The sequence below is a fragment of the Drosophila sechellia genome, chromosome 3R (assembly GCF_004382195.2).
Source record: "Drosophila sechellia strain sech25 chromosome 3R, ASM438219v1, whole genome shotgun sequence".
Classification (NCBI taxonomy): Eukaryota; Metazoa; Arthropoda; class Insecta; order Diptera; family Drosophilidae; genus Drosophila; species Drosophila sechellia.
This window is the reverse complement of record NC_045952.1, coordinates 13,676,301-13,737,674: the sequence shown is the minus strand read 5'-3', so window position 1 is coordinate 13,737,674 and position 61,374 is coordinate 13,676,301. Positions and strand designations below refer to the sequence as shown.

The 61,374-nt window shown below is 43.9% G+C and overlaps 14 protein-coding genes across 14 annotated transcripts; 7 read left to right on the top strand and 7 right to left on the bottom strand.

Annotated features, from left to right (window-relative positions):
- Nucleotides 1–13,375: 13,375 nt before the first annotated feature.
- On the top strand, nucleotides 13,376–15,260 carry LOC6606346 (glycosaminoglycan xylosylkinase homolog). The gene is made up of 4 exons (XM_002031115.2): nucleotides 13,376–13,805; nucleotides 13,968–14,545; nucleotides 14,606–14,806; nucleotides 14,866–15,260. Exons 1-4 carry the CDS (start codon nucleotides 13,527–13,529, stop codon nucleotides 15,071–15,073), a joined length of 1,266 nt encoding a protein of 421 aa, XP_002031151.1. The 5' UTR covers nucleotides 13,376–13,526; the 3' UTR covers nucleotides 15,074–15,260.
- Nucleotides 15,261–15,440: 180 nt separating this feature from the next.
- Nucleotides 15,441–19,170, bottom strand: LOC6606344 (exosome component 10). Its single transcript, XM_002031113.2, has 5 exons — nucleotides 18,839–19,170; nucleotides 18,583–18,764; nucleotides 17,041–18,445; nucleotides 15,869–16,795; nucleotides 15,441–15,750 (listed from the first exon to the last, which is right to left on the bottom strand). The coding sequence occupies exons 1-5, from the start codon at nucleotides 18,944–18,946 to the stop codon at nucleotides 15,670–15,672; spliced, it is 2,703 nt and encodes a 900-aa protein (XP_002031149.2). The 5' UTR covers nucleotides 18,947–19,170; the 3' UTR covers nucleotides 15,441–15,669.
- A 341-nt stretch (nucleotides 19,171–19,511) lies between these two features.
- On the top strand, nucleotides 19,512–22,305 carry LOC6606342 (GPALPP motifs-containing protein 1). The gene is made up of 3 exons (XM_032720483.1): nucleotides 19,512–19,660; nucleotides 21,023–21,904; nucleotides 21,964–22,305. Exons 2-3 carry the CDS (start codon nucleotides 21,026–21,028, stop codon nucleotides 22,126–22,128), a joined length of 1,044 nt encoding a protein of 347 aa, XP_032576374.1. The 5' UTR covers nucleotides 19,512–19,660; nucleotides 21,023–21,025; the 3' UTR covers nucleotides 22,129–22,305.
- Nucleotides 19,600–20,866, top strand: LOC6606343 (phosphatidate cytidylyltransferase, mitochondrial). The gene has a single exon (XM_002031112.2). It carries the CDS (start codon nucleotides 19,712–19,714, stop codon nucleotides 20,738–20,740), a length of 1,029 nt encoding a protein of 342 aa, XP_002031148.1. The 5' UTR covers nucleotides 19,600–19,711; the 3' UTR covers nucleotides 20,741–20,866.
- Nucleotides 22,224–23,348, bottom strand: LOC6606341 (cyclin-C). Its single transcript, XM_002031110.2, has 2 exons — nucleotides 22,622–23,348; nucleotides 22,224–22,562 (listed from the first exon to the last, which is right to left on the bottom strand). Exons 1-2 carry the CDS (start codon nucleotides 23,207–23,209, stop codon nucleotides 22,347–22,349), a joined length of 804 nt encoding a protein of 267 aa, XP_002031146.1. The 5' UTR covers nucleotides 23,210–23,348; the 3' UTR covers nucleotides 22,224–22,346.
- A 59-nt stretch (nucleotides 23,349–23,407) lies between these two features.
- On the top strand, nucleotides 23,408–25,542 carry LOC6606340 (mitochondrial-processing peptidase subunit beta). Its single transcript, XM_002031109.2, has 6 exons — nucleotides 23,408–23,580; nucleotides 23,850–24,056; nucleotides 24,116–24,444; nucleotides 24,507–24,877; nucleotides 24,939–25,030; nucleotides 25,105–25,542. Exons 1-6 carry the CDS (start codon nucleotides 23,512–23,514, stop codon nucleotides 25,447–25,449), a joined length of 1,413 nt encoding a protein of 470 aa, XP_002031145.1. The 5' UTR covers nucleotides 23,408–23,511; the 3' UTR covers nucleotides 25,450–25,542.
- Nucleotides 25,543–25,544: 2 nt separating this feature from the next.
- LOC6606339 (2-(3-amino-3-carboxypropyl)histidine synthase subunit 2) lies at nucleotides 25,545–27,088 on the bottom strand. Its single transcript, XM_002031108.2, has 2 exons — nucleotides 26,862–27,088; nucleotides 25,545–26,808 (listed from the first exon to the last, which is right to left on the bottom strand). Exons 1-2 carry the CDS (start codon nucleotides 27,021–27,023, stop codon nucleotides 25,561–25,563), a joined length of 1,410 nt encoding a protein of 469 aa, XP_002031144.1. The 5' UTR covers nucleotides 27,024–27,088; the 3' UTR covers nucleotides 25,545–25,560.
- Nucleotides 27,089–27,946: 858 nt separating this feature from the next.
- On the top strand, nucleotides 27,947–28,888 carry LOC6606338. The gene is made up of 2 exons (XM_002031107.2): nucleotides 27,947–28,252; nucleotides 28,313–28,888. The coding sequence occupies exons 1-2, from the start codon at nucleotides 28,015–28,017 to the stop codon at nucleotides 28,861–28,863; spliced, it is 789 nt and encodes a 262-aa protein (XP_002031143.1). The 5' UTR covers nucleotides 27,947–28,014; the 3' UTR covers nucleotides 28,864–28,888.
- On the bottom strand, nucleotides 28,871–31,517 carry LOC6606337 (nuclear pore complex protein Nup93-1). The gene is made up of 4 exons (XM_002031106.2): nucleotides 31,293–31,517; nucleotides 31,054–31,234; nucleotides 29,619–31,000; nucleotides 28,871–29,557 (listed from the first exon to the last, which is right to left on the bottom strand). Exons 1-4 carry the CDS (start codon nucleotides 31,451–31,453, stop codon nucleotides 28,897–28,899), a joined length of 2,385 nt encoding a protein of 794 aa, XP_002031142.1. The 5' UTR covers nucleotides 31,454–31,517; the 3' UTR covers nucleotides 28,871–28,896.
- Nucleotides 31,518–31,778: 261 nt separating this feature from the next.
- On the top strand, nucleotides 31,779–32,719 carry LOC6606336 (RRP15-like protein). The gene has a single exon (XM_002031105.2). The coding sequence runs from the start codon at nucleotides 31,844–31,846 to the stop codon at nucleotides 32,681–32,683; it is 840 nt and encodes a 279-aa protein (XP_002031141.1). The 5' UTR covers nucleotides 31,779–31,843; the 3' UTR covers nucleotides 32,684–32,719.
- On the bottom strand, nucleotides 32,666–33,462 carry LOC6606335 (V-type proton ATPase 21 kDa proteolipid subunit). Its single transcript, XM_002031104.2, has one exon. The coding sequence runs from the start codon at nucleotides 33,375–33,377 to the stop codon at nucleotides 32,739–32,741; it is 639 nt and encodes a 212-aa protein (XP_002031140.2). The 5' UTR covers nucleotides 33,378–33,462; the 3' UTR covers nucleotides 32,666–32,738.
- Nucleotides 33,463–33,522: 60 nt separating this feature from the next.
- On the bottom strand, nucleotides 33,523–34,920 carry LOC6606334 (40S ribosomal protein S5b). Its single transcript, XM_002031103.2, has 2 exons — nucleotides 34,026–34,920; nucleotides 33,523–33,786 (listed from the first exon to the last, which is right to left on the bottom strand). The coding sequence occupies exons 1-2, from the start codon at nucleotides 34,548–34,550 to the stop codon at nucleotides 33,619–33,621; spliced, it is 693 nt and encodes a 230-aa protein (XP_002031139.1). The 5' UTR covers nucleotides 34,551–34,920; the 3' UTR covers nucleotides 33,523–33,618.
- Nucleotides 34,921–35,351: 431 nt separating this feature from the next.
- LOC6606333 (V-type proton ATPase 21 kDa proteolipid subunit) lies at nucleotides 35,352–37,085 on the bottom strand. Its single transcript, XM_002031102.2, has 3 exons — nucleotides 36,977–37,085; nucleotides 36,238–36,917; nucleotides 35,352–35,916 (listed from the first exon to the last, which is right to left on the bottom strand). The coding sequence occupies exon 2, from the start codon at nucleotides 36,896–36,898 to the stop codon at nucleotides 36,260–36,262; it is 639 nt and encodes a 212-aa protein (XP_002031138.1). The 5' UTR covers nucleotides 36,899–36,917; nucleotides 36,977–37,085; the 3' UTR covers nucleotides 35,352–35,916; nucleotides 36,238–36,259.
- Nucleotides 37,086–51,525: 14,440 nt separating this feature from the next.
- LOC6606332 (insulin-like growth factor 1 receptor) lies at nucleotides 51,526–55,148 on the top strand. Its single transcript, XM_002031101.2, has 7 exons — nucleotides 51,526–52,276; nucleotides 52,338–52,875; nucleotides 52,934–53,081; nucleotides 53,143–53,538; nucleotides 53,602–53,818; nucleotides 53,871–54,127; nucleotides 54,196–55,148. The coding sequence occupies exons 1-7, from the start codon at nucleotides 51,725–51,727 to the stop codon at nucleotides 54,692–54,694; spliced, it is 2,607 nt and encodes an 868-aa protein (XP_002031137.1). The 5' UTR covers nucleotides 51,526–51,724; the 3' UTR covers nucleotides 54,695–55,148.
- The last annotated feature ends 6,226 nt before the right edge of the window (nucleotides 55,149–61,374 follow it).

The window sequence follows — 61,374 nt, the reverse complement described above, 5'->3', positions numbered from 1 at the left end:
GGGAGCAGTGTTCAGATTCACGCCATAATTGGTATTAAATTAAATGGGGTCAATGTCATGCAAATTTTAGCCAGCTTTCTGGCACAATGGCTTAATCAGAATTTTTATAAAGACTTTGTTGTTAGCTACCAATCCATTTTTAAACGGAAGACATCTCTGAAACTCAATCAATAAAGCGCAGGATGGCTATAAAAATAGTTTCAAGCCAATCCTATCCTATTCAACTATGGTTAACAGACAGTTGGTCTAAATGCGGCTGCTGCGGCATTCAGTTTGTACACTAATATATATTTTAAATCGTAGTTGGGTACTGCGAATCAGATGCTAGTTGATTTTCTTGCCGTGCACCAACATCGTAGCGAGTCATTAACGTGGCCAAATATTTGTATATGCATGTATATGTGTGGGCGTGTTTCACTTGGCTGGCATTGGTGCGAACCTGACGAAGCGTGGCCAGCTGCCACTTTTGGGCCCAGTTCGACAAAAGGTCAAAGGCAACTGCCTGCTCAGCACCTCCTTATGACCAAGATGAATGTGTAGTGTGCTGTGCGCTCCCAAAAATTATTTGCCCTGAATTTGAGCAAGCAAATATTGAATTGAAGAAGCCACAAATGCACACGTCTCCCAGCTTGTTTGAATTTCACCGGGGCTAACACGATGACAGATGGCACGGTTTGAGTTCAGCATAGTCTGGCATCTGCCCAGAGTACCCCATGTTGTTTCCGATGAGGTTTGCATTTAATATGGGTCTTATAACAATAACCACTGTTGGCATAGCCAGCTGGTGGTAGGTGTATTAAAAGCATTGCTAAGAACAATAAAAAACAAAAGGCCATTTTGTGTGGGTATTACTTGTGAAAACAAGGGTTACACTAAAATCCACATGGAATCAACACAAAAAGTGTTGCTTATTTCTAAGTTGTTTTTAAAAGGTATGAATATAATATTTCTTAGGTTCGCAGCTTTCTAACTATAGCATACAACTTTTCTTACCTATTTTCACAGAATTGATTACGAATCGAATCGTTTTCTTTTCTCTTACCTACTTAGGCATCAATCATCTGTCTCAATTTATCATCCTATAGCGCTTAAAGTTTTAATAACCGGAATTGCTGGGGGCAGATGGTTGTCCCCATGTCCTGTCCCTGGTAAAATCACCTCCCCCTGGACTCATTAGCCAGCTCTGCTGGCACTTTATTCTCTCGACTGCATCAAATTATTCCCAGGCAGCAATTTTAGGTGCTATCCTCAGTTGGATGTGTGTATATGGGTACAGGCATGCAAAGTTTTATGCCCGCCAGCGTTGTCATTACCAGAAGGACTTGCCACGATACAATGAGTTTTCTTTTCTTCGTCCTTTATTTATTTTCTTTTTTTTTTTTTGGTTTTCCTGTTGTTTGCGGCCCTAAAAGTTTTTTGTAAAATTTCAATTTTGGTGTGTCGGTATGCCAGCCAGCACCCCTCGTCCTGCGAACTCATAAATCAAAATGTCTGCGCAAACAAAAGCCCCAAAAATGCCCCTAAAAAGAATCTGGTAGAAATCCGCCCGAAATGTCAGATTGTCAGTCAGGCAGCCAGCGAGTGGCCACCATATGGGTTGACTATAGTATATCCATCATGGTCCAATCAATTAAATTTGCTCAATCCGAAAGCATTATCCAACACCCAGTTGCATGCCAGGATATTCAAGCGATTAAGCAAACATAAAAGGACCCCTGAAAATCGACCACAAAGTGCATTCAAACCCTTTAAAAAAAAAATAAAATGACGATTTTTCACAGGAAGAGAGAAGCTTTCAAGCTGTGCTGGTTAAAAATTCGTTGACTTGTTGCCTAGCCAAACAAATTTGCAGACAATTTAGGAGATTCCTGGGGATACGGGCGGCATCAATCTTTGAATGTCACTGAGCACAAAGAGGGGACACTAACGATGGGAAAAGTATCCCATTCCCCTCCCAGAGAAGCGACTCATTTAGGGAGATATCCTCCAGACTCGGAGGCGAAAACGGTGTCGTCATAAATCCATGTCAGTTTAAAAAATGCACACGCCAAGCGACGACAGCTCTTTAAAAAGTCGTTTAGCCAGCAAATAAATTTGCGAAACTGCAAATTTGATGAATGCTGGCGGTCCAAAGAAGAAACCAAAGCAAAACTTGCAGGGAGAAGTTAAACCCATGGTATTTGCTCAAAATTCCAGGTATTCATTTTTCAAATATCATTCAGAAAGATTAAATTACATTTAAATTCGTAATCTCACTCTGAATTATGCCGTTCTGGAATTAGTTCGTTGTCGCATTCGCTTTGCATTTTGGGGGTCAAAGTTGAAATCGAAAATTAATAACCAAATAAAATCCGCCATTTTGCCAAATGGGTTACGTGTTACATTTCATTGCTGAACGTGTAATGCTACCAGAATATTTTATGATTCGGTAATATTAAATATTAATTAGTGACCGAACAAGAAACGACCATTTGATGGAAAATTTGGCACCCATCATTACGCCAAAATGGATGCGGAAATGAATTTATTTGTGCCAAACTAACATAATCACATTTGCGGCAGCGAAAAAGGCCGCAATCATCCTGGCAGGACTCCTTTGTCCAACTGGGACTGCGACCGGGACCGGGACCGATGACTCTCGGCCCAAGACTGGCTTTGTCATCTGCCCATCACACACTCGTACTCGTGATGGGCCTGCTGCAATAAAAATGGAAATTCACTGCGATGCCTCCGCAGAATGCTCACTTGAGTGGCGCGAAGCCGCCAGCCACTAATGATTAAATCGATATCTCTATCTGGGTCTGTTCATCTGGGTTGACGCACAGCTGTCGGATCCTATTGGCCTGTCATTCTTGAGGACTCTCGGTGCAATTGGGACAATAACACGCACAGGCGATCAAATGTCTTTCGATTGGCCATAGCAAATGGGGAATATTAAAAAATCCAAAATGCGCTGAAACTAAATATTAATTTAATACAACGCACAAAAAAACTAGCAGCAAACTCAACAAAATGCCCACCTAAATATAAATAACTTCGAGCATGTAAAATGCAAAAATTGTTGAAATTTTAATGCAACCCGCAAAGCGTTTTGCCAGAACCCAATTTGCACTTCACAATGTGAAAAATGTCACGTCAAGCCGGGCGACATTGTGACAATTTGATTATTTCATGTCAAAGCGAACACACATTTTTCTTCTTCTTTTATGCATATTATATAACACAAACAAGGCCAAAAGAGAAGAGCAGCCACAACAAACAGCGACAAACAAACAGTTGACTTGACTGGCTTTAAAAAATTGTTTGCTTTGCGGCCAGAATCTCGCTGAAAGCGTCGTTTCATTTGCATGGTGCTACGCGGCGTATACGCAATTTTTGCCTGCTTAATGCATGGCGAAGTCTAGCTAAAGTCGGCTGGCATAAATTTAAAAACACTGGCAGGCATTCCTTTGATTGTGGGCCCTTCCTGGTGTATTTCTACGCAAACACATACATATTCCAGCGGCGGAAATTAAAAAGATACGGCCTAAAAATACAAACATCGAGTTTAATAAGCCAGCTTCGGTGCTAACTACATTCGTATAAACTTTACATCGTATAACACTGGCAAGAGTTTTCGAAGTCGAAGCTTTTATTTTAATCTAATTTAATGCTCTTTCTACTTGCACCGCACAACACCCGGACATAAACTCATGCGGTGGTTTATTTTTAAACTTTTAGTTTCATCATCGCCGTGGCCGTAAAAGTTTCGCCTTTGCCGTTTATGTTGCACGTGTAATTAACACTAAAATAAATTTCCAAATGGAATCTCTGGCCAGGAGGAATATATTTTATTTTATTTTTTTACTTTACGCCCGACGTTGACTATCAAATGGTTCGCCGGAGTCTGTCAACTTATTGCAAGGCTCCAGCTCGGAAGTGCTCCGTTTCGGTGGGAATGCGGTTTTGGTCCTGGCATCTATGGCTACGTTTTTAGCGGGGAGCAGGAATGTAGCATAAAGCAGAGACTGCCAGTCAGCCAGTCAGTCCCTTTCCCAGGTGGGAATTAATAAAACCAACCGAGTTCCATTCCCGTGAAATGTGTATTCAGGCTCGCTGCTACTGGTAATGCGGTGGCACCAGAGCAGCAGGGAAATTCATTCGGCTAGTGTGACTTCATTTGTAGGCCCGCAGTTGAGGTCCTGTGTGTCTGGTCTACAGAGTAATTAGGGCTTAATTAACGTGAAAATCGATTGCGCTGCAAACGAACTGAGTTTCACATATTTTCGGCGAGCATTTTGGGCTCGGCCCAGCCTGTTTTGCATGGGCGTGTCTAGGCGAGCAGATTAATCACTAGTAAGTGCAAATTGTAATTAAAATAAATCAGCCATTAAAGCACAACTGCCAACAAAGGCAGAACCAAAGGATCTGCTCAATTTTGATTCGCCCGAGGCGCATTTGTGTAGCTTCTCATCTGTATTGGAAATTGGCAAACTTTGCCAATGATATTAGATAATTCCAATTTTCAATTAGACTGAATGCTGCAGAAATAATACCTTTGTCAGGCAATTACTCACGGCGTTTGTATTTCACTCGGAATTCGATGAGGATAACATGCGATTTCCATTTGAAATGGAAACACCATTGGGCAAATTTTGTCGGAAGTTTTGAAGTTTTTAAATATTTATTTTGCCCTATAATATTAATATGCCTTCAGATCGAAGCTCAACATTCCATTAATTATTTTTTTTTTTTTTTTAATGTGTGTTTAAATTTCAGATTAAATGCCGAAATAAATTGAATTCTCTAAACTGCTTGCAGAAATATGAAAATACGTGTTGGAAATACAACATTTCATAACAATAATAGTGCGAAACGAAAACAATTTACATTTGCATCGCCGACCGAAGGATAATAGTTGAAATTCTACGAATTATCCTTTTGCAAGAATTTATCAAATCAGGGATTATTACAAGAAATTTCCAAAAGGTACTTGCGCAAAATGGACAGCCTGGAATAATGAAGAAATCAAACCAGCTGAATAATTCATGGAACACACAACAGCCGAATGGAACTGAGAGGAAACAAATTTAAAAGGCTTTCATTGCTGGCTAATAAAAACTGCCCCAACAGCTGATGGCTTTCCCAAGTCACAGGAATGTCAGAAAATCTTACTGAGATTTCCAACTGCAAGGAGACCACAGTTCCCATGACTTGCTTTTTGGGTTGAACACAAAAATGTCCTTTTTGAGTCACGCAAATTTAAAACGATGAATTAAAGCTGACTGTAAGAAGGCTCAATTTAAAAGGCAAATGATTAAGGAAATCTTTAACTTCACTTTTTCGAATAAGAGGAGTGCAAAAAATGTTTACATTTAACTTTTCTGAGTCCCGAGGGAATTGCACTTCCTCGAATGTAAATAATGCAAATATCCGTAAACGAGGAGCAATATAAATAAAACAAACACAATGGGAAACATTTGCCGCAAGACTGAGTCGGTGAAAAATAATATGGGGCAGACAGGATCTGAAACTCATCGGGCGATTTTAATCATAACAGTCAAACACACAGCGAAAAGTATATAAATAGTTACACAGGGAAAAAAGACTTTTTCAAATAAGAAGAGTGAATGGTTTATTTTTGTTTAGGCGCTTTAATATATAAAGTTCTTTACTTTGATTCACATATTTACAAACATTTTAGCCAGGGGCTCAACATTTAATAAATTCGCGTTAAATAAGTTAGAAATATTGGTGAATTATTCAGCACGTTTCAAAATTAATAATACATTATATTACGTTTTTAAAATCCGCAAGACTTTATTCATATTATTCACTGACTCATTCCGACACAGTCACATTTGAGAAAGCAATACTTGACCGCTTATATTATTCATGAATGAACACAAGAGATTTGCAGGACAATGGTCAAATATGTGATCAATCATTTATGACCAAAGTGAAGCAAAATAATTTTTCCGAGTTTCTCGTTGTGTGAAAGGGATGCCAGCGTAGCATAAATGCAAATGGCAAGGACAAAAGGCAAGAAATGATTATGATTATGGTCGTAAATTCATATACCCTGAGCCACATGAAAATTAAGTGCGTGAAGGCAACAAACTTTTCCAATGAAAATGTGCAGACAATTAAAACTTTTCACTTGCCTCCTCCTGGCGCGCCCAGTAAAGTGGCGCTTTTTTCGTTAGGGGGGTTGAGGGGGCCTGAAACTAGCGCGCTAATTGTTTCCTAAGTGATGCCAAAGAACGGAATTAACATATCAGCCGTGCGTGCGTATTAGGGAGTCAAGGGAGCGAAAAGGAGCAGGTCCTTTCTGGGTGACTTGAGCGACTCAAAATGCCGGCGCGTCTACAAAAACCGAACCGAGCCAATTTCAAGAGCCGAGCGTTTGCGAGCGAACCGAGCACGGCAAAGGACAACTGCGTTATGAGCAAACAGGACTGCCAGGACATTTGGGAATGCCACAATTCGCACAACTCGGCCACTCGGCTCCACTTCGGCTAACACGCACACACACACACAAACTGGCTGTGCGTGGCGTGTGTTTGTGTGCGGCAACTGTTGCTCTTTTTTCAAGTTTATTGGCTCACAAGTGTCAAGGGAAGTACGTATTAATGGCAACGTGTTGCAAGGAGCAGTGGCAGCAACAGCTAGCGAAAAAGGTAGTAGATTTGGCAGTTGGCAGTGCGTGAAATTGTAGTAGACTACAAGACTTTAAGGCAGTGGCTAGAAGCCTAACCAGAAAGGAGCGAAACTGACTGAATATCTGCAACGAAAAGTAACTTCAATATCCGTACAGATTCAAAATACTATGTCTTCATCTAACTAAAATAATTTAATATTACTTAGAGCACGCCATCGGAATAACACTTTGTTTTTAGGACAGTATTCTAGCTCAATGCGGATGAGAATTTACTGTCATCATCACCATAAGAATTTGAAGCATGATGATAAAAGCCCCCCATGGTCTTCATAATCCTCGCAGGTATTTCGTTTAATATTCCATTTTGGGTTCCGCTCCCCATTGAATCGTAAATCGATAAGCTTTCACCAGGACTTCAAGTAAGGATGTTGAGCGGTGCGAAATTACTTGTGAAATTGCATAACGCAATGATCAACAAGTCTGGCAACGCCACAGGTTCTCAAATATATAACGTCCCATATAGGAATTATCCCCGCAATAAACGAAGACCAAGCACCTCTTCCACACAGCTACAAGCACCCGCAAACCCGCAGCAAAATTCATGTATGCACGTGCTGGTGACCACGACTGCGGCTTTTCGTTCAACTACAGCTATCTGCCGTCTGTTGACCCACTGTGATTGGCCCTGCTGGAGCAGGAGGTGCTGGGTGCTGCTCTAAGGGGTGGCTGGTGGGTGGAGGGTGGTGCCCCCGGGTGGCTCGTAAAATGCGAACAGATGAATTAAAGTAGCGTTCGGCCATGGGGCCACAGATAGGTGCAGATGTTTTGTGGCGCTGTGCATGCAAATGGTGGAGCGGCACAGTAAAAAATAATGTCTACAATGGTAACATTACTAATATATAGAATACTAATTGCTAATACTAATACTAATACTACCATACAAAATGGCCAAGATATTTATATTTTACTGTAAGCACTTTGAATATACCAACTTATTTAATTTGGCATATTGACAATAGGTTTTCTCCTATCAAAATATCTTAGTTCTATATAGTTGTTATATAGTTTACAGTGGGGTTCCTAGTATCCTTATCTTGGTATTTAGACTTCCATTTATTTCGCAGTGCCCCTTTGGAAGCTGGCAAAAAACGTAGCATACTCCCGGGGGCACAGTGTGTCTGCCTGTGTTAACGTCTGTGTGGGCTCCTTTCTTTTGGGGTCCTTCTGTGTGTGGTTTCCAGCGCACTTTGCAACTCAATAAGTTGTAATTTTCTTGCTGTTTTATACGCCAGAACAGCGCAACGAACCCAACCACACAGGCAGCCAGCGAATGACATCTAGTACGCGCGAATGCGCAACGGAAATTGAAGATGAAAGCCAAGCAGATAGCAGACACAAAACACTAAACATTGAACACCTTGAAGGATGCGCTGCGTCCCCCTTCAATTCCATCGATTGCAGATTGCTCGTTAGCTCGGAAAATCGAAAAATTGTGCAAGCCAAGCATAATTGAAACGCGATCTTGAGGGCTTGCCAATCAAACATCCCTAGCTGGCAAACGGTCCAGACAATTAGTCAACTTAATGTGGCTAACGTGGCCCAAACGGGTAATGCCCCCAAACATACCAGTTAGCAGCATTAATGGCAGCCATAAAAGATGCATTGCACTCTCGTTGGAATCTCGCTTATTTGCATTTCAAGACACTTGTAACAACAGCACGTGGATGGCCAAAAAAAACGCCAACAACTAGCACACGTTTGCCAGAAACGAAACAATTCAGTTAGTTCAGTCACAGAAAAAAACGCTCGAGCCGAAAACGTGGGAAAACGCAGTGAAGAACGCGCGCGTTGTTCTCGCGCCAACAACAATCCAGGCACTGGCCAAAAACGGCAGCAGCAACAGCTCCACGGGCAATAAAAGCACCAGAAGGTCCTGGGCGGCCGAAATGGGCTCACTCACACACTCTCACCCAGGGACAGGGCTCTGCTGAGCGGCTACACTGCAAAAATGGTCCCATTGTTATGATAAGGCAAAAATAAAGGAGTAAACTGTTATGCTTCTTCTAGAGCTAAGATCTTATTGTCTGATCCTATAGTCTGATGAATATATACAAATATATACAAATTTATTAAGTATACGACGTAGTGAACAGCTTAAGTTGCAAATTTACCTAATATGCTTATTCAACGAACTCGTTTTATTTCCCACGACTAGTATTTAAAAACCTATCATTGAACAATTAAATAATTAAAAGCCTTTACCAAACAGACTTAAACTATAGCTTTTGCAATTTCAAGTTCTAGTTTTTTATCGTGTACATCTCCGCTCCATTGACTCAAATTCCACCACAACAACAGCTTTCAGGTGGAGCGCTCGCAGTGGGGAAAGCAACAACAACTTTGTCCGGGGACTGCGAAGGGTGAGAGCGGAATCTTAACTGTTGCTCCGCCGTGAGAGAGGGGAGAGAGAGCACTTCCAGTGTTGCTGTGCTGCATTCGCTCTTCCGTTCTCTTGCTGTCTCTCGTGCGGAACTGTTGCTCCTCAGCTTTACGCACAAAGCTTTTTCGTGGCATAGTTTTTCGGGCTGAAAGGAGCGCGAAGCTTTTGCGTGGGCGTTTGTTTATATTTTCCTCCTGACCGAGCATGTGTTTTGGCTCACACACATTACCCGCACACACACATACACACAAACTCGCACACTTTGTGGACCCAGCGCTCTGACACATTAAATTCTCCGTGTGGCGGCACTTGAAGCCGAGTTATTCTCCCTTTTTCCTTCCTTATTTCATTTTTTTTGTTTGGCCGTCTGAAAAATGACGTTGCTTGACCTTAGGAGCGTCTATTTACGACTGTGTGAGTGTGTTCGTGTGTGTGTGTTGAGGATGTGCCAGTGTGTGTGCGAGTGTCTTTTGTTATTCTAGGCCACAACGAATGAGTTAATTTCACGTTGGGCCCCCAAAATTGTTACCCATTTTTCACGTCCTTTTGTTGCACAAACAGAGGGCCGAAAAGAGTCGTAAAAAATATCCTGACATACTTGTCACGGAAAATCTTTACAGATTTTGCTGGAAACCATTACTTGTCAATGTATTTCAAGTGCCAAAAGAAATCCCGAATTAAAGAGATTACTTTCTGTGTTCCCATAATTCATAGGACGACTTATTAGCCCAAATTTGCATATTTCTGGCAGCAAAGCAAGCAAACACAAAGTCGCAAAACAAAGAACAGCACGAATTGAAGATGAATGCGAATCAAAACACAGAAGAAAAACAAAAAACAATTAATTAGATGGATCCCCGTTGTATTGTGCCACCAAATTCAATTAAACGTGCAGCAAACATAATAAATTGAGCACAGAGACAAATTTATTTGGCGGCAAGCAATTGTTGAAATTTAAACGAATCCTTCGGGAGCCCGATGGACATTTTGTCATCGTCCAACGTCGCCGTTAAAGCGCTGCAAAATGCCAAACAAATTAAATTGTAATTAATCATTAGGAAACACCACCCACCAACACACCCCCCCGCCTTTGCCCAGCACGTGCTGAACGACCTATGACAACGTTGCACGGCAGTAAAATGTCGGCCAATTAATTACAAAACGCATGAGGGGCCAGATAAGAGCGACAGCCATTAAGGAAAGCGCCATCCAGCGGAGACAAACAAAAAGAGCTGCGGAAAAACATGAATTGGGGCACATGGCCAATTAACACGACGCGGTGTGTAACTTTCCCATCTGTGCTGGTGTGTGAATTAATTGATTTCTTTTTTTTTTTACACAGCCTCTTATGTTCGCTGCGGGTTAACAAAAAAAAAGGGAGCTGTAAGTGCAGTTACAAATTTAAATTATGTTTGCACAGATTTCGCAGTGTTTTAACCATTCTCAAGGATACTTCCATTTCGAAACGAACTTTCCTTACTATTACATACTCAAATATTTATTCACTCCCAAGGATTCTGTCCAATATCTTTGTACTTATGTCCAAATAAATATCCAATTTCAGCTTAATATTTTGAAAGCTCATTACGCGCACACACGTCAAGGGGGAAACCCCCTTCTTTTGGCCGAAATTGATTCCTTGTCGTTCGCCGTCAGCTTTGGGCAACATTCTGTGTAATTGTCATGCTCGTTAGCGACATCTGACCCAATTACGAAGAACTGTGTACTTCCATTGGCTTTTCACAATTTTCGCCCTAATTGAATTGTCTAGTTTTGTTTATTTGTTTGTTTTCACTTGGCTGTGAGTGGAGATTCCTAATTGATATTAATTAGAAATGTGCCGATATTAATAGGTTTAGTTCTTATCAACTATGCACATTTCTGCTACAAATCGTAAGTAATATTATATATATACATGCATTTGATTATAACTTTTGGGTATTAAATTGGATTAAAAATTCTTGAATTGGCATTGCCTTTGCAACTTATGCATTTTGCCGCTCACAAGATTCGGAAATTGGCTTATTTCAATATGTATTACACATCCCACGCGAACTGGCAAACAAATAAACAAACGAGCAAACCCACAAAACAATGAAAACAAGCAAGCAGATCATTTTCTGGCACTTGCGTACTCACTACATGCACAGCAAAAAATCTTCTAGTCAATGTGTAAAAACAAATGAGAATTTAGTAGTTTCAGTAAGAGGATTATCAATATAGATTGTTCCATAAGTATTTGCTTAAAATCATTTCATATCCGAACTCGTTGGGAAAATCATTGGAAAACAAACCCAATTCAAGGAATTTTTGTATTTTTTGTTACATATTATGTAATACTCAATTATATTTCTGCCAGTGTTGCGACTGCTGGCAAAATTTAACTGTAGTCGTAATGTGTCGACACTGAGGGTGTTGCGTTCTGGCCGCCAACTGCCTTTGGATTTCCCAGGCCAGCAACAAATGTGGCGGCGGATTCTGTCGGCGCAGAAAAGTGGTGGGGGGTGGCGTCTTGGGATTTGGTAGATGGAAGGAAGGGGGATACACGTTCGTGCGTTTTGTTACTTGCTGTACACTCCCGACACCATTATTTCTTTCACTTACTCGATTTTCGTGCTTTTCATCCTTTATTGTTGTTTGCTCGAGTGCCGTTATCATTTGTCGGTTTATTTTGCGCCATATGTGGCCTGGGATAACTCTCCACGATTTTCCCCATTGCCAGCTTTTCCAGCTTTCCCTGCTTTTACTCCTTTCGGCCTCCTTTTTCCCTTTCATTCGGGCTGAGAAGTGGGCGCAGTTTATGCGCTCTGCTCCAATGGGAGGCCCCAGGCAAGGTAAACCTCTCAGGCTATCACCATCGATGGAAAAAATAACTAAGCTAACTTCACGTAACTCGGCACTATTGAAAATTGTTAAAAAGTTAGAGAAATGTTTATGGAAGAATAACAATATTTAGATAGTTATTGTTCAGCCCAATAAACTGCATGAAAATCTTGTCAGCACTTAATTTCCTTACTGTGCATCATTATATATATCATTTCTTAATAACAAAGACACTAAACTTATTAGATTTTAGTGATCGAAGAATTCTTGCAGTGTACACGCAAGGGCTCATCTGTGCAATTTGGAATTGTGTGGGTTTTTATAATAACTCAAACGTGTGCGGGCATTTGAACTTTAGCTGGCATTCCTTTTGTGGGTTGACTTAGTTTTTTGATTAACTTTGGGCCACCTGAGAAGATTAGCCCAAAAATAACGCGAAATAATACGGATAATGTAAATGTAATGTAATGTAAATTGAATTTGGCGGTTATGCCCGGCGTTGCCAGATAGTTTTTCACACTCCAACTAGGGCTGCAACAGCTGAAGTCAGCTGTCTTTTGTTTACATCGCGTTTCCCCTTTTGTTGTCATTTTCCTGCGCCGGTGAAAAACGCACGTTTTTCCCCATTTTCACCGACATAAACAAAAGCTATTTATAATCGATCGGTCAAATCGGAGAGGCAGCCTAAGTGCGGCAACAGAATTCTTTGTCTTCCGAATCCGAATGCGTGCAGTGCGGTCTTCGTTCATGTGGATGTTGGCCAAAAACAAGACGGCGGCCAATTAAAGCAGCAGCAGAAGAGGAAGCACACGATTTATTGGGCAATTGTGGCCAAGAATCCCAAAGGGGCCACTGCACGCTTGTAAACAAACGGGTAAGTCAGATAGAAAGCTATTTGTGCCAGGAACACTTCACACATATCTAGTATCTTGCACATCTTCTAGATGATTGCTTGCAATCGGATGGGATCTGAATGTATAGAAGCACCGATGGGATAACCCCGTAGGAGGACCACATTATCAAGCCATCATGATTTATGCCATCATTTAGAAGGCATCAACTGATCGGCGCGGGTATTATCTAAATTGAATGAATCACACGGAAACACTAGGATAAACCAATTGCCAAGAATCCGAATGGGGTCAACAGTAGGTGTGTAAACAACCGGATCTGATTAATTTGTTGCAGTAGGTGAGCGAAATAGACTAGAACCCGGAACAGGACTCGTTTTCTCTACTACTGACAATTTAATTAATGCTTACACGTTTTCAGAGGCGGCCACAATTAATTTGCACAACAATGGACTGATGCGAACAGTTGTTAGCCGATGTCTGCCAAAAAAAAAATAAGTACAGCACAAGGAAGGGCAGCCGCAGCACGAACAACAATCGCCAGAGCAGCAGCAACAATTGCAAGAAGTGCAGCAAGTATTGCAAGTGCAACACCAACAACTGCAACAATTGCCAGAGAAACAGCAGCGACAGCAGCAACAACAGCAGCAGCATGCCGCTGTGCCAGCCCGGCCATATCAACATTTCGGCTAGAATTGAGCAAATTGCCAGCGCGGCTATCGCTGCGTATACGTAATATTAAAAATAGGCTAACGCCCGCCCAGGCTGCAGGATGAACAAGCGCAGCGTCGTCATCGCGGGAATCGTGGCCAGCCTGTTGGGCTTGGCGCTCGGTGCCAACTTCTACTTTATGTACTACCTCAGCGCCGAGGAGGGTCATCTGGCCAGCGTCCGGGCGCTGGAGAACATGATACGGCACAAGATGCGCCACCTGAAACCCAACTACCTCAATCGCAATCCTCGCTTCTTCATGTTCCGCAACAAGCTGCTTAAGAACTACAAAGCGGCGCCGTACGAGAACGCCAGTGTCCTCTGGGACATTGCGAACTGGGTAAGTCGATGGATCTCAGTGGGTCTGCCAGAATTGTTATGCTCGTGATTTATGTTTGCCTGCTTATGCAAACAAAAGAAGGAAATGAATTTTTAATAGGGAAAAAATTCTATATTATAATTTGCAGCTAAGTATATTCACTAACCATTTGGTGCCTTTCAGTGGCCCCACGAAAACGAGGTCTATCCCTTATACGACTCATCGATGGGACAGCTTTTAGAAACACTGCGCCGCGAACCTATCACCCGCGTGAGCAACCTGGGTCGGGGCACGCAATTGAAGCTCCTGGTCCGCCTTTCCCAGCAGCAGAAGGTGATCTTTAAGCCGCAATGGTATCCGCGGGACGAGGTTATCGATGGCATGGTGTACAGTGGCAAGGATCGCCACACGGCTGAAGTATATGCCTTCTATCTGGGCGCCGTGCTCGACTTTCGATGGACACCCATCGTGGTGGGTCGAGTGGTGAACCTCAAGAAGGAAATATATGCCAAAGGCGATCCGGAGCTCCAGCAAACCATAAACATCGAAACGGACGAGGATGGCAGGGAGAAGTACTGCCTGTTTGGGAAGTGTCACTACTGCAACGAGGAGGAGACCGTTTGTGGCGATGAGCGGCACAACATTGAAGGTGTGTTCATCTATATTGTTCCGGGTACGTTGGCTAAGAGGCGATCACCGTGGCAACGCACCTACAAGGATGACAAGCGGGCGCCCTGGGAGGACGATATGACCTACTGCAAGTGAGTTCCACACTTTAACTTCTTACTATTGACTTCTAGTTCAAAAATATTACTTTTCAGATCGTTGAAAAATAAAATGGAGACCATTCGCCTGCTGGACCTTATAGATGCGGCTATTTTCGATTACCTAATCCAAAATGGGGATCGGCATCACTACGAGACGCGGGAAGAGCGCGTGGTGCTTATTGACAATGGAAAAGCCTTCGGAAACCCGAACAAGGATCACTTGGACATCCTCGCGCCACTCTACCAATGCTGCCTGTAAGCCTTCGTCCAATTACCAAATATCTATAACTATTTATTTACTATTTGCCTTACAGTCTGCGAAAATCCACGTGGGATCGGCTGCAAGTCTTTTCCGGTGGCGTACTCACGGAAATCATCGATCGGCTTTCCAAGCAGGATGCTCTCTATCCCCTCATTACGGATAAGCACAAAAAAGGAGTGGAGCGACGACTTCTGGTGGTCTATGCTGTTGTGGAGCACTGCATGGACATCGAGGGCGACAAAATGTTCAAAACTCTGTAGTTCCAGGTCGAGATTAGGGCTAAAAGCCAGCACAAGAGCTACCGGGACTCACTTTCCACATCCTACTTAAGCTAAAGTTAGATAGAGAAATTATCGTATTATTTTAGTCCATGTTTCCCTTCTGTATTTCTCCCAACGTTTTAAACTATTTAAATGCCCACAACAGGTTTAACCTGTTTAAAATTAAGTTTTCTTGTCGTGTCTTGTATTGGTTTGAATGATAAGTTTTCGAAAAATTGAGATGCCATCCATTTAAGAAGTTTGAAATTACCATGACATTTCCCACGACTATCAATTACTATTTGGTTTTCCCATATTTTTTTTTTGAACTACAAACCGATCCTTAACAACATATCCGATAGTCTAGTTTTATGAATAGTTACGGTTGTTATTTAATAGGTGATATTTTAGAAAATTGCAAGGCTCAGAAATGATAGTTTTGTAACTTGAAGAGAATTTATAAACAATAAAAAATAAACACTTGTTTAATTTATCATCAGTTTCATCAATCCGTTTTCGTGTTGCTCGCATTTTTCCTATTGAATCCACATATATACCAGTTATATATATTTTACAGACTTCGTCACGATTGCAGTTTATTTTTTGCCCTCTTTCCTTACATTACTGAATGTAAAAAGCTTGTTGAACTGCTTGTTGTTGCGATTGTTGGGACGGTTCTAAAAAAAAAAAACAAGCGTAATAAATGTTTAGTGGAGACATCGTTTCAGTAAAAGCTAAGCCAGCTTTTTAATACTCGCCAAAGTAGGGGAATAAAACCAAAAACATAGCACTCACCTTGCCGCGAATTTGTTGCTTAATTTCTGTGCCCCGTGCCCTTTGCGCTCCTCCCTTGAATTGCCGGAAGTCCACGTTCTTGTAGTCAAAGTTACCTGTACCCTGGTGCTGCGGAACCTGCTGACTGGAGCTCTGCGGGTGGTTTCCTCGATTCTTGCCCTTGAATCCGCGCTGGAACTGATTCTTCTTCTGCTTGCGATTGTTCTGTGCCGGCGATGGTTTTGGTGGCTCTGTGGCTTGTCTTTCGATAGGAACCTCCACGACCTCGTCATCGCTTTCGCCTGTAGCCTGCTGAACTTTTTCGACTGGTTCGATCTTCACCGGCGGTTTGGTTTGTGTGCTCTCAGCTTTGCGAGGTCGTTTGCTAGCAGTCGGCTGCTGATCCGGATCTGTTTTCACGTTCGCTTGTGGGTGCTTGCGCTTCAGTTGTTCCTTCAGCGGAACGGAGTACATGTCATCATCCTCCTTCCCGATGGCGTTTGCCTCCAGCTTAATGTTTTGCTCCACAGTTGGGGCCGCTGGACACAATTGCCTCTTTTGCAACTCGCTTCGCTCTCTGGCCAACTGATCGGCCTTCAGCTGCACCATCAACGGCAGGATGGCGAGGTAACGTTTGTAGGGCATACGCAGTGTCTGGCTCTCCTTGCGAAGATGGGCCCAGCGCTGCTCCTCTTCTGGTGTCGGCTTGGACTGCTTTTCGAACAGAGCCATGGCTGGTGCCGCTAAGGTCGGATCTACTTTGGCAACCTCCTCCTTTCGGGCCACCTCCAGTTTTCCTGTAGTTGAACTACGTTTTAACAGCGTTGGCAGGTCGTCGCGAATCTCCTCCACATGCGAAAAATCATGCGGACAGTAGAGCTTGCTGCTAAAGTCTTTGGTCGAGGGAGGCAACGATGCCTGTGTACTGCTCCGGGCTTCCAGGATAGGCTAAAATCGTAATTAAAGTCATGAATATTAAACATTAGATACATTAGATACGACCCCAGCAGTTAGTAACATTAAACCTATTTTAGTAGACATGCGGTTGTGAAATGAATTGAACTATAAGGTGAATTCAGAACATGTTCTTCATTTCAATGTTAGTTACAATTAATTGGTAATGAAAAATTTTCGGTATAGGCGCCAACGTTGATCGAGTTGCAAGCGCTGCTTGAAGGCGCCACGAAACTCACTTTGACCAGCGGCTGATCGCGCGCCTTGAGGACAATCTGGTGAAGCGTGTGCAGCTGTTGGCGCACCAATGGCGGAATGGGATTGCAGCAGGCGAGGATTCCCTGCATCTCCCTTGGAAGACTCTCAGCAATTTGCAGCATCATGTGATTGGGCAGCACATAGCCGTAACTCTCGTCCTCTGACCGCGCCGTAGCATCGCGCCACTCGAAGATCCCGCGAAGGGCGTACAGTTGCCGGTTGTCGAAAGAGCGCTTCGTTTTTCGTACTAAATCCAAATGAGATTCTGGTCCGATGTGAGGCTTATTATACCGCTTCTTGCAGACATCCGTGCTCTGTTGATAGACACTGCCCAGCAGTCCCGGTTCGGCCTGCTGCTGCAGCAGATCGTTTGTCATCCGTTCGTAAACGTATATCAAAAAGTGGGTATCCTGACGAGCGTAGTCCACCAGCTGCTGGGGGAGCGGCCTCATTCGCCAATCGGCCAGTTGCAGGCTCTTGTCCACATCCAAGTCCAAATAGTGCTTAAGCAAATATGCCAACGATAACCTGGCCATGTTCAAGGCTTTGGCAGCCCGATGCGTGTCGAACATGTTGACGATATACAAGGATAAGTCGCGCTGCAGCCACTCAATGTCCAAATCGGCGCCGTGCAGGATCTTCAGCTTCTTGGGATCGGTGAGTACCAAATTTAGTATATGCATATCATCGCGTAGGATCAGGGTATCAAAAATATAGTCCTTGCTGCGAGTAGACATCTGGACCAGGCAAGTGATGCCCATGAAGGTGCGATACGAGTGGTGCTCCACATCTATGGCGATCTGGGGCGCTTGCCTAAGTTCCTCCAGTGCCTGCTTCAGTTTTTCCACCGTGTCAACCACCATTAGTTCGGTTTCTGCCATCAGCGCTGGAAGCACTGGCTTTTGTTTTTGGAGCTGCTCCGTCGGAGGCTCAAACTTAAGCAGCTCAAACTCGTAGGGATGCAAATAGGATTGGACATTGCCGGCATCATCGTATTCGGGCAGCAGGGCCAGCGGTTTAAGAGAATTAGGTTTCTCCTTGAGTCTTGGAACAAACGGATTCTGGGCACTGTTATCCACCGGCTCCCTAAATTGCGTCTGCGGTCGAATGATGTTCTTGGCGGTGAAGAGACGAGTGGAAACCATGTTGCGTTGCGGTGTTCCTGTCGTTCTGTTCCAGCTGCCAGCCTTTGGAGTTCCTTGGGTTTGTGGAGCAGCTACTGCGGGTTCTATGGATGTGGAGCTGGTCATCACGTCCACCTGGGCCTCTACGACCTGTTGGGTATTTCTTCGCAGACCAGCTTTAATGTCCAGATTGGTCGTAATGCGCTCAAACAGTAAGTCGTTGCACTCCTGCACCATCTCAAACTGCTCTTCCATTTGGCGTCTGTTTAAAGAATAAAGATCGATTATTATTTACAGATACAGAAACCAACTGTGATTTCAATGGCTGAAAAACATTTTCAACATTTCGAAAAGTGGGTGTAAAAATCAAGGCTTAATGAGATGTCATCGGTAGCTTACTTTTTGATGTCGCCCTTGATGTCTTTGGAGTGCAGCACGTTCCCGATGAGCGCCACCACCCGTTGGGTCAGGTCTTCAATAACACGTGCGTAGCCCGGATAGCTCAGGTAAAGGGCGCGTGCTGTTCCTTGTGGGAAAGCATTGGCGGCTTTTGTGGCGGCGATTGCATTCTTGAACCCTTTCTGGAATGTCAGAGCAGAAAACGTAGGGATTGCATTGAAATATACTTATGTACATTGGCTGAATTGGTACCCACGTTTGTGAATGCCTCGATATCTTCTGAAGCGGAATTCTGCGTCGGCTGGTCTGCTTGGGCCGACTCCTCTTTGGCCTCCTGGTGAACTCTTTTCGGGGCTCGCGGCATGTCTGTTTAGTGTTTCCTTGTCGAATGTCTCGTGTTATTTTCGTACAAATTTTTTGTCGTTTTACAGATTGTCGAAAATGTGCGTGTTTTCTCTTCTTCCTTTTTGAGAATAACAACAGCTTGAATTTGGAGTTTGTCAACACTACCGGCGGCGAAATTTGATCACTATATAGCACTAAAACGGTGCTGACCGCAATCGAATTAAATCGATGTGATGGTGTATTTTACAAATGTTAGCCAAATTTGGAATGATGATATTTTGTTATGTTAAACCGTACACAGAACCTCCTTTGATGAACACTACTTTACAAATACTTTTAAGAAGCGAAATATTATTATTATAATGACCATGGAATAGGTTTGGCCTGTAAAATTATTATTTGCTTTGTTAAATGTTTGGTCTTTTCTAGCTATTATTCTTAAACAGCTGATGTAAACACTTCGCAACACTACCAAAACAGCTAACATTTAAAAATGAATTACCAAATAATCTTTTATTGCAGTATTGGTGGTAAAGGCTTTACATTCAAGTTAGAGAGCGAAGTGCTTTTATTTTTTCAAGAGGGCGCCAAATTGTTCAAGTGAAAAACCGAACAAAATTTCCAGCCAGCTGATTGCCAGTGTGTACACACTCCGTAGCCGGCGAAAAGCGAAGAGCTCGACCGAGAAGCATCAACTCCATCCAACAGAAGTGGAGTAACGTGCAGAAAAAAAGTAATTATAAAGCCTAAGTTTAGTCCAATTAGGAGGTAAAACACGCACAAGATGCTGGACTTATACAGACGCACGGTGGCGCGGTTTCCGCTGGGCAGTGTCAGCTATATGTTTGCCTACGGATCCGGCGTCAAACAGCAGGAAGGCTATGGAAAAGTGGGCAATGGAAAGAACCTGCGTCTACCGCCGGGAACCGTTGTAGATTTGGTCTTTTGCGTTCGTGATGCACAGGGCTTCCATGCGGAGAATCTGCACCGTCATCCGGATCACTATTCCGCCCTTAGACACCTGGGACCGAACTTTGTGGCCAAGTATCAGGAGCGTTTGGGTGCGGGTGTCTATTGCAACACTTTGGTGCCGCTGCCGGATGTGGGCATTACCATAAAGTACGGCGTGGTGTCGCAGGAAGAGCTGCTGGATGATCTGCTTGACTGGCGGCATCTTTACCTGGCTGGAAGGCTGCACAAACCAGTGACGAATCTGGTCAATCCTTCTGATAATCCTCCCCTAAAGGCTGCGCTGGACAGGAATCTTGTATCCGCTCTGCAAGTGGCTCTGCTACTTTTACCAGAGAAGTTCACTGCCTACGGACTTTTCCACACCATCGCCGGGCTGAGTTACAAGGGCGATTTCCGTATGATTTTCGGGGAAAACAAACAGAAAGTGCACAACATAGTTAGTCCGCAAATCAATGACTTCTTCGCCCTATACCAACCCTCCCTGGGTCAGCTTTCCGACTATGTGGCGGTCAACATGAAGGGCCAGGAACCGGGTAGCCGGAAACCAGCTATAATCTTCGAGCAGGACAAATCCTCATCGGCTACGTGCCAACACCTGCGACAGTTGCCCCGAGAGCTTCAGAAGCGACTGCAGCGAAATGCAGCCTGTCGTGGCGACTACACCCAGGTGGTGAACCACCTATCCATGGCCTCCCAGCTTCCGGAGGTGCTGCAGGCATCCGTCAACGACATTGTGTGGCGCAGCAGTGTCACGCAATCGATCAAAAATATTCCCAGTGCTGGCATTCTCAAGTCCCTGGCCTATAGCTATCGCAAGGCTCAAAAGACATTCGCTGTTTAGGTTTATTTTCGGGTTAATCCCCTGGCTGCCAATCTACCGACTTAGTTGTCCCATCCAGCTGCATTTTGTTAAATATTCTTAAGCTTGAAAGTTGTTAACTGCAATATATGTTTAGCCCAAGCCAAAGACCTGAGTTTTCTTGGGGATTCTCAGAAGGATGTTATTTGATCGTAACAAGAGAGTATCCTTGATCCTTGTTATCTCTTTCCACATCCAATGGACCTTCTTAAAACCTCAAGGAATATCTTGGATTACTTATTATTTAATTAATTGTATTTGCAGATCATGTCCAGCGATGACAATAGTAGTGATAGCGATTCGTCCAGCGACGAAAAGCAAATTAAACGAAAACTTAAGAAGCACAACAAAGATGTGGACAAGTCCAAGAAGAAGAAATCAAAGAGGCACAAGAAGCGTCGCCACAAGGAGAAGAAACGCAGAAAGCTGGAGGAGGAGAAACCTGTGCCTTACACGCAACCTCCAAAATTGTTGAATGCATCTCCGCCAGATGTGTCTGCAAACAACGAAGACTCATTTGGTCCCGCTCTACCGCCGCATTTAAGGAAGCCCCAGCAGCCGGAACTCCCTGAGCAAAGCCAAGCAGCACCACAACCGCAGGCCATGATAGGACCTATCTTGCCCAGCAATTTGGCCCGGGAAAAGTCTCCTACTAAGGAAGCGGAAGCTGAGGACGATGATGACCTAGCTGGCACCTTTGGGCCACTGCCAAATGCCAGTCAAGTGGCTCTGGAGGAACGTGCCTTGGCACTTAAGTTGGCAGCTCTGGAGGGCGGCGGATTGGGTACATCAACAGACCAAGATGTGCGCGAAGAGTGGATGCTTGAGCTGCCGGATGTGGGACTTAAGAGCGGCCTTGCTGCCCTGAGCAATATGAAGCGTACTTTCTATCAGGGAAAAGAGCGCCCCGACTTTAGTGATCGATCATCCTGGACGAAGACCCCGCAGAGTGAAGCGGATGCTGCTGTATCGGGCCCCAAGTCGCTCAGTTCGAAGGAACTTGAGCAAATGGCACAGGTCAAGTACGAACAGCAGCGGGATGACGAGCAGGAGAGCATGGCCAAGAAGCACAAAAAGAAGCACAAGCGGGAGGAGTCCCTAGTGGAGTTGCATCAAAAAAAACTTAGGAAAGAGCAGAGAGAAAAGGTGCGAAGAGTAATATTCCATAAAATCATATTGCTCATAAAATATTGTATAATTTACAGGAAAAGGAACTGGCTGCATCGGGTTCCAAGCCAGAACGTAGACCCTTTAGCAGGGATGTGGACTTGAAGCTTAACAAGATCGACAAGAATCAAACCAAGCAGATTGTGGACAAGGCCAAGATATTGAACACCAAGTTCTCCAGGGGTCAAGCTAAGTATCTGTAGGTTAAATGAACAATAAAAAGCAGGGCGATCCGTACCGCATGTTCATCTTAAGCACTTTTGCAATTTAATTTTGAAATAATTATTATATAGACAAATTAATTTGTAAATGACATTTTTGCTTAGTCACCTAGCTTAAACGTTCGTTTAATTGGCATAAATACATTGGTATAAATAATATTGGGCAATGCAAGCTAATGATGAATGATAATGAAGCTCTTCTAACGCTGAGGCGGTGGTTTCGGTTTCGGAATCTTGGACAGCAGCATCTGAATCTCGTCCTTTTCCTTCCAGTCCTTCCACAACTCGTACAGATTGACAATGGCGCGAACGATCTCCTGGACCTTGTCTAAATCAACATTCAGTTCTGCGAACCACTGCTTCGTGGCGTCCTTTTGCAGGATGACGCAGGCGATCTGCAGGCAGGCGATAGCGATCTAAAAAAAATAGGATCTTCAGAGGCAAGGAAGCTGTAGAAATTATCAGGATCACAAACCTGGTAAGGAGGATACAGCAGACAGACATCGGTGCGCAGGGAATCGTTTACGATGCGCCAGCTCAGGGTGAGTAACTGGTCCTCCTGGCCCATGTCCTGAACCAGCTGGAGCAGCGGTCTGTACGGCTGGTAGACAATCAAGCAGCAATCCAGGTTCTCCAGCAGGTAAAACTCGCACTCCAGGATGTGATTGGTGCGGTAGGGGAACTCCTGAGCGTACGCATAGCTGAACTTTGTCTTAATTGCCGACTGGCAGATCGAGATCAGCCGTGAATTGGAAATGACACCGAACTCCTCCACCTTAGAGGCCAGCAGGATGCAAGTGGGTGCCAGCAGCAGAGGATCGATGTTCTTCAGGGAGTTCCTCGCATAGAATCGCTTGAAGTACACCGTTGCCGTGGCGATGACCTGTTGCCTCAGCTTTAGCTGCTCGCCCAGTACCTGGATCACATTCGCGAAGAAAATAAACACCTTTTGGTATTCATCTTCGTTGAGGGCCAACAAATCGTGCTGACGCTCCCGGAGCAGATCAGGCTTGTCCAAAATCCACTGCTGCGAGTGCGAACTCTGCCAGAAATTGCCCGCCATTCCGTAACTAGTAGGCCGAGCTGTTTAGGTCGGCCAAGATTTTTGTGTTAGCTATCCAAATTAAGTGTTTATTTAAATAAAAAGCCGGAAAACCAAGAAAAACGAAAAAATTGTGTTGCAGTTTCAGACAGTGTGTGCACACCTGAACTATTTTCCACAAACAGCTGACTGGCCGCAGCCAACTTTGCGCAGCGCAGTACATTGGTGTGTGTGTGTGTGAATTTTTCATCAGCGCCGCGGTCACAGACGAAAAAGTCTTAAATATTTTTTAGTAATAGGCTATTGAACGAATTAATAAAACGATGGCGTTGCGAGTTCTTGGCGTGACGCAGAATATGCGCTCCTTCATGCGGGGCGTTGACATGATCAAGGTAAGTTCAGCCAGCCATCAAATGATTACGCTTCCCAGGATTTAAATTACGTAATTGTAAATGATTGTGTTTTTGGTTGCAATTATGGTTTATTTCTGTACGAAAAGGGATAAACAACATCTTTGTTGGTCAGTTAATCAAGAGCCATCAAGTTTTTGCAACAAATTGTTAGGCAAATTTTTTGAAAAACCACTACAAGCACTTTGAGGTTATGTTCGTGTTTTACTTAACTTTGGGCTATAGTTTTCCCCATTTTCCCGAACTTACAGCGCTACAAGTCGGCTGCCACCCTACAGAAGACTCTGCTGAACATACCCGCCACCCAGGTGACCAAGCTGGACAACGGTCTCCGCGTGGCTAGCGAGGATTCCGGTGCCTCCACCGCCACCGTGGGACTGTGGATCGATGCGGGCTCGCGCTCCGAGAACGAGAAGAACAATGGAGTTGCCCACTTCCTGGAGCACATGGCCTTCAAGGTTGGCTCACTAGCTTCAGGCTTTAAATGCGTATAATACCTCCTGTCTGCCACTTTTAGGGTACCGCCAAGCGCTCGCAAACGGATTTGGAGCTGGAGGTTGAGAACCTGGGCGCCCACCTGAACGCCTACACCTCCAGGGAGCAGACCGTCTTCTACGCCAAGTGTTTGTCCAAGGATGTGCCCAAGGCCGTCGAGATCCTGGCCGACATCATCCAGAACTCCAAGCTGGGTGAGGCTGAGATCGCCCGCGAGCGTTCGGTGATTCTGCGCGAGATGCAGGAAGTGGAGAGCAACCTGCAGGAGGTGGTCTTCGATCACCTGCACGCCACCGCCTATCAGGGTACTCCCCTGGGCCAGACCATCCTGGGACCCACCAAGAACATCCAGTAAGTATATTCAGCTCCCATAACAAATGTTCTGTCTCTAATTCAAATCTTCATTTTTTTAGGTCTATTGGCAAGGCCGATTTGACCGACTACATCCAGACCCACTACAAGGCTTCGCGCATCGTTCTGGCCGCTGCTGGCGGCGTCAAGCACGATGATCTGGTAAAGCTTGCCTGCAGCAGCTTGGGTGGCCTGGAGGCCAGTGTGCTGCCCGCGGAGGTGACTCCCTGCCGCTTCACCGGCTCCGAGGTGCGTGTGCGCGACGATTCCCTGCCCCTGGCCCATGTCGCCATCGCCGTCGAAGGATGCGGCTGGACCGACCAGGACAACATCCCCCTGATGGTGGCCAACACCTTGGTGGGTGCTTGGGATCGTTCCCAGGGCGGTGGCGCCAACAACGCCTCCAACCTGGCCCGTGCCAGCGCTGAGGACAGTAAGTGTGCACCTGTAAGACGACCAGGATATGGAGATTATTAACCATTATTCCCCTACAGACCTTTGCCACAGCTTCCAGTCGTTCAACACATGCTACAAGGACACCGGACTCTGGGGCATTTACTTCGTGTGCGACCCTCTGCAGTGCGAGGTAAGAAGAATCAATGACTCGTCAGAAATCTCTCCAGAGAACGCCAATTTTATGTAAACAAACCCAATCCCCAGGACATGCTCTTCAACGTGCAGACCGAGTGGATGCGTCTGTGCACCATGGTTACCGAGGCTGAGGTCGAGCGCGCCAAGAACCTTCTGAAGACCAACATGCTCCTGCAGCTCGACGGCACCACACCCATCTGCGAGGACATTGGCCGCCAGATCCTGTGCTACAACCGCCGCATCCCTCTGCACGAGCTGGAGCAGCGCATCGATGCCGTGAGTGTGGGCAATGTGCGCGACGTCGCAATGAAGTACATCTACGATCGGTGCCCAGCCGTCGCTGCCGTGGGTCCCGTTGAGAACCTGCCCGACTACAACAGAATCCGCTCCTCCATGTACTGGTTGAGGGTTTAAGAGGTTCCGCCCCGCTGTTGTTGGACATTGTAGTTTAATTCAAAAGAAAATTTCGCCCCCAGAGGATCAGTAAACCGATAATACTAAAAGTTATATAAGTTTCTCTGGCCTTTATTGGTGTGAATAGTTAATGGGTATACCACTGAGTCCCTGTTGCAACTTTGCGGGCTCCGTCTGCCCAAGGGCAGGATCCAATCCCTGCCAGGTGCGATCCTCGAAGGAGAGCCCGGTATCCGTCGTCATGAGAGCCATTTTGGCTTGTGTAGCCAGAGCAAGCGAGGCGGGATCTCCAGCTGTTTCCAGGGAATCGTTGACCGCTCCTCGTAGCCTTCCACTCACCAAGCTGACGTCGTTCTCTGGTATATCTGCCGCATCAAATGGCAGGAAGCTGCGTCCTTCCGGCAGAAGTTGCTTGAAATCCGTCACATATGCTGCGGGGTATCTCATGTGCCAGGCGGGATTCAGGGCCATCTCTGCCTCGAAGACAGAGACAATGGGCTTATAGTACTCTTTGGAGTCGTACATATTATTGAACGGGCAACCGATCAGGACAAAGCAATCGATTTCCAAGAAGTTAGCCAGTTTGGCTGGGTTAATCCTGCCCACGGAAATAAGCTGCGTCTTAATGCCTCTGCCCTTCGCCATTGTTTGCAGTCGCGTCACCACATCTAAGTAACCTTCAGCGGAAAGAGTGGCCACAATGAGTCCCAGTGTTTGTGCATCCTTGCACTTTTCGATGTGGAAGTAGCGACGCCGGATGAACTGAGCCGTTAGGGGATTCTTTGAGCTAAAACTGTCAGAGGATCCATCGTAGATGTGCCATTGCACGGCAGCTGGAGCAGTTAGGGATAGATTAGCGAATCGCTGGTTATCGGCGCCTATGAAAATGCAAATCCTCTCCAGGTTCGTGGTCTCCTTTGTTGTCGTTGATTCTGCCCCGATGGGCGGAAAAAGTTCCAGCAGCACTTCCTTGGGCTCCAGGACCTCGGACAGCTGCTTCTTTAGCTGTTCCCCGTACACATGCTGGTAGCCAATGTCCAGGTACACGCACACCTCTCGATCTTTGCTCTCCGCGCGCAGACCTTGCAGCTTGCCCAGGAGAACATTCACATCCAGCGGCAACTCTGGATAAAGGTAAAGTACCGGCAGGCGGGAGGCCCTACTGCGACATGCGTTTCCGAAGTGAATCACACTGTCAGCGTCCACATGGGCAGCCGCAATCTCGTCCACGCAGCAGCTTCCGTATGTGGTGTCTGCCAGGATGAAAACCTTCACGTCCTCCGGCGCAAGTAACTCCTTCAGGCCCACACTAATCGCATTGCTGTGGGGCAGATAGTCGTCCGGAAATTGGAGGCAAACCTAAAAGGATACGCTTTAGACGTTTGTTCCAAAAACGTAACCGATATACACACCCTTTTGTAACCACTTTTGCGAATCCAATCTACGCTCGATCGCCGGTGGTTTTCGTTCCAGATCTGTTCCAAGGTCACTGGCTGCTCCACTTCCGTCTGACGCTCCAGGGCGGCTGTGTCCGAGCTCGAGAAAGCCGATGCTGATGTTTCGGACGAGGTCATTTCAAATCACTCTCTACTCAAGATTCCTTTGTCCAGTAAAAAAGTATGAACTACATGCAGCAAATAAACAAAGTCAAGATAGCAACGGATGCATTAGACTGGATTAGAAATTGAAACGGACAAAAAGAAACGAATTACAACTTTGTATACACTCACGAAGAGTATATTTGTTGAATTAGAGTACTGATATATTGTAATAAATAATTATAAAAATTAAAATGCAAAAAGCCTACGTCGCTATTGGTCCGATTTAAATGCTAGAACAAATTTTTTTATATTATATGTTAGTAAATATAAAATATAAGAATCAGAATTGTTAATTTCAATAACCAGTTTCAGTTTAATTTAATCAGTTTAATGAAATAAAAACTAGAATGCCTGATAAAATCTAGTTTCGTTTAAAACATTATTGTTTATTCCTAAAATATACAATTCAAATGTACAATTAACCTTTAATTCAATTTACAATGAACATACTTGAAGAAAAATAACTCCCGAATGCATATGTGAGTTATTTAAAATTATATTAAGTAATGCAAAAACCTGATAAGCAAGAATATAATAAACTCGTTGACCTTACCTTAGTAGAGATTCATATCTTAAAAGTCCACAATTTTGCAAATGATCATTTCTTTAATGAAAGTGTATCACGTGATCAGTGTTCATGCTAATTTGGTTGGAGCACAGACTTATCGAAGACTCAACCCCGAATACTGCGTGACCACAAAAGTTCGCTTTCTCGTTTGAATTAATTTCTGTTGTGGCGCAATAAACAATTTAAAAATTCAAAAAGGCTATAAACATAAGTCCTATAATTATTCCCGATAAAATTTAAAGCTTACTGAAGAAGACATTAAGGTACCCCCTCTTTTAACCAACGTCCAGTCACTGATCTTGACCCAAATTTAAGTTTCAAGCGACTACCAACACTTGTTGCTTTCTCCATTTCACCTACCAACATTTCACTAAACCATATTAGCAGTCCAAAAATATGAAAAACCGAAAACTTCGCTGCATCGTGCCCAATTGCTATAATAGTGGTCAACAGGATAGTAGCTCCATGTACAAGTTCCCTATAAATCCGGTTGTCCGACAGAAGTGGATGGACAATATTGCGGACATAAAAGATATTAACTTGTTCAATAGTCGGGTGTGTAGGCGGCACTTTGAGACACAATGTTTTGGCAAGACCAAAGTGTTTTCCTGGGCAGTTCCCACGCTCTTCTTGAGTAAGTGTATCGGAGCAGCCTCCTAGTTAGCTTCCTAAACCAGTTTTCCTTATGTTTTAGATACTAAAGAGGTAGTGCACCAGGTCAGTAAGCCAAGCAGGAACACCTTCGTCCGCAGGTGCAGCGTCAGGAACTGCTCTTCGCGATCTCCTCTAGAACGACTGCACTTCTTTCCCTCGAATCCCGAAATGCGCAAGGAATGGATGGAAATATGTCGGCTTACGTTGGACAACAAGTGGCTGTTCATTTGCGGCAGACACTTTCGCCAGACTTATCTGCCAAACAACAAGGGAAACCTTAGAAAAGACGCCATTCCAGAGTTCCACTTAGGAACGGAGGAGGAGGATCCCCTCGGAAAGACCGTCAAAAGTATGAAATCATGTGCTAATAGAAGTAATATCAGTTTTAAAAGCGAGGATTCTGGCATCGACGAGGAAAGCTTCAAGGAGAGTAAGCCTCATAATCCATGCGCCAATTGCCTTGATCTTCAACAGCAATTGGCAGCTGCTCATTTTCGCATTCAGCAGCTGGAGGAAAAAAGGCGAGAGGAGACAACAGACAGTGATGAAGAAGAGGAGGAGGAGGAGCACATATTCATGCTAATGAAGTAGACTACTATCTGCATTCCTTAAAGTATATTTATTTTAGTGCATATCCAGTTCGAGTTCAATCAGTCGCTTGTTCGTGTCGTTGGGCAGGCGATACGGCATAGTGGCTGCCATGTTGGACAGGGCTTTGGCCCGCTGCCGGAGTTGCTGCATCTGGCTAAGTTCCAGCGAGCTGCCCGTTCCTGTCTTCAGCTGCTTGTACTGCCGCTGGGTGATCTCCATGGCGGCCACAATAACGTCGGGCAGGACCTTGATTACCTCGCCGCTAAGTCGCTTCACATTGGCCAGAACCACATCCACATCGTCCGACGTGTTGGGCATCAATTGGGTTTGTTCGAGCAGATCCAACGCTGCATTCAATTTTCCCTCATGATAGAAGTTGAAGAAGATAAGCAGATCTTGCAGCAGCACAAAGCTGTTCTTCATTTTGGGTTCCACATCGATGCTGTCGCTGGCCAGCAGCTGGTTGAATCTTTGAGCCTCTAGGCCAAGGCGTTCCCTTAACGATAGCGTGGGCAGGTGCACCACATGGGCCAGCAGAATGCAGATGTGCTTCAAGGCCAGATTGTACTTGCCCGCCATTTCGTACAGCCGCGCCGACATCTCAAAGTTACCCAGCGCAGCTAGTTCGTCGGCCACCTGACCGGCCATGGTGCGCGTGTCGAACTCCGGGCATTCGAACTGGCGGAAGAGTCCACTAAAAACACAAGAGACTAGACTTTAGACTGACTAAAATAAAAGTAACATTGCCTAATCACCTGTTAACATCGTTTTGGTCACTCGACTGCCGCTTGCCGAATATCAGATCAAAAATGGTGGTATCAAAGACTCCGCTGTCCACCACAAGATCGCACACACAGGCCATAAACATGTTCCGACCCTTGGGATCCTTCAGACAGCGCAGTGTGTAGTAGTAATGCAGCGCCTCCGAGGTGTCCGTCCGCTCGAATCGCTGCACATACTGTCGGATAAGCCGGGTTAGGTTCAAGCGTCTCAGTGGCTGTGGATCTATAATGTCGATCGAAAGCAGGGGCTGCGACACACTGCGCGCACTGCCTAGAAGTCCTAGCTCAAACAGCGCTATGGCCATGTGAACTGCATGTGCGCGATTGTCATCCTGACGCGCCAGGAACTCGATGGCGGCTTCAAACTGGCCGGTTAATGCAAGGGTCTCGAAGTAGAGATACGGTTGCTGCCTAGCATTGAAGTACTTTTCCCCATACTGTTCCAAAATCATTGACTGCAGTTTACCATAGTTGTCGGCGTCACCGGGCTGTATCATGGCCAGCCGCATCCAAAGGAAGTCGTCTATGGTCTTGGCCACTTCTCCGTGTACTTCGTTGACATCGCAGCCCAAAAGGATGCAGTAAACAGCCTTCTTATAGGCATCGGTGGAGTTGCGTATTTTGTTGGCGTACTGCAATCGCAGTTGGTTTTCTATTTTGGAATTGGTTTCGCCCGCATTGCGATCTGCAACGAGCTGGGCAAACTCATCGTGGCTACTGCCGGCTTCGCGCAGGAACTCAACGGCCACCTTGGTCGATCCGCAGCGCAATCCGTAGTAAACCAGCGGCCATAAGGGTCTTTCGCCGACGGTGTCCACAAGTCCGATGGTCTGCTGTGCTCTAAACCGCTGGTTTACATAGGCCAGAACCAACTGATAGCTGTTGCTGGCATAGGATCCACCGATTTGGGAGCACATGAACACACGATAGCGCCGTTCTAGGTATGATTTTGCATGGGTAACAAACTCCGGTCTTTGCTGTCGGCTCTTGATGGGGTCACTGCGCAGCGGCTCGCTGATTTGGGTGACGCAAGCCAGCAGGGTCCACATGTCCGTAAGCCGGCTATCTCCGAAGCTCTGGGACAGATGAGCGAACTTTTGGACGAGATTGGGCCGGTGGCTGCTCTTAAGAAGCAGTTCATTGTAATGCCGCAACTCTTGCGCATACACGAGTTCCAGCGGATCGAGGCAGGAACGTGGCTGGTAATGCGGATTTACGATGGTGGGTTCCGGCAGCCGTTGTAGGTCAATAAAGTTCTGTGAGGGCGCAATTAAGGCGTCTAGCAGACGGGTCTTCTCCTCGTTCCATACTTTGTTCATACTGGCCCACCTCTGCTTGTTCGCAGAGTCCCTGATCTGCGAGTATCGGAGAAGTCAACAATGTTTTGGCTATCTGGTACCTCACCCACATTCTTTTTCGTGTCCTCGATTACCGAGAGAATTGAATTCTCGCGTTCGTTCTTGAGGAATGTGCGCACATCCGTATCCGTCTTTACGTCTAGCGGTTCGAAGGTTTTCCGGGCACTCAGCGCCTCCAGCTTCTGGTTCAGCTTGGGCAGGTCCACGCCCTTGGAGCCCAGCAGTATGTGACTGGCGAAGGAGATTCATATCGGCAATGGTTCACATTAATTCAGGTTTGTTTACTCACGCCTGGATCTCTTTGCTGCCGGTTTGGGTGACGCGGGAATGGAGTTCTGTGGTGGCCTGCAGGACCTGCTGAAGCGTCCGCTCCACGGCGGGCAGCTCACACTCTGCCTTCGCGTCATTGTTCAGGTTCTGGGCGCGCTGCAGCAGAGTGTTCAGGTCCATTTTTGCAAATGAATAAAGTTGAGTCCAAAGCCGCAAGATCAGTGTGACCAGATGTTGGCGCCACAACTGTGTTATAGATGACAGTATCGATCGAACGCGTGTGCAAATAATTCCTAGTGTTGTATAATAGATTAATAATGAATTTAAGGAACATAAAGCTAAATAAATTTCATATATTTTCCTTTTAAGCACATTAGAAAATTTGCTTTAATTCGTATATATTTTAAAGTAATTAGTTATAAAGGTAGTTTTCAGTTTTTCCCTCTTTAATATAGTTGCCAATAGTTTTGCCGATAGTGCGACCTGTTGGATACACTTGCCATCTCTAAAAACGTGATAAACACGCTCGTTTTGTTTTTAAAGTTGAATCCACTTGTCTGCTCGCAAAATATGGCTCTTTTGACTGAGAAGCGTGTTAAAAAGACACCTGCTCCTGCGAGCGACAGCTCTCCGGGGGAATCCGAGTCTGAGGGCAGCCAGAATTCGGCCGGCGAGGCGGAGGGCAACGCCGGCTGGGCGGATTCCATTCAGAAGGTCCTGAAGACCACCAAGCCGAAGACCCAGAAAAAAACCGTGCTAGCTCGAGCCAAAAAAAGCCAGGCGGCTGTGCGATTCCAGAAAGCCGGCACCAACAAAAAGCCAGGATTCGATTTCGAGATCGAGAAAGCTGATGTCAATGAAGAGGACGAAGACGACAACGACGACGACGATGAAGACGAGAAGCCGCAAGCCTCTGCTTTGGATGCCACGCTAACCAAACAGCAGCGCAAAAATGTGCCCCTCCAGCTGCGTGTGAAGCCCAGTTTCCAGGACATGGAGCGTGAACGAACGCTCCGCAAGGTGGCCACTCGTGGAGTGGTGCAGTTCTTCAATGCCGTGCGCATCCAGCAGAAGGATCTGCAGCAGCAGCTGGAGGAAGCGGGTCCGCTGGACAGTCGACAGGATGCAGTGCTAAACAACATCAACAAGCGAAAGTTCCTGGACGTCCTAATGAGCGGGAAGCGCTCCAAATCCACACCCGTAGATAATGCTGTAAAGAAAGAGGAACAGGAAACGGATGACGACGACGATGACGAGAGCTCCAGCGGCAAAAAGAAGTCCGAATGGAGTGTGCTGCGCGAGGACTTTATGACCAACAAGAAGATCAAGCACTGGGACGAAGAAGACGACGACGAGGAGGGTCACAATGATGAAGCTGATGACAGCGACTACGATGATGGGGAGGAATAGCTTTAATTACCAAATAAATGTTAGCTTTTCAATTAAGTTGTGTTCATATAATGGTCTAATTGATGGTTTCCGCCTTGGAGGTCATGTAGATGGCCACAATCAGGCCAAACAGTCCGATAGCCGAGCCAAAAATCTCCACAATGAGGATCTTGACGAAGAGCGCCGAGTTGGCTGCATCCGCCAGGGCAGCGCCGGATCCCACGATGCCCACAGCAATGCCGCAGGCCACATTCACCATTCCAACGCAGAGACCTGCCCCAAAAGTAGCGAATCCGGTGAACATATTGGTCGCCATGACCGTGCTGTCGGTGATCAGACGCATGCTGCTGAACTTGTTGACGTTGCCGGAAAGCAGGATGGCCGTGATCAGGCCATAGATGGCCACCGCCTCGCAGAAGATGACTGAGATCAGGTTCTTGGTCTTGATGCGAGGCGATCGCACTCCGCCGCCCGCCACACTGCTTCCAATCATGTAGATCCCACTGGCGGCGCCCAGAACGGACAGGGCGCAGGCGAGGAAGATACCCATGCCGGACCACAGGAAGGGGTTCGAGGTGTACAGGAACCAGCCGAGCCCCATGCGCTCACCCATATTGACCATCACGTTGGAGAAGATTATGCCAATTGCGCCCAAGGAGGCGGCACCCAGTACAAACAGCACAAAGAATAATCCAAAACTCATCTTAGAGATCATCTTTTAAGCGAAAAGCTTCCAGTTTACAGAATCTAAAAATCGATTTTAGGTTGGCACGGTTGAAAGAAATCTTTTCGAACTGACAGGATAATCAATTCTAATAGAACAATTCTGTAGAAATGTATGCCAATATAAACAGAAGGAATAAAATACATTTGTGTATTTAGTTAGAAGATGAAATGATTACATAGCAACTTATGTAGGTCGGCATCAATTCATGGAAATGTGGAAAATCCGCAGCTTAACGATTCGACTTGGCCACGCGCTCCAACTCGTCCTTCTTCTTGATGGCGTAGGAGTTGGAGGATCCCTTGGCAGCGTTGATCAGCTCATCGGCCAGACACTCGGCCACCGTCTTGATGTTGCGGAAGGCAGCCTCACGTGCTCCAGTGCAGATTAGCCAAATTGCCTGCAAATAAGCATTCAGTTATTAACTTTATTGTGTCTAGTTCTATTTGGACTTATTATAATGGATAAAAATAATTTCTGATACTGTTCTTAAATTATTAACATTTTAATTGGTATTATTTTAAAGTTAAGCGGAGAAGATCCAAGTGTCTATAAAAATTACTTTCTTAACTACAAGAAGTTCCCTAAAAATTTGTGTTTTTAACTTCATACGACTTTATGAAATGGGAATACATTTACCTGGTTGACGCGACGCAAGGGCGACACATCGACTGCCTGGCGGCGCACAGTGCCGGCGCGTCCGATGCGCGTGGAGTCCTCGCGCGGACCGGAATTGACGATGGCGTTGACGGTGACCTGGAGCGGATTCTCCGAGGTTAGCAGATGGATAATCTCGAAGGCGTGCTTGACGATGCGGCAGGCGAGGAGCTTCTTGCCGTTGCTGCGCCCCTTCATCATCAGGCCGCAAGTGAGGCGCTCCACGATGGGGCACTGGGCCTTGCGGAATCTCTTGGCCGCATAGCGTCCGGCGGAGTGCGGCAGGTAGCGGGCGAACTTCTCCTTCACGGCAATGTAGTCCTGCAGCGAGATGTCGCTGATGGAGATGTCGTCGCAGGCCCAGCGCCCGAAAAGCTTGATTTCCGGCCACTCGGTGACCTCCTGGGTCGGCATTGTGGCCACAACATCTTCGGCCCAGCCCTCCTCCTCCTGCGGCATCACCTGGCCCGCCTCCTGGCTGCTGACATCCACCACTTCCTCGGCCATTTCGGGGCAATTAAATCAAGCTAGATCTCAAAAAGCGTGCGACTTCGCGAAGCGTTGGGCGCGGAAAGAAAGAGGATGCAAAAGAAACGGTAAAAGGAGCTGTCACTTTCAAAATGGCCGCGACATACAACACTGCGCCAAAGGGCTGCCAACTTTGAGGACTATTTGGCGCGCGTTCAAATTTCAGGATTGGCTTTTTTTGTTATCTTTTATTTACTTTAATAAAATTTATAGACTTTTACTTTTCTTATTGTCCACTGCACCGATAGATTTTTAAAAACTTTATTCATAGATTAAGAACATTATTGTTTATTTATAGCTTTGGTAAATTAGTTCCGTAAGACTGCCTTTTCCGAAGTCGCTGAAGACGCGAATGAAACAATAATGCGCATAATTTAAATGCACATCACCATACATATATACTTTGATAAACAAATGCAGCAAAAGCTCGGGTTCATTTTACTGCTGACTTAACATAAGCCCAGGAGAATTGCTGCTTTCCCATTATGCACTGATACACTGAACGAAAAGTTGTTTCAAACAAGTTTAATTTGTAATTGTATATCCCTCTACCTTGTTTATTTCCTAATAGTATATCCCTCGTCCTTGTTCCAAGGCTTGTTTAATAATAGCATTCCCTCTTTTGCACCAAACTTAAAACCATTTGATAAAGGAAATTGGTGCCATATATATGTATGGATGATGTGTGTAACGCACTCATAACAATTTAGCGCGTGCTTCTGATATCTGATAAGCCATCGACGTAGTCACACTCTCACACATATTGATAAACAAAACGTATATATTTTATTTGTTTTAATATGGAATACTTTCTCTAATAATAATAATGCGACTGTGCAACCTTCTACAACTGCTGCCTCAAACAGTAGCTTGAAATATACAAGTTTATCGTTTTGCGGTAGTAAATATAATACATTCTGAATTAGCCTTCGAAGAGCCAGGGTAGAAACAAACATAACAAACTGCTTAAAATCAAACACGGACACACACACACGATGTCTTTCGTTTGGCAAAGAAATTAAATAAACAAATCACGGTCGTTTTCACACCGTGCACACTCCACAGTCGATTGAGTGATGCTGGTGACTGCGAGCGTGCGAGGCGTGAAAACCAACTGCCAACTTAACCAACTATAATCTTAATAAGTAACTAAGTCCTAGTTTAAAGCGTTTCGGCTGATCGGATTTCGGTTTGTCGGGCGTCTCCTGCAAGCAGTAACTGCGTATAGCGAGTCGTAATTTCCAAAAAATACGCAAACACTGATGTCGTGCGTGTCTGCATGGGGATGGGGGAATGCTCTGATGACTGATTGTTGTTCTTCGTGATGATAATGGAGTGGCGAAGGCTGCGGGAGAAGAGTGAAAGTTTATTTCGTGGCTTGAGTTTGGCTGAGGTCGAGACTATAGCACTCGCAAAACCGATTTACTGCCAATTAGGAATGCTGTTGCTTAGAAAAATGCATCCAACAGGACAGCTGGTAGCTTCTAATATTCTTATGCGTTCAATTAACTTATTAATGAGCTAATCAAACTCAAGAACAAGTTCTTTACAATATTCTCTTAGACGCGAATCTAGCAATGCAACATGCATGAGATAAGGAGACAGTTGCTCCCCCGCGAGTGCTATTATCTTGACCTTGGCTGTCTCTGCAATGATTCACACTCACACTGGGTGGCTGGCGACGGCGCCTACTCCTTGTCGCCCATCTTGGACTTGGATGTCATGTAGATACCCACGATGAGGCCGAACAGACCAATGGCCGAGCCGAAAATCTCCACAATCAGGATCTTGACGAACAGCGCAGCATTGGCGGCGTCCGAGAGGGCGGCACCCGAACCCACAATGCCCACAGCGATGCCGCAGAACAGATTGACCAGGCCGACGGCCAGGCCAGCGCCGAAGATGAGGTAGCCGGAGAACCAGTTCGTGTTCTGGATGGCCGGCTGTGACAGGGCCGTCTCCATCGAGAACTGCTCCAGCTGTCCGGACAGAACGATGGCGGTGATCAGACCGTAGATGGCCACCGCCTCGCAGAAGATGACCGAGATCAGATTCTTGGTCTTGATGCGGGGCGCCTTCACGCCACCGCCCACGATGCTCGTGCCCGTCGTATGGATGCCCAGGGCGGCGCCCACGACGGACAGCGAGACGGAGAGTCCGATGCCCAGGCAGGCCCACATGTACGGGTTCGAGGAGGCCAGGAACCAGCCCACGCTCACTCGCTCGCCCTTGCCCGTCATCACGAAGTACAGGGTCAGGATGGTGGCCACGGCGAGGAAGAGCCACAGGAACGTTTGGGACACCACGGTGCGTATTTGGGCCGCCATCTTGCTATTTGTTCACTGTCTGCGGATCGGGGGAGCGTTAGCACGTCCGGATTTCCAAATTTTCCAGCTGACACTCACCGAATTGCAGGCGTAATTGTATTTTCTTGGCCGACAGGTGACTGCTCCGTGCGAAAAAAGAATCCACAATCACATGACGTACATTTTCTCTATCACTCGCTATCGAATAATCACGCCACTCGATAAGTGCGATAACACAACCGTGCGCGGCGATATTCATCTGGCTATTTTGTAGCCAGAACTTACGCTTCTAATCAACAATGGGAAAATGGCTAAAAAGTTGATCAGTTAGCACTGCCAAGGGGAAACCAATCAAAAGTTGTTCCCAATATTGCAATATGTGAACATTAAAACATGTTTGTTATATATTTGTGTTTCTTATTTAGCTTATTTATGTTGGCTGCGAAAACTTACAAGTGCGTACTAGCTTTCTTAGCATTGGCACTCACCCTAGCAGTGAACTAAAAGCATGGCCTCACACCATTAGTCAAAACGATATCGATTTAGTATCAGCAATCGATATGATTTAGCACATTAGTGCAATTTTGAATTTAAATTTTAGCGCTTGCTTTTCATATATGCATACCTATTCAAACTTGCTTTTAAATATATATTTTTGTAATTCAAAGTTAAATGTTTCATTTTATTAATAAAAAGTGTCAGAATATCATTTATTAAATGTGTAAAATTAGCTTTCTATTTCTAAGGTTTCAATTTTTCTAAGGTTGTCAAACATCTAAAACAAATAACTTTCAGTTTCTACGATCTTACCCCGATTTAATATGCTTTTATGGAGTCAATAACTTGAACGACTGCATACATTTTATGTCATTTTTATATTATTACGGACAGCGTCAGTTTCAAATGTCTGCCTCCTTACTAATGAAATTTCCTTGTAACTTACTTGGCCCAAAAAGATTTATCAGTAGTAAATGTTTGGCTCTCAGATAGGTAATATTTTTTATTTACACTCATTAAATTTTGCCATATAAATGGCGAAGCGCTCTCGTTTATTTTCATTCGCCTTTGTTTTTTGAATGCATATCAGCAGTCGGAGGCCTGTTTGCAGTTCACTGGCCACCGTGGAATTGCGCCTACGCGCGGAAAACTGTCCTGTCGCCAGCGACTTTCTCAGCTCATTGACTTGGCCGGGAAAGGGCCGGGTCGGGTCAAGATTCCGCTGTGGATGGGACGCACGTTTAACAGCAACCACGTGACGGTAGCGTAATCTAGAGCCACATCATCATTAAATATTTACACTACATTATAATTTCAGTTCTTTTCGCACGCGGCGCGTGTCGGGCTCTCATACACAATTACACTTGGAAAATATTCAGAAATATGATTTTAAATTTTTTTATATAATAAATACTGCATATATATGTAAATATTGATTAATATTTGAACGCGTGCACTATTTTGAAATAACAATTGTTTTATGATTTTCATAAGTTACACTCCACTTTTTTGAGTGTAAAACAAGTGAGCTAAAGGGATCCGGAGAATGAAATGTCTTACAAGAAACGGAAGAAAAAAAGTCGGAAAGGCGACACAACCGCAACATTCAATTAAACGTAATGTGTTGTTTGTTGTCCCTCGAAGGACAGGTTTGCCCCCCGCCCTTTTGGCCCCACCCTTTTCCAGATCCCCACACTCCACACTCACGATAATAAATGTAAACTTTTCACTTGAAAAATTCACGACGCGCATAAAGAATGAATAAAATGAGATGTCTACGGATAAGCCGGAATGGTCGTGGGTCTGGGTCAAGTCAAATATCACAAGAGAAATCCATTAACCTGCGTCTTTCTTTCCCTCGACTGATTTTAGTGTGCGGCTTATCTGTTGGGGTTTTTGTTTAGAGAAGTGGAAAAGTAAGGAGAGCTTTGTGCAATGAATATTAGTTGAAATTATAGACAAAAATTACCAATTTTATTTTGTTTAAGCCCCTTTGGTGACCAGCTAGTATTGAAGCAATTTGCCAAGTTTAAGGCCCGCCACACTTATGTTTCACTTGACTGCGGAAAAAACCACAACAATGAGGCATATGCAAGGGCACACCTTTTGTTCACCTGCCACTATGGTGCAGCAGTGGCAACAGAGCTTAGTTTTCTATGGACCGGAAGTTGGCCGGGCATATAAAAGGCCTTCCGCTGCTTTCCGGTGCAATGTTGCATTTGAAGCGTGCCCCAGACATGAGCACCCAACAATGTGCAACATCCACTGTTGCAGAAGCGTCTGAAGTAGTCCTGGGCACAATGAACTTGTAAGGAGTGCTAACTTCCTACCGCTGGACTGAGACATATGGAAGGCTAATTTGGAGAGTCATTCAGGAAAATGTTTGGTCACCAAAGCGACTTGAGTTAAAAGATTTGGATGTGTAAGGGTTATGTATGTGGGAATTAAAAGTTGATATCTAATATTCGCTGAAAACAATTTAATAGAATTTACCATATTCAAAGAGTGAACTAGCACTTAGCCAGGTGTTTGCCAAGATAAAGGGAAAAGGACCTGCTTCAGAGTGGTCCATCCTGTGTGGGCGTGGGCGAAGACAAGGGGCTGTTGAGAATTGATTTCCTGTTCAGGCATTTAGGCCGATTTGCTGACCATTGGGCAAAGTTCAAAGGGAGGCCAGGTGAAGAGTGGGTGGCAGATGCAGCAGCAGATCAAACGGCCAAGGGACTTGGAGCTTCAGTGGCTGTCTTGGGATGAAGCGGGTCCGTCGGAGGTCAAGTTGGCCCCATCTCCGTCATATCCGGCCTTAATCTTATTTATTTGTTTGGATTTTCCGGAAAGCCGAAGCCGAAAACGAATGTAATCTGTTTTAACTGCTGGATTTTTATTATTTTTTTTTGTTTCGAATGGCCTTTAACTGCTTTTATGAATGAGCAAACTCAATTGCTTTTATTTTATTTGCTCTAAGTGGCCGTCTGGCATTAATTTAATGTATTGAAATGTAATGTAATGGTCAGTCCGTAACTTATGCAAATGAATTGGCAATTCAGTGAAATTTGCCAGTCCGATTGATTTTTCCACTCTTTATATTTATTTGTTGCTGTTTTTACACGTGGCAAGTGCGGTTCGCTAATGAAATGCAGTTCATTGTATATATCGAGTTATAGCCATGTATCGATGGACTGACTGGCTGAAAGGACACTTCATAAAGTGTTTTTAAGCATATGTTGGATATGTGGGTATATTCTCCTTTTCCACTTGTGTATGTGCAAATAATGCAATCAAAATCTGTGAATTTGTTCCCAAATGAATATGTTTTTACTTGTGCTAAATGGCAGTATCCTGGCAATTTAACTTCCCTTATGGCTAATCAGGAAGTCCATAATTTTGGAACAACCAACCGACTGGCGCTGGCAATTTGCAATAAAACACTGTCAAAAATATTATTTACACTTTTGTGGATCCATCTGCGCTTTGCTCTTCATTTATTTCATTAACTACAAAGGAGATGAATACAGGTTCAGCTAACTCGGCCGAACAAAAAAGCAGCCACAGGCACTTGGCCAAAAAGTGACAAATTGTTTCAATTCAACAAAAGGCAAAGGAGTCGCGACAGCGAAATGAGTAAGATGGCAAAGGCACAAAAAACAATAAAGGCTGCACAATAATGGCCTAGACCGAAGATAAAAGGGGTGAAGGAGGCAGCAGTTCGCAGGGAGCCGAGCTTTATAACCCTTTTTTACTCTCGTCCTCCGCAGTTGGTACACTGAAAAGTATTGGAGCAAGAAACCAAAGGAAGAATAGTGGAAATATAAACTTCAAACTGAAGTAATCGGATGGTACCATAGATTTTTGGGGGAATAAGAACTCATATCATTTATAATAAATCTATTTTATAATACAATTGTTTTGATAACCGACAGTAATATTTCTTGCAGTTTTGTAATACATTTAAGTAGTATGTTTAATACTGTCATCGAATGTCTTACGTTTATTCTCAGTGCAGCGTTCTTTTTTTTCGTAGAATCCTTTTCATTTGTTTTGCAGTTCGGGCTTCTTTGTGTCATTAGCCGCCGTGTCCGTGTCCCTGTCCGTATTCGTGTCCTTTTTATCTGTTGTACATGACATTTTGGCCTTTCTCATAAGTCTTGGCGAGCAGGCGAGCAGAGAGCCGGACAAAAGGTAGTGTCGACCCAAGAATGATGACGGCAATTCGCGGCTGATCCTGTCCACTTCCTTTTATTCGCCAGCATACATAATTATCTTAATTTTATCTAAAAACAGGAACTAAATTTCTGTCGGTTTTTTATTGATTTCGAATTGCATCGTCATCGCCGTTTGTCAATGCAGTTTTGGACACGCTCTGTTTTCTATTTAAGGAATGCACTGTAATTCTGAAATCCAAAAAGTAAATGAAACTAAATAAATATAGAAAGAAATTTATATAAATTTATAAAAAATGTTGATCATTTAAGAAGGGGTTAGTGTTAAATAGTAAAGCTCGAATATCTGTATGTCTTTCCAATGTTCTAGCAATCCTTTCAAGGATTCAGACTGCCATGTCCGCATGCAAATTCCCAGCGAGTGATAAAAATTGACTACCTGCCCCGGAATAGAAATGCAGTTTGGCAAGGCAAATATTTCAGCGTAAGTAAACTACATTAGCAACTGGGTAAATGGAAGGGGCGTGCAGGGGGTGGTGGTCCAAAAACGAGTGGCAGTATGGGGATGAGCTAGTTGGCCCTTGGTGTGTTTGCCCGTGCGTCAGGTGCAGTTCAACCAGGTTCAGTTTGGCTGCATCCTTGGCTCCCCAGGTGCCGCACTCGCCCCATTACCAAGTCCCAAGTTCTCTACATTACCCATCCGCCCTGTGAGTCGTATTTGTATCCGTGCGGTTGACAGCTCAGCGGAGGAAGAAGGCTGGCCAGAAATATAAAATCGTTTTGCTACAGGGCCAAGTTGAAAATGATAGAAACGTTAATCAGATGTTTGTGCATAAGCGATACATTACCCAACTGGAAATTGCAGTAGTAAGTGAAGTCAAACAGTGAATACTTTAAATATTTCAGTTGGGTAATTGAACTTTGTGCAGCAGGTATCTGAAAGATTTGTGTGTAGATGCAATGAATCAATGTATTCCGTGTAACTTGTTCCTGTTTGATGTGTCTGGTATCATAGTGTGTTTGGTTCATGGTAAGTCAAAAAGGTGTTCATTTCATTTTCAAAGTGTTTTAATCAATCCCAACTGCAATTCAATAGGCAGCGCCCACCATGAAAGTGTCCTTCATTCCCCAGTCAAACAATTGTCTAGAATGCGGATTTACAAGTTAAATATTGACTGAAGCCAGCTAGTCAAGTCCCGAGTTAGTGAGACAGATTGCCATCGAAATATGGAGTCGAGAGCAGTGACAAACAAATGCGATTAAAACTTTGGCCAAAGACAAACAAACAAAAGTTTTAAAGACTTCTGGGCCGCAGCAAAGCAGCCGAGCCACAAATTAATGAAATAGTTTTGATGACTTTTGGCCCGCCCCCTCTTCCACCCTAAAATCATCTGCAGCCCGAAATTCCATTTCCCCACACTCACACGCACACACACACACACATACGTATAACTGTATATCACATGTGCAATGAGCGCAGTTCTGTGGGCAATTAATCGAAAGTGTTTGCTGCATAAATCAAGGCGACTTATCCGTGCCGCCGAAAGTATGCAAAGTTATTTGCCAGCCAGGAATGCGGCATGCGCCGTAAGTTATGCCAACTATGCCACAAGGAGCACTTCTCCTGATTGTCTACGTGTCTGCGTTTCGTTTCCTTTTCTTCTCTTCAGTTTGTGTTACAAGAAATTATTTCTGTCTTCCAAGCCACTGAATAGAATGCATTTATTACTATCTTAAAATAAGTATTACAAATAAATTCACAAAGTCATTGATTTGCAATCAAAACGTTTCCCCATGCCGGCTTTTAATTTTCCTTGGAAAGTCAAAAAAAAACTGTTTGTTTTTAACCATTTTACTTTCTTGAGATTTCCGAATTTTGCTAAATACATTAATACACGTAATCCATAACGTTTCTAATCAATTAGGGGATATTTAAGTACCACTTACTGGCGCAGACAATGTTGTTATGGAAATTCCCAAACTCCGATCTGGTTTTCCCATCCCATCCACTTATTTCCCGCTTCCTCCAATCTCAAGGCCTATTTTCCAACAAATTGCCTCCATTCCAAGCAATGTATATTACCAAGTTTAACCCTAATAACATTTGCTTTTTATAGCCGAGCCATCCCTGGCAACATAACACGCCCTAATGCCAATTCAATTTGACTGCTTCTAATTACTATAAAATATCGTGGATGTTTAGCATTAATGAGGTCAGTGCGATGGGAGGTTAAACCAAGTGCCGCTCCTTCCACCTGCCACCTCCCACCAAGAAGTTCAAGTACAAGTTTTAATTGAAATTTAAGCACTTAATTTGCCCAAAAGTGGAGAAAGGAGAAACTCATTGATTGGAGGCTTTTTGCAGGACAGCCGATAGAGTTTCGTCCCGTATAAATAGGTTTCCACTGAGGTGGTGACCCCGAAATTGATGTTGTCGTGCAATAATTTACACCGGCCATTTCTCTCCGTCTTCTTATTTATGTGCCGCAGATGTCACGTGTTCCTTTGTAACTTTTGGTCAGCGCAATTCGACCAAAAAAGGGGTTGCCAGCAGTGTTGGCAAATTAAAAGTGATTCAAAGATTAATAAATATGCATAAAAAGAGGTTGTATAATAACATTATTACTCATTCGAATCTAAGCTATATTATCAGTTTTTTTAGGGAATTTACTTGTCATTTATATTTGGCTGCACTATTTCGGTTTCTGGGCGTTTTCGTTTTCGAATTGGTAGCCCTGCGTGAAATATGGCGCAAGTTCATGAGGTGGCGACATCAAAATGATGATGATGCCTGCGAGTCGGGCGGCGGTGACAACATTGTCGACATCTATTGCAATCAAGAATTTATGTTTTCAGCTCGCAGTTTGTCTTCGCAAAGGAAGGTGGTTCTTGGCCCGCGGGACTCTTAGCCATCCGGGTCTTGAGCTCTCCGGTTCCGGCAGAAAGGGGGTTAGGATTTGGGCTTGGGCTTTGGGTTTTTGAATGCCTTCGGTTCGAGTTGGCTCGCTCGCTTGGTTAAACGCAATTTAGTTGCATTGCTCAAATTTCCGCTCCACTATCGCGTTACCTTCTTCCACATCTCACTCTCATTTTGGCTTTCATCTCCCCATTCTCCCATTTTCCACTATATGTATCTGAGTTGGCTGCCGTGACTTGTTAGCCGAGATGGCACGAAGTTGGCCATAATATTTGAGTTGGGTTAGCTGAAATTTGTGGGTCAGGTTATCGTTTGCTCACTTGATGCTTGGGCAACAACTTTTCGATGAAGGCTTGTTATAAATTGGAGTGACATGTGTGGGAGCTATAAAAAGCTGTGAAAATTCAAGGAATAAAACATTTTAGAAAACAGAAAATCCTACTATTGGAACATAAAAGGTATTTTTCTTTAGAGTATAAAAATAACTCATGTTCATGTTATTCTATACTATTTTTGTTGTCCAAAATCAATTAGGAGTAACCCCAGGCATATCGGAATCATTCCAAGTTGGCCCGCAGGTTATGCAGTGGGCTTGGAGCGAAAGTGAACATCATTTGCCTGGCAACCCGTGGAAATTTATGTTGGTGAGTCCAACACAAAAGGGCGGACAGTCCGTTCCTGTAAAGTGCAGTGAGTGAAGGAAGGAAGGACTCCCACTTGGCCAAGACGGGAACACCTCCGTGGGATCTGCGTACTGCGTGGGCTGTCTGGCGATAAGAGGCACTTGTCTTGGCCGTAATGGATTATTCGACATTTTTCACGTGTGTGTCTGCCTGCCCTGCGGTTAACGCTCAACGCATTCCGAGTCCTACACGTGGCAAATATTAATTTACTCACCATTTTTCGGGGCACCCTCTGCTTAAATAAGCGGCTTCAGTCTATTTACGGCGACTCCAACTATGTATGTATGTATATTGCTGGGGCACATTTTTAACCGGCGATAGTCATGTCAGCTGCCTATAAATAACCCCAGCCTGACATCAAATAATCATGAAGGTGTCAGCTTTCACTACATTTAGAAACGACACGCCCATATCTTGTGTAAAATATGAGCGTACGGGGAGAAGTTCTTGGCTTAAATGTGGCTTTTTATGGAGGCTAAGGCTTTAAGGCCTAATTTCAAAAGGTTAGGCACGTTTATTTATAAGTTAAGGAATTCATTACGGACTATGATGTAATACTCGTATTATTGGTAAGTAGCAAAGGGATATATATATTGACTATATATCTAGGACAAGTCGGACTCAGCAGTTTCATCCTGCCCCCGATGATCCTCAGTCCGCAGGATTTTTCCCACCCAATGGCAACTTTCTGCTCTGCTTCTTTTGTTTGTGTTTGAGCTAACCGAAAAAGCGAAAAGAATTTTGCGATTTCCATGCACGTTTTGCATAGCAAAAGGCGAAGCGAAAAACAACAGAACCCAAAATGGAAAATGGTGTGGGGAAAAGCGGCAGGCGACGAGCGAGTGCAAAAGAAGCTGAAAATAAAACATCAATTTTTATGCGACAATTTATTGCGTATCCTCCGCTTTTTGCGGACCCACCCCCTCGCAGCTTTTGCCGAGTGGCGAGCGTGTCGGGCACGTGTTCTTTGTATTTTGGGCATACCTTTGGGCGTCTGATTACATAACAGAAAATGTCAATGTTTGTCAGCCGGCAGCTATTAGATTAGACAAGGTGGTTACTCGGGATCCCGGCCCTGTTTCCCTTATTTCTAAAATGCTATCCATGCACCGGGTAAAAAAGGTGACCCAATTTTATTAGTTGGCTGAGAATTTAAATTGCAAATATTACAAAAAGTCCTAAAGTTCCGTGTCAAACTTAAAATTTGCCCTTTGAAAATGAAGCATTTAATCTTTATAAGGTTTGTTTTTCAACTTAAGCATTTTTGTGTTATTTTTTCCAGTGTAGAGTGGTCGCTGTGAGGCGTAAGGCAGATGACAGCTTAGATGCGACCGTGTTGACTGTGTGCGAATTGTCTGCTAATCTTTACAAATTTGAGGTGCGCATTTGTTTACGAGCTCGCGATGGCAGCTTCCGTTCCATGACTAAGCTTAGGCTTTTCCGTTGGCCAGAAAAGTACTGAGCTCAGTGAAGCATTGTGCCAGAAATGTGGCCAATAAATGAAGTATACGCCTCGTGGCCGCAGGTGCTTTAACCACTAAAAAGTGAACGGTACGAACAAAATTGTAAGCTTAAACGTGAGCTGCATTCACTTAAGAATTAGACAGAGTTTTTTTGCATGCAAAAATATTTAATAGAATAAAACAAACTTTCGTTCTTTAAGCTCAGAAAAATTAAACTTGCCATGTGAAGCATTTTAGACTTTCACAAAGTTTTATCATCAGAAATTCTCATTTATCCAGGTTACAATCTTGATTTTGTGTTGGATATTCTGAAGAGAATCTGAAAGCCATTTATCTCAACAATAATGACATTTTTTCGAGCTAACAATATTTGGATTGGAAAATAAAGGATATAACCAAAACTTGCATATTTCATCTTGTCGCTTGAAAATACGGAAATAATAGAGAAGTTGTACAAAGAAAACGATTTCATAGAGAAGAATTTCATTTGAAATAAACTTTCTATCATTGGCCTCAAATTTTGAAATCTATTTAAATGTAAATTCGAATTTTCATACCAATTCTTTTGAGTTTGTTTGCAGATATAATAAATTTTAATATACTGTTTCTACAGTCCATATTTTCCATACATCTCACGCTCATCTTATTCATTTTCTGATTTCCATAATTGTGTGTTTGCCATTTAATCCTGTTGTTCAATCAATGAAACCCGATTGCAGCCCTAAAACTGCAAGCCTCCACCCAATTGAATCATTCAACCGTGACTTCAACCCGTTCGCAATGCATCGCTATCGTTTTCAGGCAATCCGTGACGCAACCCGGCCATCCGGCAATCCGACAATCCGACAATCCATTTCCAAGCAGTTAGCACTCGGGCGCATTAGCAGCCACCCATGGCCGCCCTTCAATGCCGTTTCAAATCGGCAAACAAAGCCCGTGGCAAATGGTAAATGAGCGCACCAGACGTGTCTCAGCAATCAGCCAAAGATCGGATTTGGACGCCCCATCAGATATGCAATTAATTTGGCCATCAACACACCACAAGTCGCATTCAAGCTGAAAATTTAATAACGCTTGTAATTGGGATTGTAAGATGATGATTTTTTACTCCAACTTAGCTTAAAGATGCGGATTGCACACTGTGTAATATTTAATATGAAATGTCTGTGTGGAAGGTGCACAATTCTTTGCCACATTTTCTGGCTGATTAAACTCTGTAAAATATTTTGCACTCATTCCTGGACGTAAAATTCCACAGCGGCACGCAGCAGTATAAATGCCAGAGATTCAGCTCACCCTTTCCTTTTGTTCATTATTAATTTTCTTTGATAGCCAAATTTCTGCGGGTGACCGAGGCTATAAAAAATAATGATTGCAACTTCCTGGCCAAAATGGAAGGGCAAAATTCCAGGCTGCAGGCGCCAATAAATTAAGCTTTATGCGTGGCTAATAGAAAAGAAAAAAAAAAGAAATGGGCAGCCACCTGAGTGCGGCGCACATATGCAAATTGTTGTGGCACTTGCACACACACACAGTGGCATTCAAGAATACATAAATTACGTGCTTAAGCAACAAAGGGAGAATGGCAGAAAAAGTTGCATAAAAATGTGTAAAAAATACACTATTTTTAAAACGATTTGCATTGCATGAAAGGAACGCATAAAATGGAGCTAGCAACGGGCTCTATATGCTCTATATTGAAATAAAAATGGGGAAATTGTGAAATGCAAGGAGGCACATGCCAGCTGCGTCGGTGTGCGACTTTTTAGCATAAACTTGAAGATCTGTGCGACGACAGGGCGTATGCGTAATGCAAGTGGTTGCACAAAGGTTGCCCATATCCTTGTTACTGAGGGCACTTTCCGTCCTGACTTTCTGCCAGCCAACCTTTCGGCTTTATGAGGTGAGCCGTAAAATATGAAACGCTTTTGAGCAGATGCCTTTAAAATGGCAAAGGCTAACAATGGAAAAATCTGATTAAGAGTGAAGTTTATGCGCAATGGAGTGGTTGGAAAAATCAAGGCTCTTTTACAATGTACAATGTGCAATTTTAAGTGCTCATTGCAATGGAAATATTACAAGAACTACGAATCTTTTTTACAATATGTATACCCTTTAATTTACTTGCATTCCTATGCAATTGAAAGCTGGCTCAAATCTCATTTCAATTTCATATTTTTAGGATATTATTTAAAGACATTCTAACTGAAGTACTATCGAAGTTAAAGGACAACCTCATTTTTAATTTTAGTCATTTTTAATTTTAATTGGACTCCATTTAACGCAATTTGGTTGAACAAGACTTGGCTTGATTGAAATCAGCTTTTTAAATTGTAGTAAACACAATGGAATTGAGGCTAACGGAATGCACGTGCAAATGAAGAGCAATGCAATTTGATGAAGTGTGGCAAAGAAATTAAAGTAATAGTTTTACCAAATTACACTTGCTCGCCTCTTAAATGGCTTAAGTAATTTTTGATGACTACTTAAGAAGTAACATTGTTTGTACTCGAATGTTTTTGTTGTTGGTAATCCCAAAGGTAAGGGGAAACTCCAGTGCGTTTGCTGTGTGGTCTGTTTTGGCCAACTTCTTGGACGTCTTGGAGTAGTTGCCATGCAGCTTGCTTTGTCATGTGTCCAATTGCATCAGCCAGCCGGGTTGAATATCCTGTCAGCTGCTGCGAGGTGCCACATCAATCAGGATGCAAGTGCTCCAACTGAAAGGGAAGAAAGACTGAAGGAACAGCTGCTGCCATTGTCTATTTGCCGGATTGCATTTTTCAGCAAACTTAATTAATTATCCGGCTCAAGCCGTAGAGTTCGTAATAACAGCTATCATAATGGTAATGGTAATGGGTCATGATGAGACAGCAGGCAGGCAGTAGCTCATTGAATTGGCAGGGCCATAAATTGCATCGATCGCTTGATTTATGGCCAACGGCCATGTGCAAGCCGCCCAAGGCCTCCTCCTAATTTGGCACTTAAATGCAGGGACGTGCGTGGGACGCCTACTCACGGGTTGACTTATGTCCAAGTTTGCTCGATTCCACTCTCCCAACCCTTCACTCTTCCCACCGTATTCCCGATTTTGCCAGCTTTTCCCGCTTTTCCCGGGTAGGCATATGCACACGTCCTCGCTAGCGATTCCCATCACGCGCCGCAAAATGGTGTTACGTGTTTGCCGCCTCGGATACTCCGGTGACTGGAGTCCTCCGCATCATCGCCATCTTGCAACTCCCGTGCGAATTAAGTGAGTCAGAGATGGTCGTCTGCTCAAAAAAGCCATCTTAATTTCCATCTGGCTTAAGAAAAGTTTACAAACTAGTTGCAATAAAAAGGCCTTTTAAGTAGTAGCTTAGCATATGCCATTTTTGGTAATTTCTATTAAGATAGTTAACACATTTAAACAAGCTTTTTTTTTTGAAAAATTTTTGAATATTTATGCAAACATATAAATATAACTAATGAATGTTAGTAAAATGTAGAAATCATTTTCCTTTCTCTACAAAATAAAATGGTTTCGCAGTGGCAGAACATTTTTATGAAATACTAGCTAGCTACTTCATCATCGCTGGAGGGCTGTTGTCAGTTCCCGCTGCCCCTTTGGTTGCCCCCTTCAAACGGCGCCTCTGTGCTGCTGGCATATTCAATAATTGGCGCCCCTGGTTATGGGGGCTTCCGTGGTGGGGGGTGGGAGTGGGCGCTGGTGGGGCTGCTCATAGTTTGACGTGCCGCCGGAAAGGATGCTGCATTAAATTCCGCGCGTTTCACATCAGCGCAGGCTCTGCAAATTACTGCGAAAATTGATTCACAGGCGGGTGGTGGCGGGAAAACGGAGAAAAAGAGCACATCAGCTAACGAAAAAATCATTGATAGTTATGCCTGTGTGGTTTTTTCACACGTTTACTGCGATTTATTATGTGGCTGCAGCTGGTGAATTTGTGCATTTTGCACTCGTTAAAATAGATGCAGTTTTGTTTTTAGATATACTAGTTGGCTTTAAGCGCTTTTTAGATTAATAATAGCGCTTTATGATCAATTTCACAGCTCTTTACTTATTAATTATAAATTACTGCCTATATCGACCATTGATGATATGATATTATCAATTATGAACTATTTTTTAATGGATTATCCAGACGGTTTGGCCATTCAAATATTTATAACAATCCAGCACAATTTTTTGTTATTGAACAATCATTCAAGCTGCGTATTCAATTGACATCTGACTAAATTTAGAAAATTCTTTTTCCGATTCCATTGAGTTTCGTGAGCGTTACTTGCACCTTAATGAACTGCCAATGGCGCGTTGTTCAATGCTCACTACTCCACTTATTGGATTGGAACTTTGCCCCTCCCCCCTCCCCACATTTTCGCTCTTATTTTCACTGTTTTTTTGCATTCAGTCTAATTGAATTGTTCGCCGGTGCAATTTAATTTCTGCGGAAAGGCAAAAACAAAAGGCAAAGACATGCACTCTGGGGAAAAAGGTTAAGAACGCCGGTAGATGGCCAAAGGGTAGGTAGGGAGGGTAGTTGGGGGGGGGGGGGGGGGGGGGGGGGGGTGAAGAGGATCCAACCGGTTTGCAAATGGTTGCAAGGTCACATGGGGAGTGGGGGCGTGGCAGGGGGCTGTGGCGGTTGCAGAAGTAACAAGTGTTTTTCGGCTGCCGGCAACAAGGAAACGACAATGAGAAAAACGTGAAAGGTAACAGATGCGTAAAATAATCGCTCCCCAACAAAATGAAACAGTGGCGCGCCAAGAATTTCAAAAAGGGTTTTCAGTTTTCGAATTTTATTTGTGGCTCTACCTATCGATCTATAAAAAAAAGTAAGAGATCATACGATCTACTTTTAATCTTAAGTTTCGTAAATCCCTTTTTTAATTGACTGCAAAAGGGCATTAGGGGGTTTAAATTTGATTGAGAAAACTAGAAACAAACAAATAGCAAGACCGGCATGTATATTATTTTACGATACCCATAAATGTTTACTTTCATTAACGTAAATATTACCAGACTGCTCCCCATCGAATCATCGGTCTTCTTCTCGCACAACAGCCACCGCCTTTGATTTTCATTCTCGAGCAGTTTATATACACCGGGTCGAAAAAATAGTTCTGGTTTTTGAAGATATTTATATATGGATTCAAAAAGTCTGCTATTTCTTTTACTATTATAAGAACTTAAGCAATAGGTATCTATATCTGTTTTAAAGATATTTTGCTTAAGAAAGAGTTATTCATAATATAAGAATTTTTAGGTTTCATAAAAACTACACGTTTTTCCGCTGGTGTAGCCGAAGGGTTTAGAGAACGAAGACGAAAGAAATAACAGTGCGAAACAAAACAAAACAAAGTGAATGCCGAAAGAAGAGGCTAATTAAAGAGATCGAAGGCACAGAATGCTGTTCGAATCGAATGCCATATCAGTCCAAATCGAATCGTTGCCGCGAACGCAGCTCTCTTCAAAAGCGGAAAAAATATCATAAAATATATGTATATAGTTCAACCGATCGATCGGGCGAGAAAAACGACATTGACATTCAAGCGGGCGCGCTAATTGATCCATTGGAAGCCCCCTTAACGCCCGGGTCAAGTGCTCTCAATTGGAAGTGTCAGGTGGCAGCATGGGGCATCTGCTCCCCGTTCCCAACCCCCTTCCGATCCCCATCTCGATCGCAGTTCCGCTGTTATTGCTGTTTTTGGGCGACGCATCGCCGGTTTCGGCCAGATCCGATGACCAAACCGCCTGCGGATCGCTGGAAATAAATGAGATTGCGGAACTGCGGAAGCTGCAGAACTGTACGCATGTGGTGGGTCACGTTCGACTGGCCTATGTGGATCTGACGGATGTATCCGGCAATTATAGCACGGATTCGCTGGCCAGCAATGTGACCGAGATCAGTGACTACCTAATGGTGTATCGCTGCACCGGTCTGATCAGCCTGCAGTCCATATTCCCCCGACTGCGTATCATTCGTGGTCAGGAGCTCCTCTTCGATCAGTACTCCCTGGTGGTGTACGAGAATCGCAATCTCCGGGAGCTCGGCCTGGTGGAGCTGTTGCGCATCCAGAGCGGATTCATTCGCGTCGAATCGAATCCCTTGCTGTGCTTCGTGGAAACCGTCGATTGGATGTATTTGATGGGCAATGCCACTCGGCAGCACTTTTCCCTCAAAGTGAGTAAAGATATCTTGAAGATATCAAATATTGGATAAATAACTTTCTTATTACCCACAGCACAACAGGCCGCAAAGTCAGTGTCCCTTGTGTGGCAGCCTGTCAGCGGACTTCGAGTTCATCAGGAACTCCTCGGAGCGCTGCTGGAACGTGAATACGACACAACTTCGCCCCCAGCCGCCCAGACTTAAGGACTGCCCCATTGCATGTGGCCTAAATGGATGCGATAGTGCGGGCAAGTGTTGTGATCACAACTGTGTAACTGGTTGCTATTCCCAAAACTGCTCACTGTGTGCAAACTACCAGGGAAGAATGGGATGTGTCAATCAGTGTGTCGCCAGCTATGAAATAAACAAGAGGAGGTGCATAAGTCACAGGGAGTGCCGAGAATTGGGAAGGATTCCCCTGATACGCGGCTATCAGTGTGTAAAAAAGTGTCCGGGAAACCAGAAAGAGATTCTGGACGCCAAGGGCATCATCCACTGCCAGGTGGAGTGCAACGGCGATTTTCACGTGAAGAGCGCTGCCGACCTGGAAGTTTTACAGGACTGTGTGACCATCAATGGTTCACTTACCATTGAACTCACCAATATTAAAGGTGTGTTTCATATCATAAAAGATTTATCTATAATTCACTTATATAATTCATTTCCCAGAGAAAATAGTCGATGCCTTGGAAAATGCTTTGGCCAGCGTTAAAGAGATCACTGGGTATCTAAAGGTCATACACTCTGCGCAGCTGATGTCGCTCACATTTCTGCAGAATTTGGATGCCATAAGAGGGGATAAGCTGGTGGAAAACAAGTTAGTTTGAGGGGTAAAAATGTTATTGAAATTCTAATAATATTATTTCTCTCATTTCAAGATACGCCTTGTACGTAGTGAATAACTACCATTTGGAGCACATTTGGCCACCCAATCACCTGGTGATCATTCAGCGCGGTACACTATTCTTTCACCTGAATCCCCGGCTGTGCTACGAGAAAATCCATCAGCTACAGGGCTCCCTGAAAAGTGGCGAAAATATATCTGTGGCAGATGTATCCCCCAATTCGAACGGCGAGCGCGTGATTTGTGGCGACGCGGTGCGCTCCCTCAATCCCAAAGTGGAGGACCTAAATTCCACTGCGGTACGCATCATTCTGGACTACATGGACTGGGAGGGCATGGAAACGCTAATAGGATATTCGTATCACTACAAGGAAGCCCCGGTGCAAAACGTGACCATGTACGATGGTCGGCATGGTTGCGGTCATGACAAGTGGGTGTGGACTCCTCGCCCTCACTAAGTTTACCTACAGTGATTCTGTTTATAATTTTGCAGCTGGCTGATGGACGTTGTGCCTAACCAGAGTCGACGTCATGTGATAAGCGGTCTGAAGCCCTACACACAGTATGCGTATTTTGTGAAGACCCTCACCAGAACCGAATATCATATTCAGATAGATGCCTACTCGAAAATCGGCTACTTCCAGACGCTGCCCGATAGGCCAAGTCCTGTGCTCCGAATATATGGCAACTCGGAAATCAGTTCTCAGATTGTGAGTACTTTTTAAAATATATCTCTCAGCTCTAAAACTTTTTCCTTTTCAGCTTCTCCACTGGTGGCCACCGAATCGTCCGAATGGAGTCATAAAAAATTATTTTGTAACCGCCGAAAATATCAATATTACCCAGGAGGCAAACGTCAAAAATTATGCGAATGTTGAGTTGGAAAATGCTAAAGACATCGATTGTGAGTGCGCTGGTGTACTGCCCTACTATTCAGGTCCTCAGCCGGATGACGAGGATTACTACAACAAAGAGCAAATCACCTACGAGGATGCGTTGCCCAATCTCATTTATGTTTCGTAAGTTAAGAAAATATGGTTTTCTTTAAAGATTCAATTGAAATAATATAATTTTATACCATCCATAGGCGCAATCATGACTATCGCAGAAAGGAGTTCGAAAAAGTGATTAACTATGAGCACCTGCTGTCCATTAGGAAGGATGATGAGCCCACCAGACCGCCCACAACCACTCCGGCTCCCACAAATGCAACGTTGGCTAAGGAAAGATTGGCTGCAATTAACTACGAGAATTATCGCCTAAATAGCGAGAAGAAGCAGCGGGATCTCCAGGACTTGGACCAGCAGAAGTACACTATCCGACATGCCTTGCCCAAGTGCCAGAACTCCCATGCATCCGTGGTCCAGCAAGTGGAGGAAAAATGCATGGCGGAGGAGCCCTTGAGTGGCTACGAACTGCCGGGAAACCAGCACTTTTACCGCCTCTCCCAGTTGGAGCCGGAAACCCATTACCGGATCACCATACGGGCTTGCGTCGAGGGCGTGGTCAACGGGTGCTCAACTCCGGCGGAGGCTGTGATCAAGACTGCAAGCATCCAACTGGAGCGGTTCATCAAGGGTGTTTAGCAGAGATCCCTCCATCGCAGACTTTCTGTATCCGCTGAAAAGTGATAAATGCTAGACCCATATGAGGATATAGGCGTGTTGAAAACTGTATGAAAGTGGAAACTCCACTTGTTTAACATTAACTATATATGTATTTAGTGTTTTGAAAAACTTGACAAAGAAGGACCGCTGGACCTCTTATTTTCCAAAACTATATTTGTGGTAGTTTTGCTATTTAGAAATTATTTAATAAGTTATTACAATATGTTTTTCATATTTTTCGGTTTTTAACTTTGACTGAACAGCTTTAATGCTTTTTACTTGAATCTATTGTTAAAATGTCTAAGTATAATCCGTGTCATATGGTCCCAACAAAGTATTGTAAGTCAAGTGACTGTAGTTCCTCCAAATGTATTGTAAATGTGTAAATGCCAAACAAATCCTCGACAAGCGACCAAATGATTTCATCAAACCATGCTAATTTGACTTATCAGCTTATCAGACTTAGCCGAACGTCCTTGCAATGTGTGCCAGAGCCAGAAACCGTTCAAAGGGAAAAACCCTCACTGACAGCAGTGATTCCTGAGATCCTCAACTTGGCCCGGATAGCGGTTACCTTTTTCTCGAGATTGGCCATGGCATAAGCCTAGGCGAAACTAACAACAGCAGGCTGCCTGGAACTTCCAACGCATGCCACTTAATATGCAAATATGCCGCAAAAGAGCTTTAAACTTTAAAACACTGACAAAAACTAGAACTAATCCCCACCATCGAAAACTGGGCGGAAAAGGGACTAGGTCGAGACGATGCTTTTGCTTTCGGAGTGAAGTGGAGTCAAGTCGAGTACGTGTCATGTGTCGCCTTGTTTGTGGCCAAGTTTTCGGCGCAGCTGGAAAAGTTCCATGAAAACGTGTCCCACTCAATGGGGAAAAGCGGTTCGTGATTGACGCAAGACTAAGTATGAACGGCGAGGGGTGAGCTGGATGCGGGGAGCTAAGGACGCTCAGAGTGCCTGCAGAGGAAAAGGATTTCAATTCTGCCGCTGACACTGACGCGCAATTTAACTACCTTAGAGGTCGCGAGTGAAGTACTCCGAAGGGGGTTACTTGGCGACTATCCCTTCGCGTACTTTGGAAGCTGCACTGCAAGAAACTCACTAGCAGATCTTTAAGTCATTTGTAATATACTGGAACTAAAAGACAATCAATAAAAGGTATTATATTTCATTGTCTATAATAAAATTCCATTTATTAGGTGCGTGCCTAATCTAGGCTAGAATTTTTTTTAGTGAGCTAATACCGCTGGCTACCCTTATTCAATCCACTGAGAGTAACTAATCTCTTTTTCAATTTTTTATGTAGCCCATTTAAATCAACTGGCTGGACTTAAAGCGAAATGCTGGGCAACTGAAAAACCACTTATGCCACATCCTTTGGCGCCGTCTTTAAGTGCCGCCCTGCTCGTTGTCCTCGTGGAGGAAGGAAGAGATATGGGGTTGTGTGTGATCTTATCCTAAACCAATTGTATTTCAATATTTCACTGTCCCCTCCTCGTCGCCTTTGCTGTTGCACCATTTTTCGCCGTATTTCCGTTGCCATAGACGCAGTTGTAGTAGCAGCTGTAGGTGTGGTTGCAAACGTAGTCCTTGCCGTGTAGCCTCGTTATCCTTGCACTCGTTTGTTATCTATGCACTTGCCGGGCCAAGCACTTTGGGTGCGGTTCGTCGATGTCAGTGCGTCAGTTTAGCAGTTCCTCCGTCTGTCCGTGGGTCCGTCCGTCCGTCCATCAGGCAGGCAGGCGGACAATATAACTGAGTGCACCGCAACTCGGTCTAGTGTTGTTCAATAGGAGTTTATTTAAGATATGTGTATCCATTTAAGTTTTGTCTCGAAAATTTTCCGTATTTTACATTAACTTTTTAACTATCAAGTTGCTATGGAAATATATACATCAAATAACCATTTTCGTACTAAGTACTGTAAAGGTAGTACAGAAAAAGACAAACTTAGCCATATGTGGCCAAAAATCCGCTATGTGGGCAGCTTCGCCAATCCATGTGTGTGCGCTCCTCAATTGTCCTTGCCCCAACTGGAGAAACGAAAGTGTCGGCATCACCTTCACCATCGGCGCATTAAACTCTGGGTTTTCGAATTTGGATTTGGTACGGGTCGGCATGCGAGTCCTGGGTTAGTGCATTCAGTCTGGGAACGGTAATGGTAATGATGTGCACTATTTCGGACCTGAGGCATTGATATATACTGAACACCATCAGAGCTTGTGCGAGTGTGTGTGTGTTACTATATAAGTAGTTACCAGTACTAAGGGAAACCAATTTAATGTAGATAGAAAATTCATTTAAAAGTTAATAAAATATAAAATTGTGTATGAAATATTTTCAATGAGTAAGTATATATTTACTACACGTTAAACGTTAAACATTTTAAATATTTTTTCCTTAAAAATACCTTAAATCCTGTTACCAAACTTGCGCATACATTAAATTCTAGGCCACCGAAAAGGTCAAGTCCTTCTTCCTGCGACATATTTAAAGAGCTTTGGATAATCCCCGACCTACTAAGCCCCGATTCCCCCCCACAAGCACAATTGTACCCCATCTTCAGGTCAGCAGTTCGTCAGCTTCGAAATGCGCGACTCGCACACACAATTGTCCTTTTCAATGACCATTGCCATTGCTTTGTTATCCTGTCGTTTTGTCTGGCTTTAGTCACATTACAAATCCAATTGCCAATGCGAGATAAATGCGCCCGGATAATATGAACTGGCATGTGTGGGAAACGGTCACTTAGTCCACAAGGACATGTACTAAGTGACAGCCGGAGGGAAAGTGCGCGGGCGGTTGGATGGGGGCGTAGATGGAAAGCAGCTGATTTTAATTTTAGTTAAATCAAAATGTGCTGAGGCAGGAACCAAGCTTATTGGCCAGGACCAGCTCAACTCAAAAGGACCTCCATCCGACACGTCTGGACTCTCAGTTGGCTGACTGCAATGCGTTGCGACATCCATTTTACTCTTGCACTGAGAGAAATAGAAACACTGTCATCTTGTTCAGAGTAAATACACAATTTTAAATTCTGTGACCTGCTTTATAATAAACCCATTTTGGGAATCCTACCAGTAAACAGTTTTTTCCGTGCCATACGTCCTATATTTGTAAGTCGAGAGAACTTAATTGCAAGTGGGGCTTTAGCTTTGCGTGGCTTTTGGCCTGACATGTGTTTGCTTTGCTTGTGTTCCATAAATAATGAAAAGCGCTGAAAATAGTTTTTACTCAGGCACTAAACTCTCCGCTGAATAAAAAGTCGAGCATGAAAACAATCAGAGGTCAGATAAGTAGTTAGTTTTCCACTTAATTGTAATTTGTCAATTAGATGTGAATAATTTACCACACCATTGAGTTCATAATTTCAGTAGCCTCGTGTGTGTGACATAAGTGAAATCAATTTGACGATTTATTTAGGTCTATTATTTTGTGGGCAATAACTACAGGTTCTCTGGCTTTTCTCCCCGTCAGGTTCAACGGCGTCTAACAATGAACAGTCATTGCTCCACTTTTTGCGCTAAACGATTTCGTGGAACGGGACATGACAAGTGGAAATTATGAATGGGAAAATCTAGGCCCCTAGCTTTAGGTGATTGAATGGATTTCTGCTTTGACAAGGAGATGATCGAGTGGATCAACGTCTAGACTGCCTAAATTATCAAGTCTATATATAGGATATATAGAAGCATCGAGAAGTGTGTTTACTTACGTAAGAAGTAATCATATTACCTTCTTCAACAAACACAAATAGGGCTCCTTCCATTTTTCAAACAAACACACTGGCAATGTTTATTTTTCATCCTATTCAAAAGCCGTTGCAAAGACTTTGCTTTGTCTAACGCGCGTTCAATATTCAAAATTACACCTTAATTAAGTGCTATGCACGCATTGCAAATGTCAATAAACCGCTTTGCCCAAAAACCAATATCCTTTTGCACTTGTTGCAGTTTCCCCCCTCCTCCACCCACCCACACACCTGTGCTAGTGTCTGTCTGCAAATATGAACAAAAACAGTTTCAATTGTTGTTGCGGCGTCATATTTGTCAGCCATTTGCGAATGTTTCCACTTGCACCCCCACTTCCGTTTCCGCCCACTCCGTTCGGTTTTTGTTCCATTTCCGTTATGGCAGGACGCATTCATTTTGGCGTCATCAAGGTTTCATGATGCGCTGGCAAAACGTGTCATCGGCACAACGATTCGTTCTGCCTGACAGTTGACAACTCTATCAAAAAGGTAAACTGATGGACCGAAAGGGACTAGGATGGATTTTCCCGGGTGGCCACTGGAATGTGCGAATGGCAAGAGGAACAGGAACCCATGTCGAAGCTGCTCAATAAAATGTCATTCCACGCTGCTGTACGTGACAGTGGCGGTACAGTAAATACAGGTGAGGGTAAGCTAATGATGCAATAGTTTCAGTAGTTGACTCAAAGTCTATGTTCTTTAAAATATGCAAGTAATAATGGTGAATATCAATAAAGAGAATCTTTTAAGTAAACAATGCTCCGTTGACATGTTCAGTTACTGGAATATAATAGTATTCAACATATATTTGAACTATTTGTATGAACGAAAAGCCATATATAATAAACTAATATATTTGAAATTTTTAGAAGTCACTATTAAGGCATCCCACTGTTCCCTGAATGCGCGTGTGTTTTTGCAATTGGATGATGGCAGGGCGTAATTGGCTTGTAATTGAAAACTTTGCGGATAATTAATTGCTGAAAGCTGCCTGACGACATTTATATGGTTTAAGTTGTGTTTTGTCCTTGCCATTTGCTGGGATTCCCTCCAGCTCCCTTGCCCATCCATCTACGCTTCCTTTGAGCTCCCTTGGCTGCAATTGTAACTTAATTAGTTGATTTTTTTCTATATGAGAGGAAAGCTTTCAAGAGTTGAACGAGTGAAAGTTATATTTAATCTTTCTAGGGTATGTCCGTTAATAAGGTATATAAAATGAATTTAAACATAAATTAACTCATGGGTATAATAAATTCTTAGAAAATTATGTAGCAGGTAGAAAGCTGAGATCTATCTATGGTTAGGATATAGATATATGATCGATACATATTCTTGGGTGGTAAGTTGGTCCTAGATGAATAACGGGTAGCTGATAGTCGAGCAGTACGCCTTCTGCGCTCTGGTGTTTGTTTAATTTCCTGCCGCCTTTGTTTCAATCAAAGCAATATTGAACCTTTGTTGATGGCTTTATGGAAAATCCAGGGCGTTTCCAGCATAAGTTTGGCCTCAATCTAGAAATACCATTTGTCAAAAGTTAATGCCATCTGCATAAAATTAATGCATATTTAAGCATCCGCCATTGACACTGCCTTTTCGGCAATCGAGTTTTTTGGCCTTCGAGCTAATGAATTCTTAATACATTTAATAACACATTTCAAATGGCGCCACATCGAGGGGAGTCCTAGGTCGTTAGCACCGAGACGCAAGTAATTTGTCTGCTCGATCGATTCACTTAGTCCACCCCCATCCACAACTTTAGCCTCGTCCTGCTCCGCGTCCTTCCATATGTTGCTGGCTCATCAGCAAACGGACATACATTGGCCCGGACTATAAACAAAGTTCTTAATTTCCGCGCCACATAAAACTTATCTTCATTTGCTGGCCACTTCTTCACTTCCTGGGCCCTCGATTCCCTGCGTTCTTGGGTCATAAAAATCACAACATAAGCTAAAAACTTTATGCTGAATGCAAACTGGCAAATGGCAAACGCAAGTTTCCTTTCCACTTTTTGGCCAATGCGTTTCGTCCCGGCATTTTACAGTGGTAACAAAATTTAAAATTGTAAAAGGTATTTGAATGTTATACATAACCCATTAATTTTTTGTGGTTATAAAAAGTTATGGTTAGAGCTTCTGAATTAAGCTTCCTTCTTAACATTAAAGAAATATTCATTAATATATTTGTTTACAAGCTATAAAAAATTTATTTAATTTTTTTATAAATTAATAAATTGATCTATAAACTTAGGAAAAATTTATGTTAATTTTAACCAATTGAGACACACAGTGGCAAGATTGTTGTCCTTCTGAAGCAAGCAAAAGTTTTGCGGCTGAGGTCGAATGCAGAAATATGTAGTCGAAAGGAGCGAACCTGAGGGTCGGAGTACTGGACCAGGAACTGGTGGCTCCTAGGAAGGCTGCTGCTGATTTTGTTGCATTATCTTAATGTTCATTAGGTTAAGTTTTTGTGCATTTCCTAGCTGGATTCTGGCTGCTGTGGTGCAACTGCTCATTTGTGCCCCAATCTCCCGTCGACATCCGGCAGCTCCTCAATCCACCAGCTACTCTCACTGCTACTTCTACTTCATCTGTAAATGCAGATGGACGATGGCGCTCCTGATAGTGTGATCAGAGTTCAACATTTAATTTAATTCTCCTTTTTATAGGTTTTAATATATATTTACTATTTATAATTAAATACGAATGCTAGATGTATACCTCATATTAATAATTATTCTTCCTATCCATATATTATTGCCCTCCATTGTGGACTTGGGCTTAGTTTGTTGGCGATGGTTTGAAAAACTTTGGCATTCCGTTTCCTCGGCGAACTCGTCACAACTTTTGCGTCCAATTCTTTATTTTGCTCGTTTCCACTTGGTGTTTTATTTCTTTT

Coding starts and splice junctions, on each gene's coding strand:
- LOC6606346 (XM_002031115.2), top strand. CDS start 13,527: ATGAACAAGCGCAGCGTCGTCATCGCGGGAATCGTGGCCAGCCTGTTG. Junction 14,546..14,605: donor GACGATATGACCTACTGCAA/GTGAGTTCCACA, acceptor ATTACTTTTCAG/ATCGTTGAAAAATAAAATGG. Junction 14,807..14,865: donor CCACTCTACCAATGCTGCCT/GTAAGCCTTCGT, acceptor TTTGCCTTACAG/TCTGCGAAAATCCACGTGGG.
- LOC6606334 (XM_002031103.2), bottom strand. CDS start 34,550: ATGGCCGAGGAAGTGGTGGATGTCAGCAGCCAGGAGGCGGGCCAGGTG. Junction 33,787..34,025: donor CCTTGCGTCGCGTCAACCAG/GTAAATGTATTC, acceptor GCTTATTTGCAG/GCAATTTGGCTAATCTGCAC.
- LOC6606337 (XM_002031106.2), bottom strand. CDS start 31,453: ATGGACCTGAACACTCTGCTGCAGCGCGCCCAGAACCTGAACAATGAC. Junction 31,001..31,053: donor TCGAGGACACGAAAAAGAAT/GTGGGTGAGGTA, acceptor CGATACTCGCAG/ATCAGGGACTCTGCGAACAA. Junction 29,558..29,618: donor GACCAAAACGATGTTAACAG/GTGATTAGGCAA, acceptor TTGTGTTTTTAG/TGGACTCTTCCGCCAGTTCG.
- LOC6606344 (XM_002031113.2), bottom strand. CDS start 18,946: ATGCCGCGAGCCCCGAAAAGAGTTCACCAGGAGGCCAAAGAGGAGTCG. Junction 18,446..18,582: donor ATCAAGGGCGACATCAAAAA/GTAAGCTACCGA, acceptor TTCTTTAAACAG/ACGCCAAATGGAAGAGCAGT. Junction 16,796..17,040: donor GCGATCAGCCGCTGGTCAAA/GTGAGTTTCGTG, acceptor TTACGATTTTAG/CCTATCCTGGAAGCCCGGAG.
- LOC6606335 (XM_002031104.2), bottom strand. CDS start 33,377: ATGATCTCTAAGATGAGTTTTGGATTATTCTTTGTGCTGTTTGTACTG.
- LOC6606332 (XM_002031101.2), top strand. CDS start 51,725: ATGGGGCATCTGCTCCCCGTTCCCAACCCCCTTCCGATCCCCATCTCG. Junction 53,082..53,142: donor GATAAGCTGGTGGAAAACAA/GTTAGTTTGAGG, acceptor TCTCATTTCAAG/ATACGCCTTGTACGTAGTGA. Junction 54,128..54,195: donor CCCAATCTCATTTATGTTTC/GTAAGTTAAGAA, acceptor TACCATCCATAG/GCGCAATCATGACTATCGCA.
- LOC6606333 (XM_002031102.2), bottom strand. CDS start 36,898: ATGGCGGCCCAAATACGCACCGTGGTGTCCCAAACGTTCCTGTGGCTC.
- LOC6606341 (XM_002031110.2), bottom strand. CDS start 23,209: ATGGCGGGCAATTTCTGGCAGAGTTCGCACTCGCAGCAGTGGATTTTG. Junction 22,563..22,621: donor TGCTGTATCCTCCTTACCAG/GTTTGTGATCCT, acceptor TATTTTTTTTAG/ATCGCTATCGCCTGCCTGCA.
- LOC6606339 (XM_002031108.2), bottom strand. CDS start 27,023: ATGACCTCGTCCGAAACATCAGCATCGGCTTTCTCGAGCTCGGACACA. Junction 26,809..26,861: donor GCAAAAGTGGTTACAAAAGG/GTGTGTATATCG, acceptor GTATCCTTTTAG/GTTTGCCTCCAATTTCCGGA.
- LOC6606340 (XM_002031109.2), top strand. CDS start 23,512: ATGGCGTTGCGAGTTCTTGGCGTGACGCAGAATATGCGCTCCTTCATG. Junction 24,057..24,115: donor TGGAGCACATGGCCTTCAAG/GTTGGCTCACTA, acceptor TGCCACTTTTAG/GGTACCGCCAAGCGCTCGCA. Junction 24,878..24,938: donor CCGTGCCAGCGCTGAGGACA/GTAAGTGTGCAC, acceptor ATTCCCCTACAG/ACCTTTGCCACAGCTTCCAG.
- LOC6606343 (XM_002031112.2), top strand. CDS start 19,712: ATGCTGGACTTATACAGACGCACGGTGGCGCGGTTTCCGCTGGGCAGT.
- LOC6606338 (XM_002031107.2), top strand. CDS start 28,015: ATGAAAAACCGAAAACTTCGCTGCATCGTGCCCAATTGCTATAATAGT. Junction 28,253..28,312: donor AGTTCCCACGCTCTTCTTGA/GTAAGTGTATCG, acceptor CTTATGTTTTAG/ATACTAAAGAGGTAGTGCAC.
- LOC6606342 (XM_032720483.1), top strand. CDS start 21,026: ATGTCCAGCGATGACAATAGTAGTGATAGCGATTCGTCCAGCGACGAA. Junction 21,905..21,963: donor GGAAAGAGCAGAGAGAAAAG/GTGCGAAGAGTA, acceptor TATAATTTACAG/GAAAAGGAACTGGCTGCATC.
- LOC6606336 (XM_002031105.2), top strand. CDS start 31,844: ATGGCTCTTTTGACTGAGAAGCGTGTTAAAAAGACACCTGCTCCTGCG.